This window comes from Schistocerca cancellata, chromosome 1 (assembly GCF_023864275.1).
Source record: "Schistocerca cancellata isolate TAMUIC-IGC-003103 chromosome 1, iqSchCanc2.1, whole genome shotgun sequence".
In the NCBI taxonomy this organism is placed as follows: Eukaryota; Metazoa; Arthropoda; class Insecta; order Orthoptera; family Acrididae; genus Schistocerca; species Schistocerca cancellata.
Genome location: NC_064626.1, coordinates 849,825,890 through 849,897,978, shown reverse-complemented (window position 1 = coordinate 849,897,978; position 72,089 = coordinate 849,825,890).

The window sequence follows — 72,089 nt, the reverse complement described above, 5'->3', positions numbered from 1 at the left end:
ATGCAGTTTAATGACGGGCCACTGTCAAATCTGATTGCCCAAAAATCTGAATGTTGCACTATTCGACCAGACAGTCAAACAGGGATCCACAATGAGGCCACTTTCAAACTCCGTCAAGTGCTGATAACGCTGTCTCGCGAGCACGTGCCTTGTTAACTTCCTTCACAGCCATCACTCAACATCTGTGGCTGTTCACGTGAGACAGCTAAGACAGGCCACCTCAAATGTATCCAGAACGAATAAATATATCGAGGTGCAGTTTTCGGCAAGGTATAGCGCACAATATGGCGAATTTTCTGACCCAAGCCAGTAATTCCTACCTTTATAGTCGCAGAATTACGACACCGAGAACATTCTTTTTTCCGTGGCGTTTGAAAGATGCTTCTAAGAGAACTTCAAAGATATAACACGTATGGGGCTTAATCAAATAACATGAAGGTAATAGCACCCCAAACCACGGTTCCGCTGTCAGAAGAAGAGGTTCCACAAACGTCTACCCTATTGTACCAAATGTGAGCAAACATGTAACGCAGATATGCTTCCTGTGCGCTTGAAGGCCATCAGTCTGGTTTCTCCTTCTGTAGCTGTAGTAATAAAAAATCTGCAACGTTAGGATAATTCTTTGCGTCCTTTAGAGTTGCACCAGTGACTTCTAAGTAACATCGTCTCCATATTAATACCTGCAGTGGAAACACGCACTCGTATTGCTACGTCACAGAGGAGGTTACATTATATTTCACATTATCTTCCTTTCTGCAGTTTTGCAGCCGGAAATTTCCATCCCGAGCTGTTACGGTCTAGTATTTACATTACAGAAAGCTAATTACGCTCGCTACCCTTTACCAGTTCTCGTATGTAGTGGGTTTTCATTTAAATGTTAGCTGCGAATCGCAATTTCTGTCGCTCTTCCATTTACTTTGAAGCGATATTGTTTCCATGTTCTTTACCCACGTTGTTAATGCACTTACGTCTTTTCTAAAGAACACTGTGCCCCATTCCCGTTTTATTACCTTTTCCTGTTTCTTACAGCCAGTCTAGTGATATATTCATATTCCTCTAGTAAACTTGTTACCGTCACTGCTACTTAGATTTTTTCATTAGTCACTCTTGCACTGCAGCTGATCTTGCCAGCTAATCATTGTCATTTGTATCATCGCGTAGATTTTTTTGCGTAATAGAAGTCTAACGTCAAGGCTTACGTAGTCCGACGAACCGTCTAAGTGGACGTTTATACATCCATTATTTCTTGATTCTCATTATTTGCTTATACAAACGACAGATATGAATAGCCCATTTCGTAGCTCTACCATTTTCGACGCAAGAATGAGTTTTCGTACACTACTTCTTCAGCCCGCATCTCGTGGTCGTGCGGTAGCGTTCTCGCTTCCCACGCCCGGGTTCCCGGGTTCGATTCCCGGCGGGGTCAGGGATTTTCTCTGCCTCGTGATGGCTGGGTGTTGTGTGCTGTCCTTAGGTTAGTTAGGTTTAAGTAGTTCTAAGTTCTAGGGGACTGATGACCATAGCTGTTAAGTCCCATAGTGCTCAGAGCCATTTGAACCACTTGAACTACTTCTTCAAAAATAGACTGACTAAAACAACCCATAACATATAATGATAAGTTTTCTTTCATTGTCGCATCATATACATGAAAGTGTACTTTCATACTTATGTAATATAATGAAATATACTGATTTCAGTCGTTTTATATTCAAGCGCAAGATGTGACAATATACTTCATGCATTAGCGAAATACGCTACAGGCTGATGAAGCAAGCATACCAACTTTTCCCTGAAGAACGAATGTGGTCTCTGCGAATGGCAAGCATCCATTCTCGTCTGCTGGCACGGACTTAGTTATATTACTGATTAGAGCCATATGATCATTCTGCGGCAATTCAAGAACAATTCGAATTTCGGAACTAAAGAACAAAGTGTTAGGCTAACTACAAGACATCTCTTCAAGGGAATCCCAGACTTGCTTTGCAGTATTCAGTATCTCAGGTAATACCTTCACGTTAATCCACATGGCCCAAGAGTTGAACTACCTAGAAACAAGTATTTTCATCCATAAATAGTCGAGATTCCACAACGAATCTCGCATACGGTACAGCAAAAGTCTGAAGATACCTCCTCCGTAGCTCAAAGAAACTTATCATGCAGCGGATTGAAAAGTCAGCATAAATTTCACCGTGAGACGTTAAGAACATTATACAAGGCTTTCGGAACAATGAGTAACTCCCTCATCACTTTGCTCACATAACTTCACTCTCTACAAAAAGCGAGGTAAAAACCACCAATAATTTTTGAAAAATAATGCACAGTAAGCTGCAATAAATAATTCGGAAGAAGGAAAGGAATGCCAGCTTATGTAGGCAAATTTTGGATTGCAACAGATCACTGCATCATAACTGCAAGTTCTCGTGCACGCAGTGATACTGTAAAAGTAATTAATACACTGCAACCCCGCAACTTAGGCTTCATATGATCATGTGGCACTTAAAAGTCAGAAAATTACCATTAATATAGACATAATAAACTCTAGAGGGAAACAAAGGCTTCACTGTGGCAAGCAGGATCGAGTGTGTGTTCAAATGTTCAAATGCAGTTACTGCTCAGGTCATCAGTTCCTAAGCTTACACACTACTTAACCTAAATTATCCTGAGGACAAACACACACACCCATGTCCAAGGGAGGACTCGAACCTCCGCCGGGACCAACCGCAGAGTCCACGACTGCAGCGCCTTAGACCGCTCGGCTAACCCTGCGCGGCGAGTGGGTGTACGAGGGGCTTTCATTAAGTAATGCACCACTTCTTTTTATTCGGAAAGTACGTTGGTTTTACTCAAAATTCCAATACACCATCTTATTCTCCCTCTTTCGGCTACAAAACCCTATTTTTCAACATAATTTCCGTTCAATGTGACGGCCTCACGGCACCTTACTGAGAGGGTCTGTTTGCCCGCATGGTACCACTCTACGGGTAAACGTCGTAGTCAATGTCTAGCTGCGTCAATAACCCTCCCCCCCTCCCCCACCACCATCACCACCCATGTTCCAAGTACTGCTTTCCCCGGAATGCACCCTTCATTGCGGCAAATTGATGGAAGTCAGGCGGTGCGAGATCCGGGGTGTAGACTTGATGAGAAAGAAAGTCCAGTGAAGTTTTGTGAGCTACTCTCGGTGTGCAGACTTGTGCGAGGCCTTGCATTGTCATGGGGAAAGAGAAGTTCGCTTGCATTTCAGTGGCGACTAAAAAGCTGATGTCGTTTCTTCAACTTTCTGAGGGTAGCACAATACATTTCAGAGTTGATCGTTGCACCATGTGAGTTAACGACCATTTCGCTCTCATCTACGTATATGGCCGAAAGAGTCAGCTTTCAGGAATTGTGAAACGAACCCTGTCGTCCAGGATCGGATGCCACAAAGGGCGCAGATTCACCACGAGATGGGGAAACTCACAGGCGTCTATTGTCTATTGAGGCCTAAGCGATGTTGTGTGCGAGTGAGACAGACGAGAACCTACATCATACCCAGTAGAAGGCTTTTGTGGCCAACGAGACGTAGCAGTGTTAAATATGGCGGACCTAAGATCGGGCATAAAGGGAAACATTTATGGAAACGATTTAATTCTGTAGTAATGCAGGGAATCAAGACACAGTAATTTTAATCTGCCATCCACCAAAAATTTTCATGGTGATCCCAATAAAACTTGAATATTGATCATATCTATCATAATTTAGGATTTACTGTTAAAGTGTAATTAACAAGTTTTTTAACAAAGACCTGAATGCTAAAATGTGAACGCTTTGGTCGATCTTAACGATCGACATTTCATATAGAAGCGCATCATTAAAATGACAAATGTTGTAAATATCAACTCTGTAACTTTATTTGTTTAAAATATATAGTAAATTTAAATTATCAGTATTTTCAGTTAAGGATCAGATCATCATTTCCTCCACACGAAACTCATTGAACGATGACAGCATGACACCTTATGAAACCATTAGGTAATAGAATATTTGTTGTGAAGTTTAGTGTATAATAGTTACTTTTGTTCTTTATTTATTTATCAGAAGGCACATTGGTGCAAAGCTACTGGCCGTGACATTCAAAGTGAAGAAGGAAATTGTATTAGTTTTATGTAAAAGGATATAACGTTTATTATGTAATGGATATTATTGATACTTTATTTAGAACGTGAAAGTGGTCAAGCTTTGATTATTTAAATATGTTAAAATGTAAAGTACTGTAGAATAAGCTGTAGCCAATCAGATAGAAGGCTTCGGGAAAGGGAACTACGCTAGTCAGTTGAGCGAAGATGTTCGGCGCGCGGGAAACGCGGTCGGAGACGGGCAGAGTGCAGTTCTGGTCGAGACACCAAAGCAGACAGTTCGGCTGGAGACACCAAAGGGTAGAGTCCGGATTGAGACGCGAAAGCGGACAGTCGGTCTTTAGGCAGTTAGGAAGTGAAACGACCTACAAAATTGCGCGTTGTGCAGTATCGCAGGACTTAGTCTCTGAGCGGTGAGCAGCCGCTCGCTTGGTGTGAACTCTTACCTATTCGCATAGTCAACGAGGTGGAGTACTGAACTTGTAATTCGCGATGAGATTGTGAATGATCGAACTGTGTCAAATGGATATGCGCTCGAGTGTAACAGTAACTCTAAATACTCTGTTGTAGAATCATGGAACATATTTTGTGTTCAGACATAATGACCCTCCTAGACTCTGAGAAGCTCATCTGCAGAAACCAGAACGGTTTTAAGAAACAGCGGTCATGCGAGACACAGCTGGCCCTCTTTGTGCATGATATACAACAGGCTCTAGATACCGACTCCCAGGTTTATGCCATATTTCTCGACTTTCGAAAGGCGTTCGGCTCAGTTCCGCACTGTCGCTTGCTACAGAAAGTGCGCGCTTACGGTCTATCCCATGACATATGCGGTTGGATAGAAAGTTTTCTAACAGACAGGGAGCAGTATGTCGTCCTGAACGGGGTGACTTCAACAAAAAGAAGCGTAACTTCAGGTGTGCCCCAGAGCAGCGTAATAGGTCCGCTGCTTCTTACGATTTACATAAACGATCTGGTTGATGGTATTGACAGCGGCCTTAGACTGTTTGTCGATGATGCTGTAGTCTAAAGGAAAGTAGTATCACACGAAAATTGTGAAGAAATCAATGAGGATTTGCAGAAAGTAAATGCGTGGTGTAATGACTGGCAGTTATCTCTCAATATTAGTAAGTGTAACCTACTGCGTATAACAAGGCGAAAATCCCCATTAATGTACGAGTACAAAATAAATGTTCAGTCTTTGGAAGCGATAACATCCGTCAAGTATCTGGGTGTGACTATTCGAAGTGATCTCAAATGGAATGATCAGGTTACACAAGTAACAGGCAAGGCGAACTCTAAATTGCAGTTTATCAGTAGAATCCTGAAGCGATGCAGTCCTTCAACAAAGGAAATAGCTTGCAATACGTTAGTTCGTCCAGCCTTGGAGTATTGTTCGTCTGTATGGGACCCTTACCAGTTGGGTCTGATCCAAGAGATTGAGAAGGTCCAAAGAAGAGCGGCAAGATTCGTGACTGGTACATTCAGCCATCGCGAGAGCGTTACAAATCTCTTAGAAAGTTTGAAGTGGGACACACTTGCAGATAGACGACGCGCTAAACAAAAGGGGCTGCTCACTAAATTCCGAAATCCAATCTTCACCGAGGATGTAGGCCATATGTTATTACCACCAACTTTCAGATTGCGTAATGATCATCATTCAAAGATAAGGGAAATAAGAGCTCGTACTGAGGCGTTCAGACAGTCGTTTTTCCCTCGCGCGATCCGCGAGTGGAACAGAGAGGGGGAAATATGACGTAGGCACGAATTGTGCCCTCCGCCACACACCACTTGGTGGCTAGCGGAGTATGTAGATGTAGATGTAGACCACTTTCGCTATTAGTTTGTTTTCTGAATCAGCATTATTCTAACAAAATCGCAACTGTGTGGCTTACATCATTTATGGGTCGTTAATTTAGTTCCCGATATTATATTACTGTTATTATATTACATTAACTTTGTATTCCTCAAACTTGCCATCAGACAGACAATTTAACCAAAGGGTCACCAGTGTCTAATTCAGGGCGTGTAAAGCGACACGTGCGGTTCAACCCCTAGACACGTTTGAGCCAAGACATTTCGACGAAGAAGAACAGCATGTGAGCCCGAACATCTTTGGGATGTTATCTCGCAACCAAAAGGGAGGACATCACACAGAATAAACCCTTCAACAGCACCAGAAGACCGCAGCCATAACTTGACCCGCTGAGGTTGGACCTTATTCTTCGGGGGAGAGGCGGTGTGGCGCCACTACACGCATTGCCGTTTTGTTTCCGGCTCGAAGTGATGAACCTATGTTTGTTTCATTGCCTCTGACAAAGTTCCACAAAAGATTGTCACAGTCAGCCTCGTAACGCGAGTAATACCGAACAGATGGTCCTTCGCTGCTCTTCATGGTCTTCTGTTAGACAGCGAGGAACCCAGCGGGCATATATCTTCAGGTGTTCCAACTGGAGGAAGACCGTGTCAGGCACTATCAACAGAGACGTCCCGTTGAGCAGCGAGGTGTTTGATTGTCATCCATTGATCACCTCGAATGAGAGTGTCCGCACCTTGCAACGTTGCAGGAGTAACAGCTGTGTGCGGCCGGCCGGCTCGAGGGTGATCGGACAGGTCTGCGCAATCTTGGTGCAAGGATGGCAGACGTCTCGCCCTGAGAGTCGCAGTGTTCTTCCCCGTAGACATTCTAAAAGCGCCTACGAATAACCGCGATACTCTGCTTTTTCGCCAAAAGAAATTCAGTGACAGATCTCTGTTTGTCGGGCACCTCCGCTGCAGGTGCCATTTTGAAGGCTACGTATGGCGCCGCAACCTAAGAAGCTGTAGGGTCTGAAACAGGAATATTCCACGCTGTTTCACATCAGATTCCGCATTTCTTCAACCTAAATTGCCTAAGAAATAAATGTATTGCATTAGTTACTGAACGTCCCTCGTAGGCTTGCGGTAGCTCTGTAGCCGGCCGAAGTGGCCGTGCGGTTAAAGGCGCTGCAGTCTGGAACCGCAAGACCGCTACGGTCGCAGGTTCGAATCCTGCCTCGGGCATGGATGTTTGTGATGTCCTTAGGTTAGTTAGGTTTAACTAGATCTAAGTTCTAGGGGACTAATGACCTCAGCAGTTGATTCCCATAGTGCTCAGAGCCATTTGAACCATTTTTTTGGTAGCTCTGTAGAGATGAAGAGGCTTGCACAGGACAGAGTCGCGTAGAGAGCTGCATCAAATCAGTCTTCTAACTGAAGATAACTATAACAGTGATTCATAAGATTGCAATTTGTAAACACTGATAACGTGCAGGGAACGAGAAAAGTGCTTTGCCCGTAGGAACAAGTCCGACACTTGGTTGGCAAAATCAGAAAATTTCAAAGCACAATAGCCACTAGTTGTTCATCATGATATTATGATATTTTACACGCAAAAACAGGATTGTTTCATGTTTCATTCTTTCGCTGTATTGGTTGTCAGGCTCGGAGCTAAATCTTTCCATTCCAAAAACCTCTGTCCATCATGGTCTTCCGTACGGTCCCTTCTAATAATCTGATGTAGTATTATAAATCGAACACTCACCGAGAACATATGAGCATTTGGTGTTTCTTGGGCTTTCCGCAAAACAGCGCAGGCGTCACTGAGCCATTTTCTAGAACTTGGGTTAAGTAGCTGTTGAGTTTGCGTCATAAGTAAATTTTACGTGTTTCTGACTGTCGAAACTGATGAACGGTGTAATTTTCAGCGTCACGTTATACTTTTAAAGGTAAGAAGTGACGTTATCATACTACAATTGAAGTTTAAGTAGTCTACTGTAAACTGAATCGTGATAGTGAAATTACGATTCCCATCATGTTTTAATGTTTGATGTCGGGTAGAAAGGGCCATACCAAAGTCGGGTGTATACAGAGCGAACATTAATAAAAGTACAGGCTGAAATTTAATAAAACCGAAAAACTGCAGGTACAGGTTCATGGCTGGAAATGGAGGAAAAACCGTCCTATGAAAACGTGTCCAGAAATGCATAGTTGCCACGGGAGGTGACGCTGACGAATGATGGTTCCTGTGACCACGAGCCGCGTCTTTCTTGTGTCTTCTTTAACCAACAGTTCTCTTTATTATTTTACATTTTCTCTATACAAATTAATTTGTTTGTTAACCATGACAGCATATTTTTAGGGTTCCGACCCTCAATCTGTAGAAACGAAACCCTTATGGGATCGTTTTGTTGTCCATTTGTCTGTCTGTCCTGCTGTTATGAACCCTTTTTCTTAGAAACGGGTAGGCGTATCAAGTTCAAATTTATCTCATCTACTAAGATCTATAGTGACTTGGAAGTGTAAAAAATATATGCTTCTAAGTCAGTTCAATAAAAGGATACGGCCATCTATGTCACGTATTTTGATACTCGAAATCTCACTCATCAAATCCTGTAGGGTACTTCCCGCTGACTTGGAATCACGAAATTCGGCAAGAATCATGGTTTCGCTGTAGAAGTAAAGTAAAAAAAAATCATAAAACTGTTAAACTGCAATTATAAGGCATAACAAAAATATTTTTTGTCATTAGAACATACATTCGTCTAAACATAATAGACGAACATTACTGCGTGCAAACATTAAATACAAGTTGTAGTCATGTTCTAGTAAGTAAATAAAAATATTTTATTACATCTTCCATATCTACATATATAAAGCCCCGCGCTCTCTTCTTTGTGCATGTCCGGGCTTATCTGACGAACTGCTGTAGAGATTTTTATATGGTCTTAGAATCTCTGGAACTGATATCTTGCCAGCATCTACATCGAAATTTTCGAGATTCTCGATTCCCAAGATGCATGAACTACATATATTAAGTTCGCACGGAACCCTCAGTGCGGGAGTCCTATTCGCACTTGGCCAATTTTTTTATTTGAAAACCTGTATCTTCTTGTATGGCTCATACAGCCTGACATTTTTCATGGATCTCGAATCGTAAGTCTTAGTAAATCTCTCCTTGGTGTGTGATATTTTGCTTAGAAACATTTTTTTTCACAATATACACCACGACAAAAGTTCAAGTAAGTATTTTATGCAGTTATATTTTATTTCAAAACAACATTTTATACAGATTTTCTCTTAAGTCGCCCATCTTAGGTGCCGATCACTTACACATGGGTCTCCAAGCAAGCCGTCTGCGAGAAAATAGCGAATGTGTGGTTGCGAGCTACCAAGGACTGCAGTATGACTTAGTGTCCTAGTTAGCACAAATGCTTTAGAAACGTTTCACAAGAAATACAGGGTGATTATACACTACTGGCCTTAAAATTGCTACACCAAGAAGAAATGCAGATCATAAACGGGTATTCGTTGGACAAATACATTATACTAGAACAGACATGTGATTACATTTTCACGCAATTTCCGTGCATAGATCCTGCGAAATCAGTACCCAGAACATCCGCCTCTGGCCGTAATAACGGCTTTGATACGCCTGGACATTGAGTCAAACAGAGCTTGGATGGCGTGTATAGGTACAGATGCCCATGCAGCTTCAGCACGATACCACAGTTCATCAAGAGTAGTGACTGTCGTATTGTGACGAGCCAGTCGCTCGGCCACCATTGACCAGACGTTTTCAATTGGTGAAAGATCTGGAGAAAGTGCTGGCCAGGGCAGCAGTCGAACATTTTCTGTATCCAGAAAGGCCCGTACAGGACCTGCAACATGCGGTAGTGCATTACCCTGCTGAAATGTAGGGTTTCGCAGGGATCGAATGGAAGGTAGAGCCACGGGTCGTAACACATCTGAAATGTAACGTCCACTGTTAAAAGTGAAGTCAATGCGAACAAGAGATGACCGACACGTATAACTAATTGCACCCCATACCATCAGGCCGGGTGATACGCCATTATGGCGATGACAATTACACGCTTCCAATGTGCGTTCACCGCGATGTCGCCAAACACGAATGCGACCATCATGATGCTGTAAACAGAACCTGGATTCATCCAAAAAATGACGTTTTTCCATTTGTGCACAACATCGCAGGCGCTCCTGTCTGTGATGCAGCGTCAAGGGTAACTGCCGCCATGATTTTCGAGCTGATAGTCCATGCTGCTGCAAACGTCGTCGAACTGTTCGTGCAGATGGTTGTTGTCTTGCAAACGTCCCCATCTGTTGACTGAGGGATCGAGACGTGGCTGCAAGATCCGTTACAGCCATGCGGATATAGTGATACGAGGCCGTTGGGATCCAGCACGGCGTTCCGTATTACTCTCCTGAACCCACCGATTCCATATTCAGCTAACAGTCATTGGATCTCGACCAACGCGAGCAGCAATGTCGCGATACGATAAACCGCAATCGCGATAGGCTACAATCAGACCTTAATCAAAGTCGGAAACGTAATGGTACGCATTTCTGCTCCTTACATGAGGCATCACAACAACATTTCACCAGGCAACGCCGGTCAACTGCAGTTTGTGTATGAGAAATCGGTTGGCAACTTTCCTCTTGTCAGCACGTTGTAGGTGTCGCCACCGGTGCCAACCTTGTGTGAATGCTCTGAAACGCTAATCATTTGCATATCACAGCATCTTCTTCCTGTCGGTTAAATTTCGCGTCTGTAGCACGTCATCTTCGTGGTGTAGCAATTTTAAGGCCAGTAGTGTAATTGAACTTTCGGTACTTCAGCCAGTGTAGACAAAAAACTGTTTACCGTATGCCTACCCAACTTTAAATGAATGACGTTCAGATTGTTTACTGCAGGATTTGCGTCGTTAACATTGTTAATGTCATGACTTGCCGTTAGGCACCGATTCCGGTACGCCAACGTAGGGTTGAAACACAAGCATCAGTGTGTATTACAGTTGCAGACAATAAGCATGGACCTGGAGAAGGTGAGCAGGGCTTTATTCGTAAAGCTGTCTAACAACAGCAATTGTTCAAATGGTTCAAATGGCTCTGAGCACTATGTGACTTAACATCTGAGATTATCAGTCTCCTAGAACTTATAACTACTGAAACCTAACTAACCTAAGTACATCACACACATCCATGCCCGGCCACCCCGGCCGACGTGCTTCTGCTATTAATGTAAGTTTTTAGCGCCACTACAGCCATACAACTACGCCACCCGGTGGTATGTATTGGTAGTTGGTTTCTGAAACGACCGTCTGGCATCAGTTGAGCAACTATGACGAGAATATAATTATGTCACACTATACTATATATTAAGGCGTTTTATATGGTACGTAAAATTTATTGTGATTCTTTTTAAATATTTCTACTTTTAATGTGTACGTTGTGCCTGTACTTTCCCGACAATTATGTTGACCTGGCAGACGTTGTGATTAGAGGCCACGTCCGAGACGCACTATCAAATATAATTTTTAACAACAAGTAGTCTGTTGATTTTAGTGAACTAATAAAGGAATGATGTAAGATGTGCCCAGAGTTCATAAAATGATCACGCCCCTTTGCGTGACTTTGTGCCGCAACTTAAAGATATTCAAGTAATTTTGTATCGCTCATTTCTGATGGTGATGGTAATACATGAAATTATGGCTTACTGTCAGTAATGATTAGGTATGGCATGGGTTTTGTATTGTAATCTAATACGAATGCTGCCGCCAGGCACTGAAGCCCTCGTGACAGTGTTTCAGTAAGATAAGTCACAGAATCTAGTTGTAGCTGCGAGTAATTTATTTCCTCTTGCAGCCCATTGCCGGCAGAAGCCTTTCTGATTGACTGTACTCGGGCAGTTTGCGTGTCAAGTGTCATACGTATAACTGTCTCATGTTCAGGACTGTGATGAGAGCGTTGTACTGTCGTGTTTTTCTGTTGTTGATGAGGATGAAAGAAGGGAGAGGGTGGAACCCGGTGGTGGCTCGCAGCCAACTGCTCTCGAATAACATCAGGGGGGCTGCTGAGTTTCTCGCTTGACCTCGCCAGGCCAAGTGGATCGCATCAAGACTTTTGGAGCTCGGAAAAAATCTTGAGTGATCGTGGGCTATTTAACCCGAATGTCTAAAAGAATTTAATTTATTTTCTAAATAGTTCACAATGATCTCCTATAGCGGTACAAGTCGTTGCATGTATGGTAATGCTACCTCCAGTAATTGTAAGAGAGATTAATGTCACTGATGTTGTACCATACTGACGCACACGTTTGCGTAGTTAAAACAGGTCCGAAGTTCGATAATACAGGGTGGTCCATTGATCGTGACCGGGTCAAATATCTCACGAAATAAGCGCCAAACGAAAAAACTACAAAGAACGAAAGTTGTCTAGCTTGAAGGAGGAAACCAGCAGGCGCTATGATTGGCCCGCTAGATGGCGCTGCCATAGATCGAACGATTATCAACTGCGTTTTTTTTTTTAAATAGGAGCTCCCCATATTTTATTACATATTTGTGTAGTACGTAAAGAAATATGAATGTTTTAGTTGGACCACTTTCTTCCCTTTGTGATACATCGCGCTGTAATAGTCACACACATATGGCTCACAATTTTAGATGAACAGCTGGTAACAGGTATGTTTTAAATAAAAAAAAAAAAAAAAGAAAACAGAACATAGGTACGTTTGAACAGTTTATTCCGGTTGTTCCAATGTGATACATGTACCTATGTGAACTTATCATTTCTGAAAAAGGCACGCTGTAACAGCATGATTACCTGTAAATACCACATTAATGCAATAAATGCCCAAAATGATGTCCGTCAACATCAATGCATTTGGCAATACGTGTAACGACATTGCTTTCAACAGCGAGTAGTTCGCCTTCCGTATTGTTCGCACCTGCATTGTCAATGAGTTGATGCACGTTGTCAGGCGTTGTCGGTGGATCACGATGGCAAATATCCTTCATTTTCCCCACAGAAAGAAATCCGGGGACGTCAGATCAGGTGAACGTGAGGGCCATGGTATGTTGCTTCGACGACCAATCCACATGTCATGAAATATGCTATTCAATACCGCTTCAACCACACGCGAGCTATGTGCCGGACATCCATCATGTTGGAAGTACATCGCCATTCTGTCATGCAGTGAAACATCTTGTAGTAACATCGGTAGAACATTAGATTGCCATCGATAAAATGGGGGCCAATTATCCTTCCTCCCATAATGCCACACCGAACATCAACCCGTCAAGGTCGATGATGTTCCACTTGTCGCAGCCATCGTGGATATTCCGTTGCCCAATAGTGCATATTATGCCGGTTTACGTTACCGCTATTGGTGAATGACGCTTCGTCGCTAAATAGAACGCTTGCAAAACATCTCTCATCGTCCCATAATTTCTCTTGTGCCCAGTGGCAGAACTGTACACGACGTTCAAAGTCATCGCCATGCAATTACTGGTGCATAGAAATATGGTACGGCTGCAATCGATGTTGATGTAGCATTCTCAAATCCGACGTTTTTGAGATTCCCCATTCTCGCGCAGTTTGTCTGTTACTGACGTGCGGATTAGCCGCGACAGCAGCTAAAACACTTTCTTGGGCATCATCATTTGTTGCAGGTCGTGGTTGACGTTTCACATGTGGCTGAACACTTCCTGTTTCCTTAAACAACGTAACTATCCGGCGAACGGTCCGGACACTTGGATGATGTCGTCCAGGACCGAGCAGCATACATAGCACACGCCTGTTGGGCATTTTAAAACTGTGCATTTTAACACGGGTAATGTATTACGAAACAAATACTGTCCGCACTGGCGGAATGTTACGTGAAACCACGTACTTATACGGTTGTGACTATTACAGCGCCATCTATCACAAAGCGAAAAAAGTGGTTCAACTAAAACATTCATATTTCTTTACGTACTACACGAATATGTAATAAAAATGGGGGTTCCTATTTTTAAAAAAAACGTAGTTGATATCCGTTTGACCTATGGCAGCGCCGTCTAGCGGGCCAACCATAGCGCCATCTGGTTTCGGCCTTCAAGTTAGACGAGTTTCGTTCTTTGTAGTTTTCTCGTTTGATGCTTATTTCGTGAGATATTTGGCCCAGTGACTGTCAATGGACCACCCTGTATCTCCCCTGACAGGAACCATGTTTTCATAATTAATTCGTGTGAAACGTGGTGCACCGCAACGGACGAAAGCTTTGAACTGTTATTATTTTTTTGCCTTTACCGTTTTGTTATTAATGATAATCTATATGCCTAAACTGGTGACGAGATTTAAAGGTAACAGGCGTAAAAAATATTGTTATTGTGTTTAATGAGATTTATTTTTTGGGAAATAGTTGACAGTTGAAAAATAAATTTGGTTGTGTAGCTAGTTAGGGCCGGAGGTTTTCTTGACGGCTGTTCCGCAGAGAGTAACTTCACGTAAGTTGAGCGCATCCGCTCGTGGAAACCGGTCGAGGAGGCGTGTTCCGACTGCAGTCGTGTAACTGCGACCGCTGCTTACGATGTCTGGCAGGCAGTTGCGCTAATTAACTGCTTCACAGACCCTTAGTGGATGACGAGTGGAAACTCAAGAGCAGCGTGTCCACAGCTGCACGACTGTAGTGCTCAACATTCACTACACTCCGCCGGTAATGTCAAATGCTTGAACATACGAGTATTCGAACTTCTGAAAACTAAAAATCCAATAAAAGAAATATTTCCATCATTACAGCAGTATGTATCTGAACTGCAGATTCCGTGCCGCTCAAGGGCCTGGTGCAATTCTTTCAATTGCACGCCACTTTGGCGACTTGCGTGTCCCTTACCTGCTGGGCAAAAGAGACTTACAGTCTAACGTAGAATTCGGACCACGTGTCGTTCCAGCCGAATCTTCAAATCACTGAGAGGTGAAGGCTAGGTTAAAGGTTGACTAGAAAAACAGGTGGTCCGACCGGGATTCGAGGAACCGTGTTACATGTACGGAGTAACACTTGGGCGGAAATGGAGTACATTGAAATTTTTACGGAGCCGAGGACACTTCAGGTAGTGGACGTTGAAACAGGCTGTTACAGAAGCAGTCGGCGAACTCTTTTATTGACATACGGCTGCGGTACGTGGTTTCGTACCAGAGTTCAGTACTATACTTTATCTCTGATTGGCAAGTAGTGTTTCGTATTCTAAGTGATGTGGAGATGAAGTTAGAGACTAACAAAGGCAATCATTTATTTATTTACAACGGACATCAGTAGATGGTGGATCATATCAACAAGGAAGATGCAACTGGCGCTGGGAAAACGTTACAAAAAATAAATGCAAAGTGAGGCTACCCACTAAAAACAGCACAGCTTTAGGTGAAGCTAGCCATGTTTGGATTCCAGATATTCAAACCAAGTTCGAAAATATTTTGTGAGGGCATCCCTGCTACCAAAACAGTTACGATGAGCCAATCACAGACTTCCTGACAAAATCTAAACATCTACACATGTGACCTCTTTCGGCTAGCAATGCCCATCTCCCACACAGACTGCATTCTGTTTTTATTTTTCTTGCGACTGTAACTTTTATCTTCTCTAAAGTGCATTCTTTAAGTTTCTAACTTCGTGGAGGTTTACATGCTGGGCACTGTCTCTCGGCCAACTGCTGCCTCAGTGAACGCTTGGCGTTTGCAGGCATGGAGTTTCCTTCTAGTGTATTACCGCGGCTGGATAAAATCAGTGCTCTACCTACCTCCTGTACCTGTCTGACTCCTGGCTTTCAGAAGAAACATTTTTATTGTCCACTTACTGCACCGTTCTTTGATGACGTTGACCATTCTCATTGCTGGCTGGCCATCTAAAGTTGCAGAAGAAAAAAACAAGAACCTGGCACCATACGGAGTTAAAGAAAAGATTACTACTCATATATGCACTCATGGGTACTAGATTTAACTGTGTCCATACTTTTATGTGGCATCAAAAATTTAAGTGGGTTGAGTGGCTTCATCTAAATAATGGTTTAATAACAAGGTTACAGAGCAGTTTTAGAAGAACTGCACCCTAACAAAAGGTGCAGAATACCTTCAGTTTGTCTGCTACGTAGTTCCCATTTTTGTGTGTTAACTTCATCGCTGATCTGAATTTGATGGTCATCAATACTTCATCTTTCTATGATTTACTCTCAATCCACATTCTATTCTTACAAGGGAACTTCCCCATCACCCCCCCCCCCCCCCCACTCAGATTTAGTTATAAGTTGGTACATTGGATAGGCCTTGAAAAACTGAACACAAATCAATCGAGAAAACAGGAAGAAGTTGTGTGGAACTATGAAAAAAATAAGCAAAATATACAAACTGAGTAGTCCATGCGCAAGACTGGAAACATTAAGGAGAGTATGAGATCAGGAACGTCGTGGCCCCGTGGTTAGCGTGAGCAGCTGCGGAACGAGAGGTCCTTGTTCAAGTCGTCCCGTTTAGTGTCTGTGTTTTGCGACCGCACCGCAAAACCGCGCGATTAGTAGACGAAAGGACGTGCCTCTCCAATGGGAACCTAAAACATTTGATCGCAAAGTAACAGGTCAACCGATTCCTCCAGAGGAAAACGTGTCTGATACATTCTATACGACACTGGTGACGGCATGTGCGTCACATGACAGGAATATGTTGTCGTCCCACCTGACTTGTACACTTGGCGAATGGGTAAAAAGATTCATCTACCTTACCCGATTTAGGTTCTCTTGTGGATGTGATAATCACTCCGAAAAAAGTGATCGCATAGGACGGACGGACGGACATATAATAATTGTCTAAAAATAGAAAATTGAACTTCTCAGTCGAGGGAAGACTTGAAGCAAGGACCTCTCGCTCCGCAGCTGCTCACGCTAACCACGAGACCACGGCGCTCCTGAGCTGAGACTGCCCTTGATGTTGCTTATCTTGCACATGGACTACTCAGTTTGTATATTTTGCTTATTTTTTTCATAGTTGCACACAACTTCTTCCTGTTTTCTCAATCGATCTGTGTTCAGTTTTTCAAGGCCTATCCACTGTGCCAACTTATAACTAAATCTGAGAGGGGTGCGATGGGGAGGTTCCCTTGTTAGTAGACGTATACGTTTATTTCATTCAATAGAATCTATAATTCTTCATCACATAAGGAATGCCATCAGCAAACCAATAATTGATTTCTGGTTACTGATATCGAGCATATAAGTATAATTTATTGCCCGAAGGTCAGTGCAGATCACCTGCTGTGACTCCGTTACTCGAGGAAACTAAATTCTTGTTTTTTACGTGTTACCGTTCGTAAAGCTGTAAAACAGTGAATGTAATGATTAAATTTTCTGCCGTATGTATCTGGTATTGCCGAGGCACATATCGATTACAAAGAATTCATAGTTCGTTACTTCTGTTATTGAATATCTTTTATGTATAAACTTTTTGTCTTTAATTTGTTGTGCACCGTCCTCTGGCTGAACGTGACTGTCAACACAAACTGCTTTATTTCTTTGCTATTCCTTGAAAAAATCACATTGTTTGCTGCTTTCCCGCTACTTGATGATTGCTCTACACAATGAGGAAATGCACTACATTATCATTAGCGAGAACTCTGCCGAATAATAGTTGTTAAGTGGAGATAATCTCCCCAAGCAGTTGAGATCATCATTTAATTGTACTGTCGTACTGAACACTCTGTAACAAACTGAGGTAGGTCTAATTAATCAACGCTGAAGACAAACAGTTCCCGTAAAAGTCACTCGAGTCATCTATCACTAATGCACGGCATTTGAATTCACAGTACGCTTGTGAACATAGGTGGCAGTAAGGGATCGGGAGCTTAGGAATACTCCAGAATCGAACCACGGCGGATACGTACTGCATGCGCGAAAGGAAACATGACACGTGAAAAAACCAATTCGGTACTCTGTGTCACGACCGACTTGGCTCGCTGAGAGTAAGAAATTGTAGGAGTCAACTACCTAGTCGGCACGAACTGGATGCGGGGAAGACGACATGCGAGTAATTATCTGCTAAACCGCTGGCTTTTGGCAATCGGTAAAATGTCTCGTTTGCAGGCATGGAGTTTCCTTCTAGTGTATTACCGCGGCTGGATAAATTACTCGGCAGAAAATAGTGCTGCACCAGAATGGCGGGTTGAACAAACTTCATAATAAGATAGACATATGGAAAAACCACACAGCTGTACTGTGTAGAATAGAGAAAATTACACAGAAAGTAAACGACTGACTATCCGATGTGTAGGAAAGGTATTGCCTCATATGATTTTTGCGAAGTTTCTACAGAAAACATAATTAGCCATTCAGCACTGGGTATGTCCCTCTCGCTGATGTGGTAAAGAGCACAATAATCATGCTTTATGATACTGGCCTGCTACTAACTTGGAGGATGCACTTTAATGCACTTTGAGATTAATATTCATGGCAGAAGGGTAAAGAAAACACTAGAAAGAGCCAGAAAACTTTGAGAGGATGAGAAATGCGGAGAACTGAACAACCGACGTACGTTCTTACCTGGCTTGGTTGAAAGTGGCCGAGAATCAGAAGTGGCACCCGGTGTCGTGGCAGCGTCGGCAGACTTCCTCAGCTCATCAACACCTGTTAAGCATATTAAGCCAGCCGAAGTGGCCAAGCGGTTCTAGGCGCTACAGTCTGGAACCGCGTGACCGCTACGGTCGCAGCTTCGAATCCTGCCTCGGGCACGGATGTTTGTGATGTCCTTAGGTTAGTTAGGTTGTAGTTCTAAGTTCTAGGGGACTGATTACCTCAGAAGTTAAGTCCCATAGTGCTCAGAGCTATTTGAACCATTTTAACCATTTTTATGTAACAGGCATTGATGGATGCCCTATGATGAGACTGTCAGTGTAACAGCGTGTCTTCTTTGTTCTATACGGGATGACTCATATCTACCACGATCTAATCTGGAGGAGGTGAAAGCAGCGAATGAGAAAGCAGTAAGTTGAGTACGGAGTTTTGTCAGCTCGGTTCGGAAAAAATGCCTGTCTGCATGCGACCAACATTTTCGTGAGCAACGTGCCAGGGGCGTGTGTCCCCATCCCACGAGGTGCGTGATGGTCTGTTGAAGAAGGCATTCAGTTGGCATCCCAACGAGCGCCGGAGGGAGGAGTTTTTAACGAAGTGACCACGTTCAAATTTATCAAGCACGTGGTGGACGAAAAGTTATCGTCATTGGTGTCGACCGTGGGTGTCGCATTGGAGGAATACGGAAACTATTGACTGGGCACGAGATTTCCACGAATTACGTGTGGGGAAGGAATCACGCGAGTAACGAAACGTTTGAGGCAGCAACGAAACGGTACTTCGACTCTCTGGCGTATTGGTTACTCTGTAACGACACGTTGCATGGGAGCTTTAATTTAAATATAAGGAATGCAAATATTTCTTTGTAGCTGTCTGTCCGATTACGCAAGTCTCGTAAACGGCTGGCCCTGACTAGTTTTAGCACGCAATCTGACTGCATAGAATAACAACAAACAATGAAAGAATATTTTCGTTAACACAGTTAATTAATTAAGTCCCCAGCAACTATAAAGTCTACGAAGCCAACATAGCACAAGTGTAGCTGTTCTGTGTGTGGAAGTATGACTCAACGTACACATCTGGCACGGTTCTTCTTCAACAAGACAAGAAATTTTAAATACCATTTATACTGACGTGATAAAAGAAAATTAGAAATACTATAATTGTGCAAGAAAACCAAATTTACACTCTAATACCAGAACACACGCCAGATGCTTTGTTGACTGAACCTGTAATGACACACTTTTCAGGACACTAAAAGAATAAAAGAAAATAGTGTTCATTACCTCCATATATATTGACGAAATGCACTCTGACCATTACAATATCTCCATTAGAACAACATCTGCTATCTCTCCCATCAAACCACTGCATAAAACATGGAACAACACTCTCCACTACCACATCTCACTCTGACTTCACGACAAGCAGTGTCCACCACAACTTCTCGGCAAGAACTGCTTGCCGCTACGTCTCAATAATCACTGTCAGTGGAGGCGGCGGAACATACTCTCTGGCGCGATCTCTGGCGCTGTGGCTCAGTGTAGCCACCTTTCATATGCCCCTCCTCCACGGGCTAGAATTTGGTGGTATTTTTGCCAGCATTGGTGGTGAAAATACCACCAAATTAGTCAAAAAAATACAGACAAAAATAAAAGATAATATTAATACGTAAATATCATATAACTAGATAAAATTTTGGCTTTGCACTGACCTTTCAATAGCCTAATATATAAAATACAGTAAGGAATACAAATTCTTTCATACATATGACTTTACATAATAGTTTACACAAGTATTATGTGGTTAAACAGTTCAATCAATGGCGTCAGCAATGACGAATATGTACAGGTAAGAGTCTCATAACTTTTCATAAACAGTAATACACAAAAAATCAGTTTATACAAATAGTCACATAAAATGTTTTCACAACAAGAATTTGACAGTTCCAGCAGTAGCACCCAGCAATGTTGAATAGGTGCTACAGCAACAAGTGACATCATCTCAGTAGAAGCAGTCCATCAGTGGCACCCAGCAATGTTGAGTAGGTGCAGACTCCAACAGGTGACATCATTTCAGTAGAAGCAGTCCATCAGTGGCACCCAGCAATGTTGAGTAGGTGCAAACAGCAACAGGTGACATCATCTCAGTAGAATCAGTTCCATCAGTTGCACCCAGCAATGATGAGCAGGTGCCAAGAGCAGTCCATCATATTCACTATCACTGATCACACTGTTCATCAGCAGAAATTAAACATGTCCTAGTGGCACCAATCATGTAGAGAAAGTACAAGTAACAGTCCATAATATTCACTATCACTGATCACACTGTTCATCAGCAGAAATTAAACATGTCCTAGTGGCACCAATCATGTAGAAAAAGTACAAGTAACAGTCCATAATATTTACTATCACTGATCACACAGTTCATCAGCAGAAATTAAACATGTCCTAGTGGCGCCAATCATGTAGAAAAAGTACAAGTAACAGTCCATAATATTTACTATCACTGATCACACAGTTCATCAGCAGAAATTAAACATTTCTAAGTGTCACACATCATGTTGAAAAGTGCAGGTAACAGTTCATAATATTCACCATCACTAATCAGACAGTTCAAGCATGAACAATAGTTTGAATGCATATACAAATGCTTTTACAATGCTCTTACACTAAACATACAAATCATAACAAACACACAAATGATATCAGATAATTGTCATATTACTATTACAAATACACAAACATCAGTAAACCTATAATATTTATGGGTGTCAGTGCAAGCCACTACAAACAAATAAAATAATATTTAGGAGATAGGTGGGTAGGATTAGGAAAGGAAAACACACAAAACACACTCACTCATCTTTCATCCACATTAAGTACTACTGTGTAATTGAATAGTGTTAACTGTGTAAATTCAATTCTGTCAAAATTTTATGTTCAACTTGTGTATCAAGTAGTAGTGGCAGCAATGTATAACAGTCAATAATAGTTAAGTCAGCGACATAGTCATCATGTCAAGACCAATGTTTGCCAAGCCAAATAAAAATGTACGGTTGCTGAACAACTGTCAGCGAGCCAAGATATGCAAATGCTTCCTCTCTCCAAAAAAAAGTACATACTGCTTAGTGATTTAACAAAGTGTGTGTAGACAATCTTCCTTCCATTTTAGTGTTCTAGTCTGCTATCTTCATCCTCCTTGTTCCATATAGACAAAAAAAAAAAATGCACCTCATTTACTTTACCCTCTTATCCACCAAAACTCATATAATCTCAATACCTCAATAATACCTCTTCAATACGTCGATACATATAAACCTTATTGCCAGTATCATTTCACTTCCATAACAACTCTTTCCTCTAGTCAGTCTCCTCGAACAAGTACAGATAAAATCCTAATGCAAACCTCCTCATCCCATACAATCCGAAGACACACTGTCAACACACAACCTCTGTGTAATCCATCTGACCAAAATCTTCTACTCATTATGAATTATAAACAAAGAAATGCATACATGACCTCTAACAGACTTAGTTCGAATAACTCTCAGTAATTAAGTACGATTACGGAGTGTGAATGATCATAATATTTCACAGTGTGTACACCACTTCAAGAATTATGGCAAACAGAAGCAAACATGTGGAGTATTTCTTGTGTCAAGTGTTACTTCCTATTTCAATTGCTCACGAAAAATGCAGTGTAATAACTGTCAATGGTCTAAACCTAGTGTTGGTATGTCATGTCGTTAGCTTCCTTCCTATTAGCATAAATTTATACAGCTTCCATAAAACCTCCAGCTCATGTGACTTCTATGACGTTTCTTGTACTAAAGTCGCTCGTCGAATTACTGCAGTTCATTTTCTTATGTTAAAATATAAAGCACTGAGCGTAAGCAAAACAAGCAACAGCGAGTAAATACACCAGCAGTGAACAGAATGTCAACAAGTGAATGCAGCACAATTTCTAACAACGAGGCTCTGCCAAGCGAACAATCTGTAACTAGTACCATAGTGTAACCTAAACTCTATGTTCATTCACAGTATATCAGCATTTCTATATACCAAATTAAAGAGTAGTTGTGACGACAAACAGAGATGTATAAATATGCAATCCATACGCATAGCAGCAAACATATATCTTACGTACTAAACAGGTCATTAGCATCATATCATCATAAGCAAATAAATGTTCATATGTAATCTTAATAAGTAAACATGAAGGCGCAAGGAGATAAATCACAAAGTATAACTTACATACCTAACCACATCAGCACAATTAATCAGGTGACAATTATAATTTAAATAAATAAACACACCAGGCACATAAAAAAAAATATGACCTCAGTGAAAAAGCAGTGCAGCCAAGCGATGCATAATATACACAAGTAACAATCCAGTACATTAATAATCATTGTCAAAATCAGTTAACGTACGCAAGCACGTCGCTTCACAATTAATTTCATAGAACATGTAACTAGCACAAAGTATGAATCACGTAATCGCGAGCAGTAAATTACGTCTAAAGTACGTACCTAAGTGGAAATATGTTACCTGAAAAATAAACTCAATTAATAATTACCTTTCTAGTTTATTACTTTCTTCTTCGAAATGACATTTTTCCTGAAATTTTCTCGATAGCAAGTCGTCTTAACGTCGGACACGCACAGAATTTACCTGAAGTTCTTAAATATTTTATGGAACCGTATCCTGAAAAATACTGAATGTTAATAACATAATTCATCAAGTCACTATAGCTTTATACTGATTTTATTCGGAGAAAGACTGTGTATTTGTTTACGGCTGTCAGTGCATTCGCACTGAGCGCTCGATCAGCTGTAGGCGCGTGACGTAGGAAGTGATTGTTTGCGGTCAACGACTGCCTTGTGCGGCGCACAGACTTGACTGTTGCTTTGAGTATCTGCCGCCGCCGGAACACGGCGCGGTATCCTTGCATTCTCCGTGTGTTTACATACAACTGTTAGTTTCTCAAAAGTATGTCATTCTACAAAAATTTTTTTAAAAGTATATCATTCCACAAAAATTTTAACGTTAGATATATGATGTATTCCCTTAGAGCGTCGTGATTTAAGAGTTTCTACTTCGACAATGTTATCATGAATAATTTTGCGAATTCTATATGCACCGTTATAAAGCAGAAAAAATTTCCCACACAAGCCTTTTCCTTTATGAGACAAACGATGAGACTTAATTAACACTTTCTGACCAACTGACAAAATTTTTAAACGACCAGGATGTTTAGCTGATTTCTCTCTTCTAGCAGTCGCAGATGCAATATTTTGCAGAGCCAGGTTGACAACTTCAGAATGCCGCAGTTTCCGTGTAGGCGGAAAAGGAACGATTTCAGAAATGCGATTTGTCGGTGCTTTGTTTTTTAATATCAGTATAGGCGGTAAAGAAGTTGAGTCATTAGGAAGTTCATTCAGAATATTTTTAAAAATATGTAGATACTGATCCCACGTTCGGTGATTCTGATGACAATAAAGACGACACAATTTATTGATTTCCTTCATTCATCTCTCTGAAGCGTTAGATTGAGGGTGAAAAAGTGAAATAAAAATTGGTTTAATTTTACGACGCCGTAGAGTACGAAGCCAAATTTTAGAACGAAACTGTGATCCATTACCTGATATAACCTTATCAACATGACCAACTTCTTTAAGAAAATGGTTAATGAAAGCATTAGATACTGAACGAGCTGTTGCTTTGTGTAACGGTGTAAAACACACATATTTTGATGTCAACTCCACTGCTACGAAAATGTACGCAAAACCATTAGTAGAACGAACCACTGGACCGAACAAATCAACTGCAGCCATGTCCTTTAATTTTGCTGGAATGATAGGAAACAACGGTGCTCTATGAGAAATTGTTGGCGGCTTAGCCTTTTGACATAATTTGCATTTGGCAAGAACAGATCGAATACGTTTTTCCATATTACTGAAGTAGCAATTTTCTCGCAATTTATGAAAGCATTTTCTGGGACCAAAGTGTGCATAACTGAAATGCGTATACCAAATCAGCTTATTAATCCACTCATCAGGAATACAAACTAACCAAACATAGTTGTTGACCGATTTTCGTTTAAAAAGAATGTCGTTGCGAACTAAATAATGCTGTCTAATCGCTACGCTTTCCTTTCTCCTCCACTTCTCCTTAATGTCCTTCCAGATTGGATCCTTATTTTGCTCCTTAGCGATGTCCTGGAGCGAAGACGAAATAAAGTTCTCAAACGCAACACCTTGAATATACATCAAACAATAATTGTTTTCTATGCAGTCCTCTTCAGCACTTTGTTTCAAACCCACAGGTGCACGTGATAAAGCATCAGCAACAATATTTGAAGAACCCTGTATGTAAACAATACTAAAGTCAAATTCCTGTAGGTACAACGCCCATCGTGACAATCTGCCATGAGTTAATTTTGTCGACATAAGAAACTCCAGAGCTCGATGATCGGTGTAAACCTTAGTATGTCTGCCAAACAAAAATGTGCGAAATTTTGTAAAAGGCCAAACAACAGCCAAAGCTTCAAGTTCCGTAATCGAATAATTCTTTTCTGATTTAGAAAGAACACGACTTCCAAATGCAATAGTGTTCTGGACTACAACGTCGTCTTCTTCTATCTCTTGAAATAAATGTGCACCTAGGCCTTTGTATGATGAGTCCGTCGCCAAACAAAAATCTTTAGATAAATCCGGGTGTGAAAGAAGTGGAGCAGCAACTGAAGCATCACGAAGTTGTTCAAATTCTGACTGAGCTTCCTCATCCCAACACCAATTAGATTTCTTTCCAGATAGTTCACATAAACGAGGTGTGGCCAAAGCGTCCAATCTAACAAAGCGTCTAAGAAAATTACAGACACCAAGGAAACTACGAACATCACGTTTTGTGGTAGGAACAGCATAATTACGAATAGCGTCTAATTTTTCTGGATCAGGAAGAATACCTTATGTATAAATAATGTGACCGAGAAATCTCACCTGAGAACGACCAAATTCAGATTTTTCTAAGTTCACTGTAATGCCAACTCGTGCAAAAATACGTAATAATGAATCCAAAATTTTGTTGTGCTCACTCCAAGAATGTTTAGCAATAAGAATGTCGTCGACATAAGAAGTAATATTGTCACGAAGATAAACAGGCAAAATTTCATTTAAACTACGAATGAATGCTGCTGAAGATACAGTAAGTCCAAACGGTAATTTCCGAAACTGGTAACAGTTACCAAAGGCTAAAAAGGCAGTCTTTTTCTACAATCAGGGTGGAGTTCTATTTGCCAAAAACTTGCGCGCATATCAATCGTGGATAAAACTTTAATTCCATGGAAATGTTGAAGAAGTTCATCTAAATTTTGTGGGCGGTCAGTTTCAGGAATGATGATATTATTTATCTGTCTGGAATCCAGAACCAAACGAATTGACCCATCCTTTTTAAGAACAACGTGTAATGGGCTAGTATAAGGACTGACTGCAGGCTCAATAATGCCCTGATCTAACATGTACTGAAGTTCATTCTTAACCTTGTCTCTGTAGGCCAAAGGAATAGCGTACGTTTTCCCGCGAAATGGTGTGTGTTCTTTTACTTTAAATAAATATTGTAAGCCTTGTATAGTTCCTGTGTGATGACTAAATACTGTAGCATGTGAAGTCAAAATGTGGTGCAGCTCTTCTCTTGCAACGTCATCTGGCACTTCAGCTTTCTTAACCTTTTCATTAATTAATTCTTCGCTATTAATTATATCATCCATCGCGTCTCTGTATCTATTGTCATTGTCATGAATAAACACATTGTCGTCATAATGCTCAACGAAAACATCAGAAGTAAGAAACCTTAAACATTTTGTATCTGACTCAGATCTTGTTAAACACTCGAAAAATTTCAAACATTTCGGCATTCCGGCAATAGTCAAATTCACACTTCCTTCTTTAAAGTTCAAAATTGCCTTATGTGCGTTAAGAAACTCCATACCTAATATAATTTGTGTACTGAGTAATGGAACAATAATAAAATTAGCAGAAAATTCGTATCCTTGACAATTGAAATTTAGGTTGGTCTGTTGTTTAACTTCTACACCTTTTCCAGAAATCGCTCCTCGAATTGTAGTTTTAGAAATAGGTAACACAGGACAGGCAATAGTCCTTTCACATATACGAAAAACTGATTCACTAATGACGTTCAATGGGCTCCCAGAATCTAAAACTGCAGTGAACTTATTCTTACCCACACATACTTCAATAACAGGATGTAAAAATGCGTCTACATTATTTTCCTTTTCGTCTAACAAAATGTCTCTCATGTCTTCCAGGCGTACGTAGTGTAAAGCCGTAGTGTCATTACTTTCTGAACCGTCTATATTGCTGCCAGAAGCTGAAGCTGCAAGTCATTGTCGATTGTTTGCGTCACGTCTTTGAGTATTCGCGTCATTTCGCGGATCCATTTCTACGATTTGCACTTGTCTCTCTGAAGGTCTGTCACGTGGAGGATGCCAATTAGGTCCCTCCTGTCTGTTAGATACAAACTCTTGGTTGTGTCTGTTATTAAAATTTCTGTTTTCCTGTCTGTCTGCATAACTACTTCTTGTGTAATTTCGACTGTCACTTCTGAAATTATTGTTGTATCTACTACCCTGGTTATTTCTGTAGTAAGAATTTCTATTACTGTATGAATAATTTCTGTCTTGATGATACCGATTACTGTTTCCGTATGATTGATCATTCCGGTAAGAATTACCGTTATTATAATTGTCTGTGTAATTTCTGTTAGAACGTCTGTTATTGTCATAAGGCTGGTATCTGTTGTCCTGTCTGTTACGTCTGTCATTCTCAAAGTTACCCATATAACGCCCGTTCCGATCACTACCCCTTTTCTCTGAAAATCTATTGTAATTACTGTTACTGAAAAAGTTACAAGAAGTCCCGTCGTCGTTGTCATACTCAAGTTCTTGCAACAAAGTCTTAAAAGTCTCGATGTCGTCTTTACATCTTCCAGCTAAAGCAATTTGTCTTATGGATTGTGGCAGCTTAGTTAAACAAATTCGAATTAATTCAGTCGGGCTATAAGGGTTGGAAAGGAACTGATTCTTTCGAATCATGTCTTCAAAATATTCCGCTGGCGTGCGGAACTCAGACTGTTTGAAATTACGCTGCATAATAAGAATGTGTTTGACTCTGTCTTGCGTGTTTTCGGACCAATATGCCGATAGAAATGCATGATAAAAATCATTTAGGCTATTACAATCTCTAATGAGTGCGCGCATCCGCGTCGCCGGTTCGTTTTCTAAATATCCACACATAAATTCCAGTTTGTGACTTAGTGGCCAATTTGGTGGAAGTGCGTACATAAATTGATCTAACCATGAACATGGATGTATGTCATTCTTAGAATTGCGGAAGATCTTAAATTTCCGAACAGTCAAAAAGTGTTTATAGTCAAAGTTTTCGCCACGTGGCGACAAAGACCTACCGCGTCTGTCCCAGTCCCAATGTCGATTATTGTCAAGTTCGCGCGCCTGGCGATCTCTTGTTGCATCCCGTAAATGAAACAAATTATTTTCTTCAAAGCCCTCTGCTATCTGTGATTCTAGATTTCTTCTGCTGTCTTTTCCTACGATTTCGCCTTCAATTTGTTTGACTTGCTTTTTTAATGCCTCAAATTCCCTTTTCACGCGTTCATTAAATTTTCCCTGATTTTCAACATGTTTATTTATGTTCTGGTATTCTTCGGTTTCTACAAATGGCAATGGTGCTCTATCATCTGAATCTTTGTCCCCATGTAAACTAAGATTTGTCAATTTATCTGATATCTCCTCAACTCTTTCCGCTAAATCACCTATTTTTTCTCTCTGTTTATTTACGTCTTCCGTAAGTGTCGCGACTCGGGTTTCGGTATTGTCACCTTTAGTAGTTAACTGTTCACACTGTTGCGTTAAGTTATTTATTCTGTCAATTGGTACGGATTCCTCGATTCTCTCAAATATTTCTTTCTTGTCGTGTGCACGTTGTAAATTTAACTCTGAAAATTTCTGTACTATCACGCGATCTTTTTCCTCCTGTTCTCTATCCTGTTCCCTTTGTCTAATCTCTACTGCAATTAATCTATTATTGTGAGAATTCAAAATCGGTTGTACTTCTTCTCTGATTTCTTTCTTTAATTCCTCTTTCATATTTTTGAAACATGTCCCTATTCGTGAATCTAACCGTGTTTCCATTGTTTCCATCTCTGTTTTTAGCCGTGTTGCCACCGTTTTCAATTCAGATCCTAACTGTGATCCCAGTGAGTCTAACCGTGTTTCCATTGTTCCCATCTGTATTTTAATTGTTCCCATTTGTGATCCCAAATTTAATATTGCACCCATAAACTGCTCCATATTAACTTGTTCGAAATTCTTTTCGCCCCTAACATTTCCCGCAAAACCAGTTTCCTTCGTCATAGCTGTAAAGCTATCTGTGTTCGATACTATTCCACAATCTTCTATCGTTAATCTCGTATTCTGTGAATTTTCTGATCGAGAAAAATTTTGAAATGGTTCCGGACTATCTTCCCGACTTATTACATTGTTTTCCACTTCATTATCCATCACACTGTTCTCCTGTGTTGGCGAGTTCGCCATGTTAACAATTTCGTCATTCTCACTATTCATCATTTTTGCCTTTTTCATTGATCGCTTAATCATTTACAAAATATACAAAACTCGTCACTATATGAAAATTGCACACAATGACACTTTATCTCCAACAATACCATTCACACGAAATGTTTCCTTCAAACACGATTGACGAACAATTGAAATAATTGCACTAAATCGTCAAACGCGTATACAAGACAATAAAATTAAATTATGAAATATCATAAGAAGAATGACAATTACCAAATCTACACATGCAATATAGACTACAATTACTAAACTACAAATTACTACAACAATACTACTGTCTACTATTTTTGCAATCAGAGGAATTCCAAGGGACGATCCTGGCAGCGGTCGCCACGTGCATGGGGGCTTTATTAAATAATAATGAAAATTTTTTTTTTTTGTAGGTGTATGTCCGATTACGCAAGTCTCGTAAACGGCTGGCCCTGACTAGTATTAATACGCAATCTGACTGCTTAGAATGACAACAAGAATGTAAGAAAATTTCTATTAGCACAATTAATTAATTAAGTCCCCAGCAACTATAAAATCTACGAAGCCAACATAGCACAAGTGTAGTTGTTCTGTGTGTGGAAGTATGACTCAACGTACACATCTGGCACGGTTCTTCTTCAACAAGACAAGAAATTTTAAATACCATTTATACTGACGTGATAAAATAAAATTAGAAATACTATAATTGTGCAAGAAAACCAAAATTACACTCTAATACCAGAACACACGCCAGATGCTTTGTTGACTGAACCTGTAATGACACACTTTTCAGGACACTAAAAGAATAAAAGAAAATAGTGTTCATTACCTCCATATATATTGACGAAATGCACTCTGACCATTACAATATCTCCATTAGAACAACATCTGCTATCTCTCCCATCAAACCACTGCATAAAACATGGAACAACACTCTCCACTACCACATCTCACTCTGACTTCACGACAAGCAGTGTCCACCACAACTTCTCGGCAAGAACTGCTTGCCGCTACGTCTCAATAATCACTGCCAGTGGAGGCGGCGGAACAAAACTCTCTGGCGCGATCTCTGGCGCTGTGGCTCAGTGTAGCCACCTTTCAACGTACGATGTCCATCAGGTCTCGTTAGCTGAGATGACGATCATTTTGGTCCCAGCATAGGCACGAGGCCCCCCTAGCGAGCCCCGTACCTCCGGCCCTCCTTTCCCCTGCCTTGCCCTGCCGTCTGTGCGCACCCCGCGCTTACCTGTTCCCGGGCTCCGCCCCTGTCGCGTTTCTCTTCCCACTTGGACGCCGTGCTCAGCGGACCGTGAGCCGTGAGCTGCGCACCGCGCTCACGTGTTGTTGCCCGCCTCGTTATAAAGCAACGTGTTCCTTATGCGCTTCTCTTGCAGCACTCGTCGGGCCGCTCTGGATCAATAACTCCGCAGCGAATGAGACGTCGCAGGGTTAATGCACTGAAGGCACGGGAGATGAGTGAGCCGAGTTCGATACTCTGTCTGAAATATCTGGAATACCTTGAAACACTGCGAATTGTAACTGGAAGAGTTCCTTAAGAATGCACAAGTGTTTTCCGCTAACACACTCAGGCACATATAAAACATATAACAAAATGATTGACATTACCCCGGAAATAAATTAAAACAGTTCCAGTCCCCCACTTCCGGCCAAGGTTTTAGAGAAGTTTTCTTTGGTGTCAGGGAAATAACGGAACCGGTAAGCTGCCCTCCATCCCCGTGTTTCTTCCAATTGGGAATCCCTTCAGTCCCGCTACCAGATCTCCCTGAATTAGCTGAAAAATACCGCGACTCTCTAATGGGCCAGACAAAATGGTTCAAATGGCTCTGAGCACTATGGGACTCAACATCTTAGGTCATAAGTCCCCTAGAACTTAGAACTACTTAAACCTAACTAACCTAAGGACATCACACACACCCATGCCCGAGGCAGGATTCGAACCTGCGACCGTAGCAGTCCCGCAGTTCCGGACTGCAGCGCCAGAGCCGCTAGACCACCGCGGCCGGCGGACCAGACATAAAACAGCCTGCTCTACTTCTTGGAGTGGAGAATGAATATGCAAAAACAATACACTGCAAAAAAAGAATGCAACATCCTCAAGGACTGTGGCACCAGAGTGTAATACGTGCATACTGAGGGACTGCATTGTTTGTTATTCACTTGTCACTGTCATCGGCGATCACCTGGCACTCGGCAGGTTTGTCTGTGCACCCTCTGTTTCCTCTCTACAGGCAGTAACTGTACTGAGTTTAGAGAACAGTGTTTGACTATTCGTTCTCGGATACAACCATGCTCCAAAGACGAGTACGTACTCCTGTTGAACATATTCACCCATTTGAAAGGGGCTGCATTGTTGGCCCACGGGAAGCTGAATGTACTTGTCGACGGATTGCTGCACATGTCGGCCACATTATATTGCTGGTGTGTTGATGCTTTCAACGCCTCTAGACCAGATCCCGAACGACTGCTTATTGCAGACGCTCGACAAGCTCGACGCATTGTGTGAACAGTGGTGGTCGAACGAGCACCACCCATGGGCGAAATCCGAACACATGTTGCACATCCTGTTTCTTCAGGGCCGACCGGGGACGGTTTGCAGGCAACACGATTAAGATCTCGTGTGCGTTCGGCCAGGGTACCACTAACACCACGACACCGCCGAGCATGGCTATTCTGGTGTCGTGAAAATGTTGGTTGTCTTCAATGAATGCGTGTGATGAACGTAATCATGTATGGCGTGTCCTTGGTGAGCTACCTATTCCACAGTGCCTTCACCCCCGACACATAGGTCCGATCCTAGGCTTCATGGTTGGTTCAAATGGCTCTGAGCACTATGCGACTTAACTTCTGAGGTCATCAGTCGCCTAGAACTTAGAACTAATTAAACCTAACTAACCTAAGGACATTACACACATCCACGCCCGAGGCAGGATTCGAACCTGCGACCGTAGCGGTCGCTCGGCTCCAGACTGCAGCGTCTAGAACCGCACGACCATTCCGGCCTGCTCTAGGCTTCATGGTTTCTTGGGAAGGGGGGGGGGGGGAGATGCAAGAGGAGGTAGGCGGGGGGCAGCATCATTTGCAACTCGCGGTCATGTTTCTTCAGGATAAAGTAACCAGTGCCCTCTACTTTTCGCAGGCTACTATTCCCATGCTACAGTCATTCTTCCACAGAAAGATGATATGCTTCCTCTGCACGACAACGTACGTCCATGTACAGCTGCCGCGACGCAACGTGCTCTTTGTGGTGCACACAACTGCCCCTCCCAGCAATGTCATCAGAATCGCCAACTGAACTCATATGGGACGTGATGAGCCGGGGACTTCCTCGTTCTCCACGGCCTGTTAGAACATTGCCAAATTGCAATATAAGGCCCGAGATGCTTCGGGAACTCTATGGAAGGATGACATTCGGCACCTTTATGATCGTTCGAATGCGAGTATATACGCCTGCGTTGCCACCAGATAGGGATATATTGTGTACTGATAAGACTGTTTGGGCATCCGCTACTGTAAAATGTGTGTTTTATTTGGTCTGAATTTGTTATAACATTCTCCTACAGTGATGAACCACATGTCATCTCACTTGTCAATACACTGACCTTGTGCTTGAGGATATTGGACTTTTTTCCGGTAATTAATGTACTGGTAAACAGGTTTGTTACAGAATAATGGATCCTATTTAATGATCACGTATTATAAAGTTTTTGGAGACCAAAAAAATCTCATCTGTAAAAATCAACATGGATTCCGCAAACAGAGATCTTGTGAAACTCACCTCACTCTGTTGGTCCATGACATCCACTGCGCCGTAGACATCGGCGTACCGTCTGATGCAGTGTTCCTTGACGTCAGGAAGGCATTTGGTACAGTTACGCACTGACCTTTGGTGAACAAAATACGGGCCACTAGTAGGCGGCTCACATAAAAGAGGCTGAGCTCAAGGTTCCTCTTGAGGCGACTACTATTGACATCTGTACACCAACAGTGGTGTTGGGCACGTTCGGACTGGAATATCATTGACTGGAGTAGAACTGTGTTCAGTGCCGAGTCCCGCTTCAAACTGAGCCGCGATGACCAGCGGAGACGTGTCTGGAGAGGCTCCGGACAGCGCAGAGGTAGCAACCTGACTGTCACCCGCCGTACGGCCTCATTTATTTTCACGGTAGGACCCCTTTGGTTGTCATTCGAGACACCCTTACAGCACAGCGGTACGTCGAGGCTATTCTATGCCCCGTTTTATTGCCCTTAGTGGCAAGCCATCCTGGGCTCACATTTCAGCAAGATAATGCCCGCCCGCACCTAGCGCTTGTCTTCGTGCTGGCCAAACGCTACCAGCAGAGTCACCGGATCTCTCCCCACTGGAGAACGTTTGGAGCATTATGGTTAAGGCCCTCCAACTATCACGGCATTTTAACGATTTGACGCGCCAGTTGGGCAGAGTTTGGCACGATATCTCTTAGTAGGACATCCAACAATTCAATCAATCAGTCCCAAGCGGAACAACTGCCTACATGAAGGACAGAGGTGAACCAGCATGTTATTGACTTGCTCAATTTCTGAAGCTCTTTCTCTTGAACAAATCATCCAATTCTTCTGAAATTGTAATCGTTTGTTTGTCTGTACATGAACATCACGTCTATCTATTTGCGTCCCATTCGGTTAGTTCCTTCGTGGTTCATCGTATTTTGTTCTTCTGCTTTTGACTGTACTTGTGAGCCAAGAACTCGTACAACCTATACTAGAGATTAATAGAAACAATAATTTTTCATAAAGAAAATACACTACTGGCCATTGAAATTGCTACACCAAGAAGAAATGCAGATGATAAACGGCTATTGGTTGGACAAATATATTATACTAGAACTGACGTGTGTTTACGTTTTTAAGCAATTTGAGTGCATAGATTCTGAGAAATCAGTACCCAGAACAACCACCTCTGGCCATAAAATCGGCCTTGATACGCCTGGGCATTGAGTCAAACAGAGCTTGGATGGCGTGTACAGCTCCAATTGCCCACGCACCTTCAACACGATACCACAGTTCATCAAGACTAGTGACTGGCGTATTGTCACGAGCCAGTTGTTCGGCCACCACTGACCGCACGTTTTCAATTGGTGAGAGATCTGGAGAATGTGCGAGCCAGGGCAACAGCCGAACATTTTCTGTATCCAGAAAGGCCCGTATAGGACCTGCAACATGCGGTCGTGCATTATCCTGCTGAAATGTAGGGTTGTAGCTCTTCCTGTTTGTTGTGCAACATGCGGTCGTGCATTATCCTGCTGAAATGTAGGGTTTCGCAGGGATCGAATGAAGGGTAGAGTCACGGGTCGTAACACATCTGAAATGTAACGTCCACTGTTCAAAGTGTCGTCAATGCGAACAAGAGGCGACCGAGACGTGTAACCAATGGCACCCCATACCTTCACGCCACGTGATACGCCAGTATGGCGATGACGAATACACGCTTCCAATGTGCGTTCACCGCGATATCGCCAAACACGGATGTGACCATCATGATGCTGTAAACAGAACCTGGATTCATCCGAAAAAATGATGTTTTGCGATCCGTGCACCCAGGTTCGTCGTTGAGTACACCATCGCAGGCGCTCCTGTCTGTGATGCAGCGTCAAGGGTAACCGCAGCCATGGTCTCCGAGCTGATAGTCCTTGATGCTGCAAACGTCGTCGAACTGTTCGTGCAGATAGTTGTTGTCTTGCAAACGTCCCCATCTGTTGCATCAGGGATCGAGACGTGGCTGCACGATCCGTTACATTCATGAGGATAAGGTGCCTGTCATCTCGATTGCTAGTGAAACGAGGCCGTTGGGATCCATCACGGCGTTCCGTATTACCCTCCTGAACCCACCGATTCCATATTCTGCTAACAGTCATTGGATCTCGACCAACAGGAGAAACAATGTCGCGATACGATAAACCGCGATCGCGAGAGGCTACAATCCGACCTTTATCAAAGTCGGAAACGTGATGGTACGCATTTCTCCTCCTTACACGAGGCATCACAACAACTTTTCACCAGGCAACGCCGGTCAACTGCTGTTTGTGTATGCGAAATCGGTTGGAAACTTTCCTCGTGTCAGCACGTTGTAGGTGTCGCCACCGGCTATAAAACACTGCCTATCGTAATGAAGAATTCTTCTCCAGATTTTCTTACTAAGCACAACAAACAGGAAGAGCTACAACTTCCAACAGACACTTAAACGCTAAAATTGAGCAAGTGCTACTGCTGGCCTCAGTTCAGCGTTGAGTCAGTGCCTCGGGTAAAGACTGAACTACGGGTCCGGTGCGTAGCGGCCCGGCGTTAAGAATGCCGCCCCTTGTGTCGACACGGCGAGTCATTAGCGCCAGCTGCTGGCGAGAGGAAAAAAGGCGCCCGGCCGTGGCGTGGCGAGGCGTTGGCCTTGGCAGCGGCCGACGTGGGGGCGGGCGCGGCCGCGGGCGCGGTGGCGGCGGCGGCGGCGGCTTTCCGATTGCGGCTTTGGCGGCGTGGCGCTCGCCCGGGCGGCCGACCACGTTGTCCCAGGTCAGGGCGGCCGCTGTCCACGTCACACCAGGCACACCTGCTGCCCGGGCTCCCTGCGCTCTGCCTTACGCCCACTGTGCTCCGCTACTGCCAACCTCTATAGAGTCCCGCGACGTACCGTGCCTTCATCCATCCATTTTTTTTTTCATTTTATTTGTTTACTTATTTATTTACTATTTCCGTTCGTGTCTTCAGCGGACCAAATTTAGCTAATGCGTAACATTTCCCTGCGTTTTCCTTTCCCAAAAACTCTCCATTTTCCGTCTTCTACTCTTCATCTATCGGTCAGTTATGGGCTTATTACAATGAAGAGCCAAATAAACTGGTACATCTGACTAATGTCGTGTTGGGCCCACGAGAGCACGCAGAAATGCTGCAACACGACTTCCATCTGAAGCACTGCTGGAGGGTATTGCCACCTTCAATCCTGCAGGGCTGTCCATAAATCCCTAAGAGTACGAGGGGGTGGAGATTTCTTCCGAACAGCACGTTGCAAAGTATCCCAGACATGCTCAATAATGTTCCTATCTGGGGAGTTTGGTGGTCAGTGGAAGTGTTTAAACTCAGAAGAGTGTTCCTGGAGCCACTATGTAGCAATTCTGGACGTGTGGGGTACCACATTGTCCTCCTAGAATTGCCCAAGTCCGTTGGAATGCAGAATGGATATGAATGGATGCAGGTGATCAGACAGGATGCTTACGTACGTGTCACCTGTCAGAATCGTATCTAGACGTATCAGGGATTCCATACCACTCCACGTACACACGCCCCACACCGTTACAGAGCCTCCACCAGCTTGAACAGTTCCCTGCTGACACGCAGGGTCCATGGATTCGTGAGGTTCTCTCCATACCAGTACACGCCCATCCGCTCGATAACAATTTCAAACGAGACTCGTCCGACCAGGAAACATGTTTCCAGTTATCAACAGTCCAATGTCGGTGTTGACGGGCCCAGGCGAGGCGTAAAGCTTTCTGTTGTGCAGTCATCAAGGGCACACGAGTGGGCCTTCGGCTGCGAAAGCCCAAATCGATGATGTTTTGTTGAGTATTTCGCACGCTGACACTTGTTGATGGCCCAGCATTGAAATCTGTAGCAATTTGCGGAAGGGTTGCACTTCTGTCACCTTGAGCGATTCTCTTCACTCGTCGTTGGTCCCGTTCATGCAGCGATGTCGGAGATTTGATGTTTTACCGGATCCCTGATATTCACGGTAGGTACAGTCGTGAAATGTTCGTACGGATAAATCCAAACTTCATCGCTACCTGGGACATGCTGTGCCCCATCGCTCGTGCGCCGACTATAACACCAAGTTCAAACTCACTTAAATGTTGATAACTTGCCATTGTAGCAGAAGTAACCGACGTAACAACTGAGCAAGGCACTTGTCGTCTTATACAGGCGTTGCCGACCGCAGCGCCGTATTCTGCCTGTTTACATATCCCTGCATTTGAATATGCATGCCTATACCATTTTCTTTTGTGCTTAAGTGTATTTCTCAGCACAACCTCCTCTGCAACACCCATACAAGCTGCAACACGACGTGGCATGGACTCGACTTACGTCTGAAGCACTGTTTCTGAGCACTGTGTATAACGGGCGATCAAAAACTTTTCGTTTGAGTCGTGACTCCGATGCCGGTATATAAGCATCGACATGTAGGCAAAGGATCAGTGTCGCATTTGCATCTTTTAGACGTTCGTGTAGTAAATGCGGAAACATGAGCTATTGCTTCCGGACAGTATCAACGTGCTGTTGTTCTTCTCTTAACAGCTGAAGGACAAACAGCGGTAGAAACCCATAGGAGAATGTGTGCTGGGCAGCGTTTCTGTCGACAATCGCCGTTGTAGAATGGTGCTCCAAGTTACGTGCTGGTTGCGATTCGACACAAGACGCCCCCATGTTGCATTCGTCGTAACGCATACGTTACGCCAACTGGAATGGGAGACACTAGGGAACCCGCCTTGTAGGCCTGATCTCTCCTCATACGATCATTGCGCCTATGGTCCCTTAAAAAAGGCGTCGAAGAGCCGACGATTCCTGTCGAACGAGGATTTGCAGCAGACACTTACGGACTTCTTCTCGTTGCAGGACACAGTGTTTAACCCAATGGATATCTTCAACCTGGTGCGTCGATAGGGACAAGTACCTCAATGCTCACGCCGGTTTTGTCTGATTGGCATACCGATTCTGGACTGTACAGCCACGAAACTTTTTGATCACCTCTTATAATAATGTCCAATATTTGCTGTTAGGCACTTGGAATAATAGGACAGCGACCGCATTCCAACTGTAGTCTGTCCCTGTTGTACCCACTTGAATGATGATATCAACTACTGCAGTACGCATAAGCCTTCATGAAAGTGGTGGATTTGTGAGACGAATATCTACATGAATACTCTGCAAATCACATGTAAGTGCCTGGCAGAGGGTTCATCGAACCATCTTCACACTTCTCTATTTTTCCAATCTCGTATAGCGCGCGGAAAGAATGAACATCTATATTTTTCCGTACGAGCTCTGATTTCCCTTATTTTATCTTGGCGATCGTTCCTCGCTATGTAAGTCGGTGTCAACAAAATATTTTCGCATTTGGAGGTGAAAGTTGGTGATTGGATTTTCGTGAGAAGATTCCGGAAATGTGTGTGAAATCTTATGGGACTTAACTGCTAATGTCATCTGTCCCTAAGCTTACACACTACTTAACCTAAATTACCCTAAGGACAAACACACACACCCATGCCCGAGGGAGGACTCGAATCTCCGCCGGGAACAGCCGCACAGTCCATGACTGCAGGCCCTAGACCGCTCGGCTAATCCCGCGCGGCTGAGAAGATTCCGTCGCAACGAAAAACGCCTTTCTTTTAATGATGTCCATCCTAAATCCTGTATCATTTCTGTGACACTCTCTCCCATATTTCGCGATAATACAAAACGTGCTGCCTTTCTTTGAACTTTTTCGATGTACTTCGTCAGTCGTTTCTGGTAAGGATCCCACACCGCGCAGTAGTATTGTAAAAGAGGACGGACAAGCGTAGTGTAGGTAGTCTTCTTAGTAGGTCTGTTATGTTTTCTAAGTGTCCTGCTAATAAAATGCAGTCTTTGGTTAGCCTTCCGTACAACATTTTCTATGTGTTCCTTCCAGTTTAAGTTGTTTGTAGTTGTAATACCTAGGTATTTAGTTGAATTTACGAGTTTTAGATTAGACTGATTTATCGTGTAACCGAAGTTTAATGAGATCCTTCTATCACTCATGTGGATGACCTCACACTTTTCTTTATTTAAGGTCAACTGCCACTTTTCGTACCATTCCGATATTTCTTCTAAATCGTTTTACAGTTTGTTTTGATCTTCTGATAACTTTATTAGTCGATAAACGACAGCGTCATCTATTTGTCACACTCCGTCCCTCACTGCTGCAAACGTTTGCAGTGAGCACTGCAACTTCTGCAGAATCTTACGGATGAGCCTCGGCTTAGCTTTATGGGTCACAACAGACCATTGTTGATCTGGGAGAGATCCAAAGCCTGTTGTCACACACAGGACATCCGTGTGTTTCCTCCTGAGGAATGTGTTCTGCATCGGTGTATGCGATTGTCCAATTTTAAGTTGATCCGGAATCATCCCCTTCTTCCCTCGACGATTCTGCGGAGATCTGGGGTGCAAATTTCTCGACCTCCGCTATCGGGTGGAGAAATGTAGGGTCCTCCTGAATAGGTCAGGCGTGCACTACACGCCGGAAGCGGCTACAAGGGTAGCGGAGTACGTGTGGAGTGCACATGGGGGTTTTTTAGGTTAAAGAATCCCCTCCCTAGGCCCGACAAGACGCCTCCTGAGATGCGGCAAGGTAGGAGTAGGCAAAATGCAACAGGGAATAACAATATTAATGTGCTAATAGTAAACTGCAGGAGCGTCTACAGAAAGGTCCCAGAACTGCTCTCATTAATAAACGGTCACAACGCCCATATAGTACTAGGGACAGAAAGTTGGCTGAAACCAGACGTAAACAGTAATGAAATCCTAAACTCAGATTGGAATGTATACCGAGGAGACAGGCTGGACAGTGAAGGAGGAGGCGTGTTTATAGCGATAAGAAGTGCAATAGAATCGAAGGAAATTGACGGAGATCCGAAATGTGAAATGATTTGGGTGAAGGTCACGGTTAAAGCAGGCTCAGACATGGTAATTGGATGTCTCTATAGGCCCCCTGGCTCAGCAGCTGTTGTGGCTGAGCACCTGAAGGATAATTTGGAAAATATTTCGAGTAGATTTCCCCACCATGTTATAGTTCTGGGTGGAGATTTTAATTTGCCGGATATAGACTGGGAGACTCAGACGTTCATAACGGGTGGCAGGGACAAAGAATCCAGTGAAATTTTTTTAAGTGCTTTATCTGAAAACTACCTTGAGCAGTTAAACAGAGAACCGACCCGTGGCGATAACATATTAGACCTTCTGGTGACAAACAGACCCGAACTATTTGAAAAAGTTAATGCAGAACAGGGAATCAGCGATCATAAAGCGGTTACGGCATCGGTGATTTCAGCCGTAAATAGGAATATTAAAAAGGGTAGGAAGATTTTTCTGTTTAGAAAAAGTGACAAAAAGCAGATTTCAGAGTCCCTGACGGCTCAACACAAAAGTTTTGTCTCAAGTACAGATAGTGTTGAGGATCAGTGGACAAAGTTCAAAACCGTCGTACATAATGCGTTAGATGAGTAAGAGATGGAAAAGAGCCACCGTGGTACAACAACCGAGTTAGAAAACTGCTGCGGAAGCAAAGGGAACTTCACAGCAATCATAAACATAGCCAAAGCCTTGCAGACAAACAAAAATTACGCGAAGCGAAATGTAGTGTGAGGAGGGCTATGCGAGAGGCGTTCAATGAATTTGAAAGTAAAGTTCTATGTACTGACTTGGCAGAAAATCCTAAGAAATTTTGGTCTTATGTCAAAGCGGTAGGTGGATCAAAACAAAATGTCCAGACACTCTGTGACCGAGATGGTACTGAAACAGAGGATGACGGACTAAAGGCCGAAATACAAAATGTCTTTTTCCAAAGTTGTTTCACAGAGGAAGATTGCACTGTAGTTCCTTCTCTAGATTGTCGCACAGATGACAAAATGGTAGATATCGAAATAGACGACAGAGGGATAGAGAAACAATTAAAATCGCTCAAAAGAGGAAAGGCCTCTGGACCTGATGGGATACCAGTTCAATTTTACACAGAGTACGCGAAGGAACTTGCCCCCCTTCTTGCAGCGGTGTACCGTAGGTCTCTAGAAGAGCGTAGCGTTCCAAAGGATTGGAAAAGGGCACAGGTCATCCCCGTTTTCAAGAAGGGACGTCGAACGGATGTACAGAACTATAGACCTATATCTCTAACGTCGATCAGTTGTAGAATTTTGGAACACGTATTGTGTTCGAGTATAATGACTTTTCTGGAGACTAGAAATCTACTCTGTAGGAATCAGCATGGGTTTCGAAAAAGACGGTGATGTGAAACCCAGCTCGCGCTATTCGTCCACGAGACTCAGAGGGCCATAGACACGGGTTCACAGGTAGATGCCGTGTTTCTTGACTTCCGCAAGGCGTCCGATACAGTTCCCCACAGTCGTTTAATGAACAAAGTAAGAGCATATGGACTATCAGACCAATTGTGTGATTGGATTGAGGAGTTCCTGGATAACAGGACGCAGCATGTCATTCTCAATGGAGAGAAGTCCTCCGAAGTAAGAGTGATTTCAGGTGTGCCGCAGGGGAGTGTCATAGGACCGTTGCTATTCACAATATACATAAATGACCTGGTGGATGACATCGGAAGTTCACTGAGGTTTTTTGCAGATGATGCTGTGGTGTATCGAGAGGTTGTAACAATGGAAAATTGTACTGAAATGCAGGAGGATTTGCAACGAATTGACGCATGGTGCAGGGAATGGCAATTGAATCTCAATGTAGACAAGTGTAATGTGCTGCGAATACACAGAAAGATAGATCCTTTATCATTTAGCTACAAAATAGCAGGTCAGCAACTGGAAGCAGTTAATACCATAAATTATCTGGGAGTACGCATTAGGAGTGATTTAAAATGGAATGATCATATAATGTTGAGCGTCGGTAAAGCAGATGCCAGACTGAGATTCATTGGAAGAATCCTAAGGAAATGCAATCCGAAAACAAAGGAAGTAGGTTACAGTACGCTTGTTCGCCCACTGCTTGAATACTGCTCAGCAGTGTGGGATCCGTACCAGATAGGGTTGATAGAAGATATAGAGAAGATCCAACGGAGAGCAGCGCGCTTCGTTACAGGATCATTCAGTAATCGCGAAAGCGTTACGGAGATGATAGATAAACTCCAGTGGAAGACTCTGCAGGAGAGACGCTCAGTAACTCGGTACGGGCTTTTGTCAAAGTTTCGAGAACATACCTTCACCGAAGAGTTAAGCAGTATATTGCTCCCTCCTACGTATATCTCGCGAAGAGACCATGAGGATAAAATCAGAGAGATTAGAGCCCACACAGAGGCATACCGACAATCCTTCTTTCCACGAACAATACGAGACTGGAATAGAAGGGAAAACCGATAGAGGTACTCAAGGTACCCTCCGCCACACACCGTCAGGTGGCTTGCGGAGTATGGATGTAGATGTAGATGTAGAAGGACTACTGCAATGCAAATATATACACATGAAATGTTCGATGTTTTTTCGTTACCACGGGTTTGGATGGGTTTGATACTGTCGTACACCTTTCCTCATCTTGTGCTAACTTTCCATCACTACCCCACTACCCCGTTATCACACTACACTCCTGGAAATTGAAATAAGAACACCGTGAATTCATTGTCCCAGGAAGGGGAAACTTTATTGACACATTCCTGGGGTCAGATACATCACATGAACACACTGACAGAACCACAGGCACATAGACACAGGCAACAGAGCATGCACAATGTCGGCACTAGTACAGTGTATATCCACCTTTCGCAGCAATGCAGGCTGCTATTCTCCCATGCAGACGATCGTAGAGATGCTGGATGTAGTCCTGTGGAACGGCTTGCCATGCCATTTCCACCTGGCGCCTCAGTTAGACCAGCGTTCGTGCTGGACGTGCAGACCGCGTGAGACGACGCTTCATCCAGTCCCAAACATGCTCAATGGGGGACAGATCCGGAGATCTTGCTGGCCAGGGTAGTTGACTTACACCTTCTAGAGCACGTTGGGTGGCACGGGATACATGCGGACGTGCATTGTCCTGTTGGAACAGCAAGTTCCCTTGCCGGTCTAGGAATGGTAGAACGATGGGTTCGACGACGGTTTGGATGTACCGTGCACTATTCAGTGTCCCCTCGACGATCACCAGTGGTGTACGGCCAGTGTAGGAGATCGCTCCCCACACCATGATGCCGGGTGTTGGCCCTGTGTGCCTCGGTCGTATGCAGTCCTGATTGTGGCGCTCGCCTGCACGGCGCCAAACACGCATACGACCATCATTGGCACCAAGGCAGAAGCGACTCTCATCGCTGAAGACGACACGTCTCCATTCGTCCCTCCATTCACGCCTGTCGCGACACCACTGGAGGCGGGCTGCACGATGTTGGGGCGTGAGCGGAAGACGGCCTAACGGTGTGCGGGACCGTAGCCCAGCTTCATGGAGACGGTTGCGAATGGTCCTCGCCGATACCCCAGGAGCAACAATGTCCCTAATTTGCTGGGAAGTGGCGGTGCGGTCCCCTACGGCACTGCGTAGGATCCTACGGTCTTGGCGTGCATCCGTGCGTCGCTGCGGTCCGGTCCCAGGTCGACGGGCACGTGCACCTTCCGCCGACCACTGGCGACAACATCGATGTACTGTGGAGACCTCACGCCCCACGTGTTCAGCAATTCGGCGGTACGTCCACCCGGCCGCCCGCATGCCCACTATACGCCCTCGCTCAAAGTCCGTCAACTGCACATACGGTTCACGTCCACGCTGTCGCGGCATGCTACCAGTGTTAAAGACTGCGATGAAGCTCCGTATGCCACGGCAAACTGGCTGACACTGACGGCGGCGGTGCACAAATGCTGCGTAGCTACCGCCATTCGACGGCCAACACCGCGGTTCCTGGTGTGTCCGCTGTGCCGTGCGTGTGATCATTGCTTGTACAGCCCTCTCGCAGTGTCCGGAGCAAGTATGGTGGGTCTGACACACCGGTGTCAATGTGTTCTTTTTTACATTTCCAGGAGTGTATAATCTGTTTTGCCTGTCATGTCTTTCTCTGCCTCTACTACCTTTCCCTTCTCCTTCTCTTTCCATAGCCGGGTTAACAATTTTTAGATGCCGTAGCAGATGTCCTATTAACGTGTCTCTTCTTCTGGTAAGTGTCTTTCACAGAGTTATTTCCTCTCCTATTCTTTTCTGTACTTCTTCATTTTGTACTTTATCTATCCACTTAATCTTTAATATTCCTCGACAGCATCACACTTAAAATGCATTCAGTTTCTTCTTCTGTGAGGCTCCGATGGTCCATGATTCACTGCCATATAACGCTGTGCTCCAGACGCATGATTTCGGGAAAGACGTCTTCAGTTTGACATCAGCGTCTGACATCGGTGGAGCATTATGACTGAAGAAAGCTTTCTCTGTCTGCATGAATCTGCTTCCGATTTCTTCCGTGATTCGGCCATCATATGTGACCCAGCTTTCACAATAGGATAATTATTTCACTTCTTCCATTACAATTGCATCGCTCTACTACAGCCTCGTTCGAAATTTGCATATCAAGCAAGTCTTTGTTCTCCTTTCTGATACTTTTCTTCCCCTTCGTTTTCGCTCTGTTCATCCTGAATCCACATTCCGTGGTAAATATGTGCTACATTCGTCTTCAGTTTGGTCCGTCTTATTTGGCCTGAAATGCTATGCACCTTCCAATCTAAGCACTGCTACGCGTCTTCTCTTTGAACTTTCATTTCCCTTCCACAATTTTCAGCCACTTTCTTTATTGCTTTTCCATGTACAAACTGAAGTGGCGGTAAGCTGGAGCCTTGCCTCATACCGTCCTTAATTAGAACTTCTTTTTCTTCACCTTGCACGCTTATTACTTCCAGTTTCCGTTTGTAAATATTGTCTCTTTACTTCTGCCACGATCTTTTAGAAATTTTGAACATTAATTCGGGAACCTTCCTCTAGATTTACAACTGCTGGGAGGATATACTGAATTTTTTTCAATTTGCCTTCTATTACCAAGTGCAGGGCCATAATCGCTTCTCTGTTCTATTTTCTCGTCATGGAACCAAACTGATCTTAATACAGTAAGTCTCTAATTTTCCTTTCTATTCTTCTGTGCATTACTCTGCTCAACAGTTTACGACCACGACTTCTCTCACCAGTCGTCCGACAATTTTCGTATTTCTCTCAGCATGTCTTCTTTGGTAAACTGATGATAATGGTTTTGTGGAAAGCTGATGGTAAGTAACCCGTTTCATAGAGTTTTGACACCAACTGAAATAAAGTGTTTCTCTCCTAAATTTAGATTTAACTTGTTTGCGTTTCCTTTCAGTTTTATTCCTAAGGAACCTCTACTGCTGCATTCATACCGCATCGTATGTCCTTATGCCGTCGTAATATGTAATGAATGTATCCCACAATAACACGACGTCCACTGTATACTCGTCTCGTCGACGAGTATTTTTAATAGCAAACAATTTAGCTAATGAAATTGTTAGCGTGGTCTCCCGACCAAAATTCTTAAATGGCTATCTGGGTTAGTTTCGAAAAGCTCTTCGAAGCCTCCAGGCGTCAACTTGGGCCTTTCACAGGCAAAAGAGACGTAATTTGGATCAATTTAAACGAACTCCCGTGAAATAGCAGGTAGGGTGACTCATTGGTAGCCAAAACTAACTAGATTCTCTTCAGCATCGATGTACGTAATTCCTGAATAATTATCCAGGTATCAATTCATTTAAACCTGTATATTGTTCAATGCAAATTTATACCATTCCTGTCATATAATGTGTTCTGATTCCCTTTATACTGCAGCGGTAGCGGAAAGGACTCTTCATTGGTTTCGAATGCAGACTGCAAAAACTTCATATTATTTAGACCAGTCTGTTCTAGAGGACAGGACGGTCTTGTTCTTTCATTTCATACTAATGAAACATCTCCACAAAACTCCAGTGAAGTGTGAGTGAGGCATTCTCAAGAGCAGTTCCCTACAGGTAGCAATACCTACACCACCGAATGAACATAACGTTAATAGTTAGCTTTATATTAGTGCGACCACAATATACATTGGGGTACACTGATTAACAGCGTAAACCAATATGGCACATCAGTTACAAGATACAGTATGGTCACATAGTGTTCCTCATATGTAAATACGTCCTGCAGTAGAGAAAGATATGAAAGTAGACACGTCGGACCACACTGCACGTTTCAATTGAGCAGTAGTCCAGCGTTTGTGTGAGGTTTCGTACTCCTGTAGATGTCAGAGAGAGTAGTATTGGTTGAACTTACCGATAATCAGCTCACTCTCCACTGAATCATGTCAATTTACCTACAGGGTCGCGCAATCAATGACTTAATTAATTTAATTTAATAAAAAGAGGCAGCCCTGTCGTACTTGAAACATAGATGATGTAACCCACGAGATTATAAAATAGTGAGTTTCATCAAACTACTGAAAAAGCGATGGTAGCTGAAAAGTCTGGAAAGTACAATTTTCTGTGGAGTTCAGATTAAACACAAGTTCACAACGACATGAGATCGCTACCTTCATTAAGTAGTAATGCAAGTCACAATGGAATTAAAATAACAGCACCTTGGTTAACATCAGGTACTGATATCCAGTTGCCGGCCGGAGCGGCCGTGCGGTTCTAGGCGCTACAGTCTGGAACCGAGCGACCGCTACGGTCGCAGGTTCGAATCCTGCCTCGGGCATGGATGTGTGTGATGTCCTTAGGTTAGTTAGGTTTAATTAGTTCTAAGTTCTAGGCGGCTGATGACCTCAGAAGTTAAGTCGCATTGTGCTCAGAGCCATTTGAACCATTTTTTGATATCCAGTTGAATTTGTTAAAAACCAACACAATATATTCGGGAACGATTAATGTCGCAGAAATTGCTCAGTCACTGCCAAATGTTAATCAGAGAAGAAAAAAAGAACTACAGAAGGTATCGTGCATGTGGCTACTGTCTTGATTGAGCACGTGTTGAGTTCGAGATTACTATTAAAGTGCAGTTGAATTAGAAACGTAAAAGCCCTAACGTCCTACCAGTCGACCTGCGAACGCTGCAGTTACTCACCGTACTTAGCGTTACCGGTAACTGTGAATGGAAGTCTTCTGTCCCGCACCGAAGGCTACACTCCCTCAGAGCCCAGAACCGATGTCCCTCTCTCGGTTGAAGCACACCCTGGCAAGTTTCGGATGACAGTAAGTTCCGCTGTGTGCTCCCAGCAGGAAGCAGAATTTTTACTTTGTCTTTTTGTGTGTGAGGCTTGTCCACGATTTTGAGCACTAATGACGGTGATTCTTCCGAGTGCTCACGCATCGACTTCGCAGTAATAATGCAACAACCTCTCTCCCATACTCAATTCAAACATAATTAACCGGGTGTGTGCGTTTTTACTGATGGAGTTCAGAAATAAACAGCTTCTGACTTTCAACATCTGCCCTATTTCGCGTTATAGCCAATCAGGCTTTCTTCAGTTACACGCAGTGATTTCAGTTCTCTCACTCTAGCATTTATTTGTATTATGCAACGGTAGCTGTTCTTTACTATTTAGTACCAGAGTCATTAACTGACTTGGAGCCAGCCTGTCGGCTTGAGATCCCGTGGTCTTAAACACAAAAGCACTGGATGACTTTCCGCCTCACTCCACTTCGCTGATCGTATCTCAGCACTGCTTGGGTCTAGCGTTACCCAGAATACTACCCTCCTAAAGAGGGTGGCTCACCAAGATACTTTGCTCCCTCATTGTATGGCTACTGCGCTTCCCCTTGGAGCTAGCGGACTGCCCATGTTAAAACCTCGATACAATCGTTCTCTGTAGATTAAGACACAAAATATATGGCATCTCCTGGCCGGAACTTACATGTGGCATATCCCTGGCGTAACTTAGTCTGGACGCAATATACTGGTCCCAGTTTCTTCTAGGCCGGCCGCTGTGGCCAAGTGGTTCTAGGCGCTTCAGTCCGGAACCGCGCTGCTGTTACGGTGGCAGGTTCTAATCCTGCCTCGGGCATGATTGTGTGTGATGTCCATAGGTTACTTAGGTTTAAGTACACTACTGACCATTAAAATTGCTACACCACGAAGATGACGTGCTACAGACGTGAAATTTAACCGACGGGAAGAAGAAGCTGTGATATGCAAATGATTAGCTTTCCAGAGCATTCACACAAGGTTGGCGCCGGTGGCGACACCTACAACGTGCTGACATGAGGAAAGTTTCCAACCGATTTCTCATACACAAACAGCAGTTGACCGGAGCGACGACGTTTGCAGCAGTATGGACTATCAACTAGGAGACCATGGCTGCGGTTACCCTTGGCGCTGGATCACAGACAGGAGCGTCTGCGACGGTGTACTCAAGGACGTACCTGGGTGCACGAATAGTAAAACATCATTTTTTCGGATGAATCCAGGTTCTGTTTACAGCATCATGATGGTCGCATCCGTGTTTGGCGATATCGCGGTGACGCACATTGGAAGCGTGTATTCGTCATCGCCATACTGGTGTATCACCCGTCGTGATGGCATGGGGTGCCATTGGTTACACGTCTCGGTTCGCATTGACGGCACCTCTTTTTCGCACTGACGGCTCTTTGAACAGTGGACGTTACACTTCAGAAGTGTTACGACCCGTGGCTCTACCCTTCATTCGATCCCTGCGAAACCCTTCATTTCAACAGGATAATGCACGACCGCATGTTGCATGTCCTGTACGGGCCTTTCTCGATACAGAAAATGTTCGACTGCTGCCCTGGCCAGCACATTCTCCAGATCTCTCCCCAATTGAAAACGTCTGGTCAATGGTGGCCGAGCAACTGGCTCGTCACAATACGCCAGTGACTACTCTTGATGAACTGTGGTATCGTGTTGAAGCTGCATGGGCAGCTGTACCTGTACACGGCATCCAAGCTCTGTTTGACTCAATGTCCAGGCGTATCAAGGCCGTTATTACGGCCACAGGTGGTTGTTTTGGGTACTGAGGTCTCAGGATCTATGCACCTAAATTGCGTGAAAATTTAATAACATGTCAGTTCTAGTATAATATATTTGTCCAGTGCATACCCGTTTATCATCTGCATTTCTTCTTGGTGTAGCAATTTTAATGGCCAGTAGTGTAGTTCTAAGTCCAGGGGACTGATGACCTCAGATGTTATGTCCCATAGTGCTTAGAGCCATTTGATCCATTTTTGAACCAGTTTTTTCCGGAATTCTTCCTTCCCCTGGCGGTGTTTGTTCTTTTTAAAAGCCTTGCGGCCTCTCTTAATGGCCGTCTCCACTGCTCAACTGGCCTCTGTTCAACTAGCACTCAATAAGATTCCCAACTACATTTAGAAAGAGCCCCAGAGAAAGAATTTAATATTGAAATATAGTCCACCTGTTTAGCTGGGTGGTAACGTGCTTGCCTCCCATGCAAGTGGGTCCGAATTCCATTCCCGGCAGGGTTGGAGATTTTCTCCGCTCGTGGGCTGGGTGTTGTGTTGTTCTCATCATCATTTCATCCTCATCAGCGGCACGCAAGTCGGCCAATATGGCGTCGACTGGAATAAGACTTGCACTTGGCGGCCGAACTTCCCCGGGTAGGGCCTCCCGGCCAATAATGCCATACACTCATATGGAAATACAGTAGCTAGATCTTGCAGTCATTAACTTTAGCTGTAATCATATTTTTACTATTTCTAGCTTGGAGTTTATTTACATTTACATTAGCTGGCTTTGTTAATTCTTTCTAGTTTAATTATGATGCGTGACAGTTTTGAGAAAAACGGTCGTGGATCATTTGCGCTTCTTGAGTCACTGATGTCTTTTCTGTGCTTTTTTCTGGAGTTTGACAACAGTATCTCGGCCATGAATATTAGGCTGAGCTGTAGATATTGGTGCTATTTAATGCTGCCCATTCTCCATCAGTAAATTTAGTTTTTCTTCCTCTAAGTTATATATTATAGATACCTAAACTTTACCCTCCACCTTCCAGGCTGCCATGATACTATAGTCATTAGGTGAATAGACCAGTCAAATGAGCTTTGCTGATTCGTTTACCGGAAGTCTAAGAGGTCCAACGCAACAGTAGAACAACACTGCACCATAGGGAGTGTGGACTTGTTGGTGGCTCAGAACGCTTCCATCGTTGTTATCGCGCACGCAGAAGACGCAATAAAATATGAGTGCATTATAAACTAACAAAGAAATAAATTCAGGGAATGAAGTGTTTCTTACAATCCTTGTAAATATCTTAAAATTCTTACCTAATTGAGTGAGATTAATGTGCGGTCGGAGTTTAATTGCACAACCAACAAATCCTCTGCTGTGAACGCTACGAATCATATCTGAGAGTCTAACTGCATGAGCTGTCGAGTAAGCGTGGCTTCACAGTGTCTTGAGAGATCTTAGCCAGTCATACTGTCTGTCTTCATCATGGGGAAAGGGGTTGACTCATGCTGTTACAAAGCGATCCCTAATTCAGTTCATCACTAGTGAATAAGAAAAAATTGCAAATACAGTGGAAAGAAACTTAATTTACTGCAACTACAGGGAGTGTACAGTGAGGTTTTCACGGTCGGGATTTAAATCTTTTGTGATTTTACTTGTACGGGCATTGGTTTGTTGTCTAAGGCATGTTTATGTGCCTAACGTCTCGCGTCCTAATTTTGGAGACATCTTCAGGGGCTACTTGGTTAATTTACTTTCGAACTCAAAGAAGCTCACCTATTGAAAACTAGCCAACCAAGGCCTTAAAGCTCCTGAGGATGGCTGCAAAATTACGAGACGAACAGTTAGACAAGGAAACATGCCTTAAACCGATAAATAAAATCACCAAGGATTTACCTACAGGGATTGTGTTGGTGTCGATGGTGATAATTTCAAATAATTTTCATTGGAAATGGCAGCAGATAAAGTATTGAAACATTTCTTCGGAATTACAGCACATCTATCAAATGTTCAAATGTGTGTGAAATCTTATGGGACTTAACTGCTAAGGTCATCAATCCCTAAGCTGACACATTACTTAACCTAAATTATCCTAAGGACAAACACACACACCCATGCCCGAGGGAGGACTCGAACCTCCGCCGGGACCAGCCGCACAGTCCATGATTGCAGCGCCTAAGACCGCTGGGCTAATCCCGCGCGGCGCACATCTATCCGAATGCCCCACAGTAGTTCGTTAAAACGCCTGAGCCAAAAGGCCACGAACGAAGGATAAAATCATTCATTGACATTTCGCCCACGTCTACACGTGACATCTTCAGAGTAGAAACACTGGAAACAGTTCTATCTCTGAGAATGTCCCCCACACACAAGGACGAAATGATAGTAAAATTTTCACTTATCGACCACGACCTCTCAGCCCGGAAGTTTTAACAGTAATTTACAGAGGAGGTGAGCGTCTTCATTTTTGGTATACCGGCGAAAGTAAAAAGAACCCGGAAGAACAGACAAGTATAATCCCCTTGTGCTATTACCAAAAACATTTTAGAGACGTAGACTCTACGTTACTAAGGACAGCAACAGTCAGTTAGACAGACTGTTCGTGGATTTTGTCTGGTCATGTTAAGAGTCAGAGAAACTGTCGCCTGCTTTACGTATAACAGCCAGACAAAGTGGGAGCGCATGTGCAATTTCACGTTTTTTGCGAGTCAGCGTAATTTTACAGATGGATGAATGTTGAGGTATCTGTGTTACATATTGTAGCAAAGCTGCGCTCCCGCGACAGAAATATGTACACTTGATTATAAAGTTAATGCTCACACAAATAATGTTTACTGACTAAACTGGTTTCGGAGCTTCAATCAAGAAACAAAAAACACTTGACTGAAGTCCATAATTTAAAACTGATATCACGTTACTCCCTAGTCGAAAGCTGTGTAATTTTAATATAATGTAGTCAAGTGTGTTTTTGTTTATCACTTTTGTTTTATAGGGCTGTTGAAAATGACTGAAGTGTCGAAACCTGTTCAGGCAATAGACAGTTTTTGTTGAAGCATTGACTGAGAACTTTAGAAAGTCAAATTTAGTTACTTCAAGGACACTCTACGTCAACAACAAGGTAAACATGTACATCTGGTGGCAAACGTAGGTATGAAGTGATTTAATATGCCAGTGGTTTTTAGGCTTGTTATTTGTTTCCAAATACCACAACGACAGTTCCACGGAAAGTAGTGCTGCTAAAGTGGAGAAGAGATCTCATTGGAGACACCCGTTAGCTGTTAGACGGGTTGGCAAACTTCTATCGGCTGTTAAGGCCTATGCTAGACGCTTACACACGGTCAACTTCTGTCCCTGGAGAGCGACAGTGGCAGGTTGGAACAGTTATACCGAAGGTGTGAGTCGATGGGAAGATGGTTATAGTATAAAAAGGTTTCCCGTGTCCAGAAGCACGTAGCAGACAAACATTGGAAATACTTGTTGCAGTTGTTTTCTTTGGAAATTTGTCTGATGAATCACGAAGTACCACCAACAATACTGAGAAAAACCTACTGCCCTGTAAGGCCGCACACTATTAGCTGGAGAATGTAAACCATAGAAAAGAAGAATAACGGTAGTAGAATACTTTTGCAAGAGAGGACAGTTTGGTTGGAGGCTGGAAGAACACTTAACATACATAGTATTCTCTTCTGTTGGACTCTTGGAGGACAATAGGTCTGATGCTTCGAGATGGCAACGTCCCCTCTGATTTCCACTGCCACTGCCGCCTTGTTCAGGCTCTGCAAATGACACCATCTTGTATAGCAAATGTAGTCCGAGATGCACCACACGTTTAACAAGCGAGGTCCGCCTCCGTAGCTGAGTGTCAGCATGGTCGACTGCTATATGCAGGACGCTGGTTCGATTCCCGGTACTGCCAGTGATGTTTCCTTGGTTGCGAACTAGAAGGGGTCCGCTCTCAAGCTACCCCTTTGGGGCGATGTCGCGAAAGGCCAATGATGTTTACGGCAGTCGACGTCCTACATATTGTCTACCACGCAACCACAATATTGGCTGCTAATGGCAACAGGGAGCGGGTCTGTAGTTATCCATTGGTGAGCACAGCATGAGGCTGCGAAGCGTAGTTGAACTGCCTAGTCGATGAGTAACTCACAACAGTGCTACAGTGCTGGTGGTGTTGATATAACAGTGGCAACGATAAACAAAGCAAACATCGCATTACATTTGCATCAACAGTTGCCGAAGTTGACATTTATTCAGAAAGAAACCCAAGGAGTTTCGCAGAGTGAGAAAGAAGTGGCAGATGAAATATTAGCGTTCCTGCAAGATGAGTCACTGGAATGTGTGGTGTCGTATACGCTCGACTGTGCGGACAGTACAGTAATGACGATACGTGCTGAACAAGTGAAAGTGGTACTGAAACAGGTGTAGAACCATTTAGCTCGTTATCCTTGTAAGACAGGGAGCCACAAATCTCGTCTGCAGTGAAACGTAGTAAAGGACAATCGTCCAAGTAGCGGGTATGCCACGCGGAGTGGCCACGCATTTTGAGGCGCCATGTCACGCATTGCGCTGCCCCTCCCGCTGGATGTTCGACTCCTTCCTCGGGTATCGATGAGTGTGTTGTTCTTAGCGTAAGTTAGTTTAATAGTGTGTAAGTCTAGGGACCGATGACCTCAGCAGTTTGGTCCCTTAGGTATTCACACACACACACACACACACACACACACACACACACACAGTAGCGGGTATTACATATAATGACTTACATGGAAGATCATCCGCAGCATAGTAAAAAACAATTATGAAAATATTTCGAATAAGTTCGCAGCAATATGATCGCGTAGTGCATAAGAAAAACTACAGATATTCAAGGGAGGGCAAGGCACAAACTAGTGCTTGAGTGTTTCAAGGATGCTCGATAATACACTCCTGGAAATGGAAAAAAGAACACATTGACACCGGTGTGTCAGACCCACCATACTTGCTCCGGACACTGCGAGAGGGCTGTACAAGCAATGATCACACGCACGGCACAGCGGACACACCAGGAACCGCTGTGTTGGCCGTCGAATGGCGCTAGCTGCGCAGCATTTGTGCACCGCCGCCGTCAGTGTCAGCCAGTTTGCCGTGGCATACGGAGCTCCATCGCAGTCTTTAACACTGGTAGCATGCCGCGACAGCGTGGACGTGAACCGTATGTGCAGTTGACGGACTTCGAGCGAGGCCGTATAGTGGGCATGCGGGAGGCCGGGTGGACGTACCGCCGAATTGCTCAACACGTGGGTCGTGAGGTCTCCACAGTACATCGATGTTGTCGCCAGTGGTCGGCGGAAGGTGCACGTGCCCGTCGACCTGGAACCGGACCGCAGCGACGCACGGATGCACGCCAAGACCGTAGGATCCTACGCAGTGCCGTAGGGGACCGCACCGCCACTTCCCAGCAAATTAGGGACACTGTTGCTCCTGGGGTATCGGCGAGGACCATTCGCAACCGTCTCCATGAAGCTGGGCTACGGTCCCGCACACCGTTAGGCCGTCTTCCGCTCACGCCCCAACATCGTGCAGCCCGCCTCCAGTGGTGTCGCGACAGGCGTGAATGGAGGGACGAATGGAGACGTGTCGTCTTCAGCGATGAGAGTCGCTTCTGCCTTGGTGCCAATGATGGTCGTATGCGTGTTTGGCGCCGTGCAGGTGAGCGCCACAATCAGGACTGCATACGACCGAGGCACACAGGGCCAACACCCGGCATCATGGTGTGGGGAGCGATCTCCTACACTGGCCGTACACCACTGGTGATCGTCGAGGGGACACTGAATAGTGCACGGTACATCCAAACCGTCATCGAACCCATCGTTCTACCATTCCTAGACCGGCAAGGGAACTTGCTGTTCCAACAGGACAATGCACGTCCGCATGTATCCCGTGCCACCCAACGTGCTCTAGAAGGTGTAAGTCAACTACCCTGGCCAGCAAGATCTCCGGATCTGTCCCCCATTGAGCATGTTTGGGACTGGATGAAGCGTCGTCTCACGTGGTCTGCACGTCCAGCACGAACGCTGGTCCAACTGAGGCGCCAGGTGGAAATGGCATGGCAAGCCGTTCCACAGGACTACATCCAGCATCTCTACGATCGTCTCCATGGGAGAATAGCAGCCTGCATTGCTGCGAAAGGTGGATATACACTGTACTAGTCCCGACATTGTGCATGCTCTGTTGCCTGTGTCTATGTGCCTGTGGTTCTGTCAGTGTGATCATGTGATGTATCTGACCCCAGGAATGTGTCAATAAAGTTTCCCCTTCCTGGGACAATGAATTCACGGTGTTCTTATTTCAATTTCCAGGAGTGTATTTACAGGATGTGCATGATAGTGATCTACTGCGCTATGCACATCACAAAGCCCGCGAAATAGATAACAGTGTATTCAAGGGAAGCAGTGGATGCTTGCGTAACTTCAAACAGTGCTACACAGTTGGAAGATGTAAGGTAATGAAATTTCAAACAAAGCGTCGACTTCACGATGGACAACAAGCTGCGTAATCCGCACGAAAATTTGTAGATTAGGTAAACAACCTTACCCCCACCGTTCAATAATGAATTTGTTTCCATCTCCGACTAATCGCGACTTGAAAAGAATAAATGCATATTAAAGGAACCCTGTAAATTAGAGGTACCGAGGGAGCTGTATCAATATCAACTAACATCAATGCCTTTACGCTTTTGTATGCAATTAGGCCGACTGTTAATCTGGTGGTAAACTGGCTGGAAAGTTATTTATTGTGCTGCGAGAACTTTAAGGTGCTCTGCCGCCTACGATTCTTTTTCTTGTGCTCGATCGTGGAAGAGCCGTTGGGAATATTTACGTCACGGCAAGCAAGAGCGGGAAAATGGGCATAAGAAACTACAACTATGGCCAATAACTGGTCAAAGTAACTTGCTTTTGCTTGATTCCCGATCTGCGTATAACAATTACGAGGTCTGTCTAAAAAGTTTCCGATCTTTGATTTTCCCGCGCAAAATGGAGACGATAGTGCGGTGCCACTGCACACAGTAGAGGAAGAGACCATTATGCGCATGCGTGAATTTTGTCATCGCCATCCAGCGCCTCAACCGCTGCATGTCGGTAGCTGAGTGAGGTGCTACACAACTTGTTCGTCATATTACCGATTCTCTCAAGATGACTGAACGTGTTGAGCAAAGATACTACATCAAATTTTGTCAAAATCTTGGTGATTCTCAAAACGAAACAATTCGTAAGGTTCAGCAGGTGTTTGGAGAAGATGCGATGGGTGTAACACAAATTACGGAGTGGTTCAACCGATTCAAAAATGGCCGCACATCAGCGGAGAGTGATCAGCGTTCTGGCAGGCCCCAAACTGCTCGGAGTGCAGCTGTTGTTGAGACGGTGCAAAATTTGGTGATGGCAGATGGTCGTTTGACCGTCCAGAAGATTGCCCAAGACATTGGAGTGAGTAAAGATTCTGCACATTCAATTTTGCGAGATGATTTGAACATGCACTGAGTGGCTGCGAAATTTGTGTCCAAATTTTTGTCTCTGGAAGTAAAATACCTCCATTTTGACGTCGCACAGGACTTTCTGGACACTGGACACTGATCCTGGGTTTGTGAATCCCGTGATAACTGGAGATGAGTTATGGGTGTACAGGTACGACCCAGAAACAAACAGACAGCCGACGCAATGGAAGCATCCCGAGTCTCCAATGTCGAAGAAAGTGTAGCAGGTGCGAAGCAAAATCAAGGTGATGCTGACTGTCTACTTTGATGTCCGTGGAATTGTGCACTACGAATACACACTGGAAGGACCAAGGAGTACTATCAAGATGTTCTCCGGCGACTCCGTGACGCAGTTCGGATCAAAAGACCAGACATGTCGAAAAACTGGCAACAGCATCACGACAACACCCCCTCCCATTCATCCCACTTGATCCAAAATTTCTTGGCCAAATATGGAATTACAGCCTTTCGCCAATCTCCCTACTTCCCAGACATGGATCCTTGTGACTCCTGTTTGTTTCCAAAATTGCCACTGAAAGGATCCCGTTTAGTGAGTAGAGAACAGATAATGCGGAACACGACAACGGAGCTGAACACCACTCCAAAAGAAGACTTCCAGAGGTGATTCCGGCAGTGGAAGGATCGGTGGGCTAAGTGTGTGCAAGCACAAGGGGCCTACTTTGTTGGGGATTAGGGTCCCAACCTTGTCAGGTATTCGAAAAAATTTTTTCTGGCCAAACGTTGGATACTTTTTAGACAGGCCTCATATTCTCCTTCAAAGCAAACCATCCCTCCCGAAAAGTATCTGACATTGCAGTTCATACCACCTGGAATCACTCGACAAATTCAGCATCAGGATGTTTTTCTTTCGTGCCTATAAAAAATATTTCCGTACTGTCTGCTACTACACGTTAAAGAAAGACAGTTTCACAATAGGCTCCATGACCGATTGCTTCACATTCGATTGCATCCCATCATATTGCATCAGTTCTCTCCATCCCGTTACATCAATATGATTCTATATGCATTCTTTAAGAGTGGATAACTAGCTGAAAGTCGTGCACTGTTTGTAAATTCCAAGGAGTTCGCTTTCGATCTTGGTGGTGCGAAACCTTGTGATCACTGTGGCTAGTAGACGGTTGATTCCTACACCTCCTGGACACTCATATTCTGTCGCCCTCCTGATGCACGTGGCGAGTCATTAGACACTAATATTTTTCCTGTCATAATCGTTGACACAACACTTTCAAATCAGTGTTACTAAAGACTGAATTGCGACTTCGCAGTCAAGGGGTTCCTTCTCAGCCTCGTGGTGCCAGTTGAGGAGTAGCGATACCAGGTTCGCTAAACCGACAACGGTCTTCAATGCGATGTGCTGAACCCCATTGAGTTGACTTCATTGGCGGATAGTGACACGGCGGTCGGTCGCTCCCTATTGCCCCTTCTAGGATGAGAGCGGCGGTTCTGATTAATATCATAACAGGTGTGAGAATGTGTCGCTTTTGTGATGTCCTACGTTTCTCGTAGAAGCCATCAGCCGATCGCCTAAACCTCTCCCGCAAGTAAGGTATTCCGCTACATAATGCTGTTACGACGTCGAGAAATCCCGAGGTAGGAACTAAGCGAGTATGAGAACTCGACTTTTTACCATCTGCAGGTGGTCGGTATGAATATCAGTCGCGTTTCACCAGACATCACCTGCGTATTCGAAGACTGGGTACAGTAGCGTCTTGGACAGCCTCCCCACCACTAGTCCCCTCAGTTCTTCCATGTTCTGACTCCGTGTAGGACGCCTGTCGAGCCATCCCAAGTATTACACCGTGCTTCCATACTGCAGAGCTCTATGCAACATACCAGTCCGTGGAGACTGGGCGTATCGCTAAGGCGACAGTTCGACTCTTTGTTGCATTGAAGGCGCACCTCCATTTCGCCGCTGGTGACACCAGGCCGTCTCAAGTGGTCTGCTGAATCGGCCGCACCAGATCGCACCAGTGCCCGGAGGGCGGTTCCGGAGGGTGGTAGACTTCTGCGGCGTGTCAGTCTCTTCCCAGTACAGACCGGACTTCCTCTTTGAGCAAACAGTACATACACCACTGGCCATTAAAATTACTACACCAAAAAGAAATGCAGATGATAAACGGCTATTCAGTGGACAAATATATCATACTACAATTGACATGTGATTACATTTTCACGCAATTTGGGGGCATAGATCCTGAGAAATCAGTACCCAGAACAACCACCTCTGGCCCTAATGACGACCTGGATACACTTGGGCATTGAGTCAAACAGAGCTTGGATGGCGTGTGCAGGTACAGCTGCCCATACATCTTCAACACGATAGCACAGTTCATCAAGAGTAGTCACTGGCGTATTGTGACGAGCCAGTTGCTCGGCCACCAGTGACCAGACGTTTTCAATTGGTGATAAATCTGGAGAATGTACGGGCCAGGGCAGCAGTCGAACATTTTCTGTATCGAGAAAGGCCCCTACAGGACCTGCAACATGCGGTCGTGCATTATCCTGCTGAAATGTAGGGTTTCGCAGGGATCGAATGAAGGGTCGAGCCACCGGTCGTAACACATCTGAAATGTAACGTCCACTGTTCAAAGTGCCGACAATGCGATTAAGAGGTGACCGAGACGTGTAACCAATGGCACCCCCTACCATCACGCCGGGTGATACGCCAGTATGGCGATGACGAATACACGCTTCCAATGTGCATTCACCGCGATGTCGCCAAACACGGATGCGACCATCATGATGCTGTAAACATAACCTGGATTCATCCGAAAGAACGACGTTTTGCCATCGTGCACCAAGGTTCGTCGTTGAGTAAATCATCGCAGGCGCTCCTGTCTGTGATGCAGCGTCAGGGGTAACCGCAGTCATAGTCTCCGACCTGATAGTCCATGCTGGTGCGAACGTCGTCGAAATGTTCGCACAGATGGTTGTCGTCTTGCAAACGTCCCCATCTGTTGACTCAGGGATCGAGACGTGGCTGCACGATCCGTTACACCCATGCGGATAAGATGCCTGTCATCTCTTCTGCTAGTAATACGAGGCCGTTGGGATCCAGCACGGCGTTCCTTATTACCCTCCTGAACCCATCGATTCCATATTCTGCTAACAGTCATTGGATCTCGACCAACGCGAGCAGCAATGTCGCGATACGATAAACCGCAATCGCGATAGGCTACAATCCGGCCTTTATAAAAGTCGGTACGCATTTCTCCTCCTTACACGAGGCATCACAACAACGTTTCACCAGGCAACGCCGGTCAACTGCTGTTTGTGTATGAGAACTCGGTGGGAAACGTTCCTCACGTCAGCACGTTGTAGGTGTCGCCACCGGCGCCAACCTTGTGTGAATGCTTGAAAAGCTAATCATTTGCATATCACAGCATCTTTTCCCGCCGGCCGCGGTGGTCTAGCGGTTCTGGCGCTGCAGTCCGGACCCGCGTGACTGCTACGGTCGCAGGTTCGAATCCTGCCTCGGGCATGGGTGTGTGTGATGTCCTTAGGTTAGTTAGGTTTAAGTAGTTCTAAGTTCTAGGGGACTTATGACCTAAGATGTTGAGTCCCATAGTGCTCAGAGCCATTTGAACCATTTGAGCCACCATCTTTTCCCGTCGGTTAAATTTCGCGTCTGTAGCACGTCATGTTCGTGGTGTAGCAATTTTAATGGCTACTAGTGTATTTCTAATCTCATTCATCCGAATATAGACGTTCTGTAGTGTTGTTTATACTAACTTGCAACGTTTAAACTCATATGATTATAAACATTAAAGTTGCATAGCCTGATGCTACACAGTTTCGTTTTCAATCACTGTCATCTCTCTTTCGGTATTCCACGTGCGCATTAGCCTGTTTCAGTTGGCTTTCAATAACCGGCTTGCCATCGAGCTAAATGATTCAATTGAACCCTTTAGTTATATGCTAACCCCACACGAATAAAATATTCTAAGAATTAAAGTCTCAAAGTGCATTTAATTAAAACAGAATTACAGACATCCAAACCATGGGCTTGACATTACAACACCTACGTCAATAGCGAAGGTACAACTTCGACATTTGTCCAACATTCATCCACATATCTGTAATTAGTTCTTCAAACCGCTTGTTATTGGCTCTAAGCGCTACAATAACGTAGATGAAAGAAAAAAAAAAACTTTCTAAAATATCATTCAGGTTAATCAGTGTACCTGTGCACGGCAGGAAACAAATATAGATGAGTGAAATCTTGCCGGCCGTTTGGAAGAGCGGTTCTAGGTGCTCCAGTCTGGAACCGTGCGACCGCTACGGTCGCAGGTACGAATCCTGTCTCGGGCGTGGATGTGTGTGATGTCCTTAGGATAGTTTGGTTTAAGTAGTTCTAAGTTATAGGAGACTGATGACCTCAGAAGTTAAGTCGCATAATGCTCAGAGCCATTAGACCATTTTTATTCCGTCACCCTCCTGAAGCACCTGGCGAGTCATCAGCTGCTAACATTTTTCCTGTCATAATCGTGCGCACAACACTTTCAAATCAGCGTTACTAAAGACTGAATTGCGACTTCGCAGTCAAGGTGTTCCTTGTCAGCCTCGTGGTGCCAGTTGAGGAGTAGCGACACCAGGTTCGCTAAACCGACAACGGCCGGCAATGCGATGTGCTGAACCCCATGGAGTTGACTTCATTGGTGGATAATGACACGGCGGTCGGTCGCTCCCTATTGCCCCTTCTAGGATGAGAGCGGCGGTTCTGATTACTATCATAACAGGCGTGAGGATGTGTTGCTTTTCTGTTTCTGATGTCCTATGTTTCTCGTAGAAGCCATCAGCCGATCTCCTAAACCTCTCCCGCGAGTAAGGTATTCCGCTACATAATGCTGTTACGACGTCGAAAAATCCCGAGGTAGGAGCTAATCGAGTATGAGAGCTCGACTTTTTACCATCTGCAGGTGGTCGGTATGAATATCAGTCGCGTTTCACCAGACATCACCTGCGTATTCGAAGACTGCGTACAGTAGCGTCTTGTACAGCCTTCCCATCACTTGTCTCCTCAGTTCTTCCATGTTCTCACTCCGTGTAGGACGCCTGTCGAGACATCCCAAGTATTACACCGTGCTTCCATACTGCAGAGCTCTATGCAACATACCAGTCCGTGGAGACTGGGCGTATCGCTAAGGCGACAGTTCGACTCTTTGTTGCATTGAAGGCGCACCTCCATTTCGCCGCTGGTGACACCAGGCCGTCTCAAGTGGTCTGCTGAATCGGCCGCACCAGATCACACCAGTGCCTGGAGGGCGGTTCCGGATGGTGGTTGTAGTGGGCTGACAAGACAGCCAGTCCACCGTGACGGGTAACCGAAAGCACGCGTACACACACGCCGACTGGCGTGAAGTCTGGAACAGGATACGTTGTGAATGCTATAGAGAAAAGTATGCAGCTCCTCGGATACTTAACTTTATTCCATCATTGTGGTACATCGCTCTTGACGATACAAATGAGACTTTAATTACAAGCACTGTAAGGCTAATGGCGCCTTGCTAGGTCGTAGCCATGGACTTAGCTGAAGGCTATTCTAACTGTCTCTCGGCAAATGAGAGAAAGGCCTCGTCAGTGTAGTCGCTAGCAAAGTCGTCGTACAACTGGGGCGAGTGCTAGTCCGTCTTTCTAGACCTGTCATGTGGTGGCGCTCGGTCTGCAAGTTACTGACAGTGGCGACACGCGGGTCCAACATGTACTAATGGACCGCGGCCGATTTAAAGCTACCACCTAGCAAGTGTGGCGTCTGGCGGTGACACGACAGTGGTAGTCTTCTGCGGCGTGTCAGAATCTTCCCAGTGCAGACCGGAATTGCTCTTTGAACAAACAGTACAGTCTATATTTAATCTCATTCATCCGATTGTAGACATTCTCTAGTGTTGTTTATACTAATTTGCAACGTTTAAACACATATGACTATAAACATTAAAGTTTCATTGCCTGATGCCACACATTTTCGTTTCCTATCACCATCATCTCTCTTTCAGGATTGCATGTGCGCAGTAACATGTTTCAGTCAGCTTTCAATAACCAGCCTGCCACTGAGCTAAATGAGTCACTTGAACCCTTTAGTTATAAACTAACCCACACGAATAAAATATTCTAAAAATTAAAGTCTCAATGTGCGTTTAATGAAAACAGATTTGCAGACACCCAAAACATGGGCTTGACATTACAACACCTATGTCAATAGCGAAGGTACAACTTCGACATTTGTCCAACATTCATCCATATACCTGTAAGTAGTTCTCCACACCGCTTGTTATTGGCTCTAAGCGCTACAATAACGTAGATGAAAGAAAAAAACTTTCTAAAATATCATTCAGGTTAATCAGTGTACCGCTGCACGGCGGGAAACAAATATAGATGAGTGAAATCTCCCCGGCCGGGGTGGCCGACCGGTTCTAGGTGCTCCAGTCTGGAACCGTGCGACCGCTACGGTCGGAGGTTCGAATCCAGCCTCGGGCATGAGTGTGTGTGATGTCCTTAGGTTAGTTAGATTTAAGTAGTTCTAAGTTCTAAAGGACTGATGACCTCAGAAGTTAAGTCCCAAAGTGCTCAGAGCCATTTGAACCATTTTGAACTGAAATCTTCTTCGAATCTCCCCGTGATTCGATCACATGCTTCCAAAGTATTTCAAACAGGAAAAAAAATGGTTCAAATGGCTCTGAGCACTATGGGACTTAACTGCTCTGGTCATCAGTCCCCTAGAACTTAGAACTACTTAAACCTAACTAACCTAAGGACATCACACACATTCATGCCCGAGGCAGGATTCGAACCTGCGACCGTAGCGGTCACGCGGTTCCAGACTGTAGCGCCTAGAACCACACGACCACTCCGGCCGGTTTCAAACACCACACATCTTGCAATTATTATGTGAAACACAGCAAACTAGCAGTGTTTTGGGGTGGAATGAAACCTTGACAGGTTACCACGTTGATCTTTTGCGCTGCACCTGACGTTCTCGCTTTACCTCGCCGAAATATTTTCCGTTTGTTTATAGATCTAGTTAAATTCCTGCTACAGTTTAGCATCAAATACGACGGAAATCTTCGTAATACTTGTCAACGGAAATAACAGAAGTAGAAATCTATGTTAAGTACTACAAAATCTGAGAAACAAAAAACTGTTGATACGATAGGTACTTCGCTTAGATATCAGTTACTGTTTTCATTTGCAATAATACTCTCAATAGCTTGTCTGTTTCGTGTAAATCATTATCTTTTATTATGATCACAAATGTGAGCGCCGCGAGCTACTCCGATATCTCTGCGATCTTCGGCTTTATTAAGTTTCTCATCCTCGTGGTAATGCAACAGATACGTCATAGAGAGCCTGACAGCCCTTTAGAGCTGTTGGACTTTAGTGGAGGACTAGAGTCATAGAATTAACGTGCTTGTCTGTGAAAACACTTGTATTTCTGCTTCCGGAACCGGAGAAATCCTTTGACAGCCGTGCTCGCAACGCTTTCAAACTAATCGGCGGATAATTCTATTTGTTTCACTCTAAAAGTGGTTTACATGCAGTTTCGAATTTAATGAAATTCCTTTCGGAAAATTTTTAAGGAAACCTTCAGATTTCTTTGAAATTGTTGCTTACAGGTAGGCACTTTCCTCAGAGCGCTACCTGAAACAAAAAGTTTGCATCTCCGATTCTGTTGAATTCAGAGTACATCACGTAATCTGGACCGTTAACTTCTAAAGCAGCATAACACAGCCTGTAACACGCTTTCTCGTTTTAGCAGCTGTCGTTTGGTAACTTACGTGATGTACTGCGCAGTTCTCGGAGACTGACGTAATTCCCGTAACGTGATGAAGATCGTGGAGCAACATAAATAATGGACACATCTACCGTGAGAACGGAGGCGTTTTACCATACCTGCTTTGTAATTCTGGAGAGATAAATGTTGTTGAACTTTGAGGGAGATTAATGGCGGCTATAACAGAAAACGGCGTTCGCTAATGTTGCTAATGCCTCAAGCCAGTCGTAAGGCTTGCGCGGGATTTATGGAGGACAAGTACTAGTGATGCGTGGAGCCGTTTTGACATAACAGAATCATTATCACCACTGAGTGAGATGCAAATGTGAGAATATCTGTAACTAGATATGAGAGACTCGGCTCCGGCATTCTGCTCTGCAGGGTTGCAATGTGTCCGCAAAATATGAAAGGCATTTCCATGTCCTTACAGGCCCGTCAGGGGCCAAGCTTGTTAAGAAATGGAGAAGTAGGGAAATGTAATGTCCCGTCGACGTCGATGTCATTAGGGAGTGTGCAGCTTGTTATGTTAACAACCACCCTACAAAACCGGTCTTCGAAGTACCTGTTTCAGTTGCCAATCAACTACAACACATGTCATCGCTTATGGTAGCTTTCCGTTCGAGAAACCCTGTGCATGAATCCTTTTGGGCCATACCCATCCTATCCATAGCAATAGGAAAATAATGTAAGGTAAAATCCATCGAGTTAAATGATGGCAGAAGTGTGATAAAATACGTGGAATAGCGATCACAATATAAATAAGGACTAGATTGTGTCGTCGCAAACGTAACGTTCGTGACACATTAATTTACGATAACTGGGCCTTTTCATTTTCATCTGATGGTTATTTGGCCATGTAACAAATGTATTTATATGTACTTCATAGAAAGACGATTAAAAACGAAAAGGATAAGCTTTGTAATTTGTCGCAGTTTATACAAACAGTATGTGGCTCTACCTGTGTAAACTTTTTTCAGGCAACTGTCAACAGCATCGATATACTTAGAGAAACGCATGATACAAACTGTGCTATCTCACAATATACACAACATATTTATTCGCAACTGGTTTCGATCATGCACCACCTTTACAATGGAAAATATCTGTTGTGACAACTTCACATCTTGTACATACTATTCAACCAGAAAAGTATACGCCATTGCTGACTTGAAAACTACATAAAATGATACTTAACGCCATATTACCAACTTGTGTCAGGTCAATGATGCGGAGCACTTACTGCTGTTTCCAGCGTTTTCTGCTTGCTTAAGTTGGTACTATGACGTTAAGTATCATTTTATAACATTTACAAGTCAGCAGTGGCGTATACTCTTCTGTTTAAATAGCATGTATGACATGTGAAGTTGTCACAATAGATACTTTTCCACTGTAAAGATGGACGCTGATCCAAACCGGTTTTGAATAAATCTATTGTAAGGCAGCACAGTGTGTATCATGCGTTTCTCCAAGTCTCCTGTGTCATTTGTCACAGTTTCTACACATTGTGTTTGACTCTAAACTTTTGTGAAGCACTCTGCTATCTAATAAAAAGAGTATTTTGTTAGGAACAGTTTTAATTTGGATTGGCAAATCTATGATCTGTGTCTCTCATTTTTCGTATCTGTTGGATGTTTTTTCCAGAGTAACACACACTTTTCTGTAAATTGTCTGTTATTCTGTGAGTGAATTCTGCAATTCATTTTAAGTGAGCTCCTATTATTAATCACAGATTCCTTTAGTGAGTGTAGGAACTTCGACGGCAATACTATAATTCCTAAATAATACTCAAATATACCTAAAGTGCGAAGCGGATCGCACTGTCGAGGTCCTTGAGGAAACTTCACAGCTGGGCAACTTTGGAAACGATCTTATAGTCGTTGTTGTTGCTGTGACCGAACGCCTTCCTTCCTAAAGCCGCCATTTGAAAGTGTACCAGTGCATGCTGAAAGAACCCCAGTTACATAAATGATTACTTCTTTCAAGTAATAACTCACCTCATATTTTTATTTTGTTTTATTTCTGTGCAAACGTTTCTTTAATTCTTTCTTATGTCTTCTACGTACAATTCACTTTGCAAACACTCTCTTGGTGATTTTGACATGCAGTGGTGTGGCAGACCACACTAAACATCTACACAACGTCTAGATTCTATCTTTATACGGCCGACATTTTGCAGAGGCATCTCCGATATAAAAAGTTAAAGGACTTCGCATCGCCAAAGGACGATAAAAAACGTCACCCGTGTCCTCGGTAAGACACGAGGCCGAGATCGTTCGGTTAGAGTTTCTTCGGTCTAGCGAGCACAGGTAATTGGCCATCGGTAGTCGAGCACAGAGAAAAATAAACGTGCGGGTACTCACACACAGTGTGACAGGTGCCTTCAATGCAAACAACGCGTGTTGCGTACGGTCACAAGCCAAGCGCGGGGCGTGACGGTTATGTTTGCAGAATAAATGCGATTTGATGAATTATTTACAGTACATTCCTTGCCTTCCCACCAGGAGCATATGTCGACACAAGTAGACGTGAATGTTCTGGAGCCATCTTTATTCCTCAGAAATGAGCAGTTGGTAATATAATAAATCCAATAGCTGTACAATCATAATAACTATGTGTCGTCCGACACGAAAAACCTTAATCAAAACATAATACAAAATATAACAAGAGGCTTTACTCGTGTAACGCTTTTAGTCTGGACGAAAGTACTCATGCAGTTACATAAAACCCAAAAAATCCGTCAGTATTTAGAGTGCATGCCTCTTCCCTATCTAAACGCTCAGCAATTTGTGCTAGTGTTCATTCGTTCTTGAATAAATACTGCATACCTTTTAGCTTTACTTTCTTTGTTCTTTTTCAGACTTGTGTAGAGTTTATTCAGCAAGTGGTCGGGTCATTGTAAAGTGTTCAGAAAACCTGTGAGGAACAGTGCGCAAACGGGCTGTTACTGCCTGTCCTGTTGAAAGTAAAAATCTCCCACAATTCCCAAGCACTCCATTTCCTTTCTGCGTGATCTCTTCATGTACTAGAAACAATCCGTATTTCCATTTCTACAGGCCAATTGAACAGAAGCTGACATTGATCGCTACGCCATAGCATCCACCACTTTCATACTTACAGTAGTCTGTACTTTCTTCTCGTCGTTCGCAAATTTTAGCTCTCCTTCCACAAAAAATTGCAATAATCTGTCTTGTGCGAGCCTCTTCATCTCCCTGTACCTACTGCAACCTACATCCTTCTGAATCTGCTTATTGTATTCATCTCTTGGTCTCCCTCTACGATTTTTACCCTCCATGCTTCCTTCCAGTACTAAATTGATGATCACTTGATGCCTCAGAAAGTGTTCTACCACAAGATCCCTTCTTCTAGACAGGTTGTACCACAAATTCCTCTTCTCCCAAATTCTATGCAGTACCTCCTCATTAGTTACGTAATCTGCCCATCTAATCTTCAGTATTCTTCTGTAGCATCGCATTTCAAAAGGTTCTATTCTCTTCCTCTCTAAACTGCTTATCGTCCATACATGGCTACACTCCATACACTTACCTTCAAAAACGACTTCCTGACACTTAAATCTATACTCGATGTTAACAAATTTCTCTTCTTTTGAAACGCTTTCCTTGCCATTGGCAGTCTACATTTCATATCCTCTCTACTTCGACCATCATAAGTTATTTTGCTGCCCAAATAGCAAAATTCATCTACTACTTTAAGTGACTCATTTCCTAGGCTAGTTCCCTCAGCATCACCTGATTTAATTCGACTACATTCCATTAGCTGAGGTTTTGCTTTTATTGATGTTCATTTTATAACCTCCTTTCAAGACACTGTCCATTCCGTCCAGCTGCTCTTCCAAGTCCTTAGCTGTCTCTGACAGAATTACAATGTCATCGGCAAACCTCAAAACTTTTATTTCTTCTCCCTAGATTTTAATTCCTACTCCAAATTTTTACTTTGTTTCCTGTACTGCTTGCTCAATATACAGATTGAATAACATCGAGGAAAGGCTACAACCGTGTCTCACTCCCTTCTCAAACACTGCTTCACTTCGTGACCCTCAACCAGTACAACTGCCACCTGGTTTCTGTACAAATTGTAAATTGCCTTCCGCTCTCTGTATTTTACCCCTGCCACTTTCAGAATTTGAAAGAGTGTATTCCAGTCCACATTTTCAAAAGCTTTTTCCGAGTCTACAAATGCTATAAACGTAGGTTTGCCATTCCTTAACCTATTTTCTAACATAAGTGGTAGGCTCAGTATTGCCTCGCGTGTTACTACATTTCTACGGAATCCAAACAGATCTTCCCTGAGGTCGGCTTCTACCAGTTTTTCCATTCGTCTGTAAGGAATTCGTGTTACTATTTTGCAGCCGTGGCTTATTAAACTGATAGTTCGGTAATTTTCACACCTGTCAGCACCTGTTTTCTGTTGAATTGGAATTATTATTTCTTCTTAAAGTCTGAGGGTATTTCGCTCGTCTCATACATCTTGCTCACCAGATGGAAGAGTTTTGTCATGGCTGGCTCTCGTAAAGCTTTCAATAGTTCTAACGAAATGTTGTCTACTCCCGGGGCCTTGTTTCGACCTAGGTCCTTCAGTGCTCTGTCAAATTCTTCACGCAGTATCGTACCTTCCATCTCATCTTCATCTACATCCTCTTCTATTTCCATAATATTGCCATCAAGTACATCACTCTTGTGTAGACCCGCTATATACTCCCTCCACCTTTCTGCTTACCCGTCTTTGCTTAGGACTGGTTTTCCATCAGAGCTCTTGATATTCCTACAGGTGGTTCTCTTTTCTCCAAAGGCCTCTTTAATTTTCCTGTACGAATCATCTATCTTACCCCTAGTGATATAAGCTTCTGCATCCTTACTTTTGTGCTCTTGCCATTCCTGCTTATCGATTACGCACTTCCTGTCGATCTAATTTTTGAGACGTTTGTATTCCTTTTCGCCTGCTTCATTTACTGCATTTTTATATTTTCCCCGTCATCGATCAAACTGAATATCTCTTGTGTTACCCAAAGATTTCTAGTAGCCTTCGTCTGTATACCTACTTCATCATCTCTCAAAGCTACCCATTCTTCTTCTACTGTATTCCTTTCAACTGTTCTTGTCAATAGTTCCCTAATACTCCCTCTCAACTCATGGTTCTTTCAGTCTACCCTGGTCTCACCTCCTTAAATTCCTACCTTTTTGCAATTTCTTCACTTTAATCTACCGCTCATAACCAGTAAATTGTGGTCAAAGACTGCATCTGCCTCTGGGAATGACTTAAAATTTCAAACTTGGTTTCTAAATCTCTGTCTTACCATTACATAATAAATCTGAAACACTTCGGTGTTTCCACGTCTCTTCCACGTATACAGCCTTCTTTGCAGTAGAGTTATGGTACTTATAAATTTTGATGTACTTATAAAAAAACTATTTACTCTTTTATTATTATTTTCAGAATAAATTTTCACTCCGCAGAGGAATGTGCGCTGATTTGAAACTTCGGCACATTAGAACTATGTACTAGACTAGAATTAAGTCATACTGACTTCTGGCTGGCCGCGCGGGATTAGCCGAGCGGTCTAGGGCACTGCAGTCACGGACTGTGCGGATGGTCCCGGCGGAGGTTCGAGTTCTCCCGCGGGCATGGGTGTGTGTGTGTTTGTCCTTAGGATAATTTAGGTTAAGTAGTGTATAAGCTTAGGGACTGATGACCTTAGTAGTTAAGTCCCATAAGATTTCACACACATTTGGACATTTTTGGACTTCTGGCTCCTAGGTTGTCAATAACGCGAACTTGCTACCTATCCATCCCTGAACAATTCATCACAAATTATGTTTGTAGTCGGATTTCACATCATCCTTTCAAATCTACTAATTATCTCACTATCATCATTATCATCATCATCAGATAACTGACATCCTGTTGTATTAATACCGCCTGTTCTCAGCTTTTCCGTGCATTGCACTCTTCAGCTATTCATATCCATGTTACTCCTGCAAGTTTTCTAATCTACTCATTTTCCATTAAGCTGTCATCTCGGCCTTTCCTAATCTCGAGGAAACCAGCGAAGAGCTTCCCTAACCCATCGGCAATCCATTTGCCTTCATAAATGTCTCGACCATCTCCAGTGAATTTTCATTATGTCCAAAATTACGTCTTCCACTTCAGTTTGGTAACTGATCACCTCTGGTTTCCCACCTCTCCCTTTCTGTTGCTCCTTGAGCAACCTTAGGCTTTAAATACTGAAAGATAGTGAAAGCTTCTGCAACTTTTCTTTCTCTGCCTCGTGATGACTGGGTATTGTGTGATGTCCTTAGGTTAGTTAGGTTTAAGTAGTTCTAAGTTCTAGGGGACTGATGACTATAGATGTTAAGTCCCATAGTGCTCAGAGCCATTTGAACATTTTTTTTTTTTTTTGCAACTTTTCATTGTCAATCGAAATGGGGAGACTGCAGAAACACATGTTTATTTCCAACTGCAATACAACAACATGGATTGCGTAGGTGATTTCTTCCTTTCCATTCCTTTCATTTCTGCCCTTGTAGACACCCCTTGCGTGTGTACTGGGAACGGTTTAAGATGATATCAAAGAGCTTTGTCTGTCCCAGTGCATAATAAGCTTGAAAAGTGAACTTACCATCACGTACCACCCTACCCTAAATTTGGCCAACTATAAGTCACTCCGTGGTGGCCGAGCGGTTCTAGGCGCTTCAGTCCGGAACCGCGCGACTGTTAAGGTCGCAGGTTCGAATCCTGCTTCGGGCATGGATGTGTGTGATATCCTTAGGTTAGTTTTAAGTAGTTCTAAGTTCTAGGGTACTGTTGACCTCAGCTGTTAAGTCCCATAGTGCTCGGAGCCATTTGAACCACATAAGTCACTCCCATTTTATTTTTCTTCGTTTATTATTAGCGTTTGCTACATCTGGAGTACGCTTCTTATTGAACTGTTTCCAAACGTTAAAAGACTGTCAATTACTCTTAACAACGTCAGGGATTTATTATACCTTTGAATTTAATTTCATAAGTAGTCAACCCTTTCAATACTTCGTGAAAATTTGTGATTACCCCCACCCCTTGCTTCACTGCTGAGTCGAAAATTAGCAGTTGCACTAGTCTGCATTGTATCAGATGACTGAAACTTAATACACTGAAGAGCCAAAGAAACTGGTACATATTGTGTAGGGCCTACGCGAGCAGGCAGAAGTGCTGCAACACGATGTGGCATGGATTCAACTGATGTCTGAAGTAGTGCTGGAGGGAACTGACACCTTGAATTCTGCAGGGCTGTCCTGCAGGGCCCAGGCGAGGCGTAAAGCTTTGTGTCGTGCAATCACCAAGGGCACACGAATGAGCCTTCGACTCCGAAAGCTCATATTGATGATGTTTCGTTGAATGGTTCGCGCGGTGACACTTGTTGGTGGCCCAGCACTGAAGCCTGTAGCAATTCGCGGAAAGCTTGAGCTTCTGTCGCTGGTCCTGTTCCTGCACGACCTTTCTCCGGCCGCTGCGATGTGGGAGATTTGATGTTTTACCGGATTCCTTATATTCAGGGTACAGTCGCACAGGAAAAGGCTCAATTCATCGCTATCTCGGAGATGCTGTGACCCATCGCTCGTGCGCCGACTATAACACCACGTTCAAACTCACTTAAATCTTGATAAACTGCCAGTGTAACAGCAGTAACCCATCTAACAACTGCGCCAGACACTAGTCGTCTTATGCAGGCGTTGCCGACCGCAGCGCCGTATTCTGCCTGTTTACATATCTACACATGTGAATACGCTTGCCTATACCAGTTTCTTTGGCGCTTGAGTGTATGTGGTACAACCACAACTTTTTACGCTGATTCCAAATCTGTTTTCGGTTTTTTTTTCTATCACGTACAGTTTCGCCGCAATTTGACTTCAAAGATATATTGCTGTGCCAGTAGGTAA